At 37.5% G+C, this 72,089-nt stretch overlaps 1 pseudogene; it reads left to right on the top strand.

Annotated features, from left to right (window-relative positions):
• The first annotated feature begins 19,431 nt into the window (after positions 1 to 19,431).
• Positions 19,432 to 42,667, top strand: LOC101127411 (immunoglobulin J chain-like; annotated as a pseudogene).
• The last annotated feature ends 29,422 nt before the right edge of the window (positions 42,668 to 72,089 follow it).

The following is a 72,089-nucleotide window of genomic DNA, read 5'->3' as shown; positions in this document are numbered from 1 at the left end:
GCTGAAGAATCTGGAGTTCTCATGTCCAAGGGCAGGAGAAGAATTGTGTCCCACCTCCTGGAGAAAGTGAATTCCCATTTCCTCTGCCCTGTTGTTCTATCTGGGCCCTCAGATTGGATAGTGTCTGCCTGCATTGAGGGTGGATCTTCCTTACTCAGTCCACGGATTCAAATGTCAATCTCTTCTGGAAACATCCTCACAGGTATACCTAGAAATAATGTTGTACTAGCTTTTCTGTGTCCCTCTTAGTCCAGTCAAGCAGACACCTAAAATTAACCATCAGAGTACCCATTGAATATTAATAGTTTACAATTACCTAGTTCTGTTTCTTTTCCTTTCCTCTTCCCTAGATTCAAGTCCCAAGCTATGTAATCCAGCATATTTCACTTATATTTTTAGGCTTCATCTTGCCCATCTGTAAAATGAAGGATTTGGGTTAGATACCAGCTAAAGTTCTTTGCATTTCTTACATTTAATGATTTCAGAAATTAGCAATCTTTTGCTACAGCAAGATTGCCCCAGATCTGTCGTTGAGGTGCTGGTGATGATTAAATCTGCTATGGAAGTGGACAGATGAAATTATAATGGGGGTCCCAGCCACCTGAGGGCAAGCAATGAAGGAAGCCAGAGGGTCATGACAGAGAGGAGCACTAAGCATTATAGGCATACTTCATTTTTCAATGAGGTCTGGTGCCACTTCTGTGCAGAACACCCACAAATTTTGGACATAACAGTCACTGAGCAGGCTGTTAAATCAGGGAAATCCTGAGAAACTCCCTTTCTGCCTCTTCCTGCAGTATGAGGGGTTAGAGTTCCACTTGCCCAGTTCAGCCCAGTCTTTCCTATATAGGTTGTTCTTTCCAAGTTTTAAAATTTCCTATGTAGTACCACTATCCAGATCAACAAATGCTTATTCCTCTGAAGTAATCTGGATTCCTAGTGCTGAGTACTGGCTAGGAACTCGTGTAAATGGTTACTTTTTCTAGTAGGACAGATTGCATCCAAAGTGAAGAAGATTTGAACAAGCATAGTGCATGCTTTGGATTGACATGCAGACCTCCTTGAGGGCAGCTGCACAGTGATGGGACCTCCAAGTTCTAATATAATAAATTACACTGTTAGAAAAGAGTGGTGTCTGTGTCTTATTATATGGATGTTGCTAACAATTTTCCATCTGTTTCACTGAGTCCAACATCCCTGATTTTAAAATTTAAATTTTCTTGTCTTGGACTTGCCATTGGTCCTTTGATTGGGGGAAGATACATAAAAAGGACACACAAAAAATCTAAGGATAGTACCCATGAGAGTGTTTCTCTGGAAAATCAGTAAACTATTTTAATCTATAATATTACCCTTACACTCACACAAAAGGGTTCTTACTCTGCTTTGGTTCTCCATTTGCCATCATGTTCTCCATTATATGGAGAGTCTGTGGGTCCAGTGGAACATGCCTATGCAACATTTGCACCATCTTTTTATCTAGACCATGTTTTGGGTATTCGGGGCCCCAGAAAATGGGGAAGGGATGCCTTTCTCAAACAATGTTCAACTTACTTGCAGAATCTGCATGAGTCTTTTCCTTGAGTCTGGTCTCAGGCAAGATTTATGGTCCAAAATGAGAACTGCATGAATGATGAGTACATCTCTTGGCACAAGAGGTGGCTTTGGAGTGGCTGGTTGCAGAATGGGAGATGTAGCCAGAGCTTAGATGTGTAGGTTTGAATAGACATATCTGTGGCATGAGAATCCGCGTGGTGTGGAACAAAGCCAGGTGCAAAGAAGGGAGGAAAAGCCAGGGACAGGAGCTGAGTGCACTTTGATGTGGGGCTGGCTTTTCCTACACTGCCACATTTTTGGGTGGCATTCTGAGGCTTCCAAGAACTGTAAATGTAGAAGCGTATGACACATTTTATTTGAGTTTATTGGCTTAACTTATAACTTTAAATATTTAGATGTATGCCATGTAAGTCTCTATTTTTCTTTTGCTCCAAGCTTCCCAAATATTAGGGGAGTCAGTTGGTCCTATATAGAATAGAAATTTATCCTTAAAGTGCAAATAGAGGGATTTATTCCCAGGACTGCAAGGATGGTTCAACATATGCAGATCAATCAGTGTGATACATCATATCAACAGAATGAAGGATAAAATCCATATGCTCATTTCAATTGATGCTGAAAAATTATTTCATAAAATTCAACATCACTTCATGATTTAAAATCCCTCAAAAAACTGGGTATAGAAGGAACACACCTCAACATAATGAAAGCCATAAATGACAGACCCACAGGCTAGTATCATACTGAATGGAGAAAAACTGAAAGGCTTTCCTCTTAATCTGGAACACGACAAGCATGCCCACTTTCATCACTGTTATTAAACATAGCACTGAAAGCCCTAGCCAGAGCAATCAGACGAGAGGATGAAATAAAATGTATCCAAATTGGAAAGGAAGAAGTAAAATTATCCTTGTTAGTAGATGATATAATCTTATATTTGGAAAAACCTATGTATACATGTGCCATGCTGGTGTGTTGCACCCATTAACTCATCATTTAGCATTAGGTGTATCTCTTAAAGCTATCCCTCCCCACTCCCCCCACCCCACAACAGTCCCCAGAGTGTGATGTTCCCCTTCCTGTGTCCATGTGTTCTCATTGTTCAATTCCCACCTATGAGTGAGAATATGCGGTGTTTGGTTTTTTGTTCTTGCTGTAGTTTACTGAGAATGATGATTTCCAATTTCATCCATGTCCCTACAAAGGACATGAACTCATCCTTTTTTATGGCTGCATAGTATTCCATGGTGTATATGTGCCACATTTTCTTAATCCAGTCTATCATTGTTGGACATTTGGGTTGGTTCCAAGTCTTTGCTATTGTGAATAGCGCCACAATAAACATACGTGTGCATGTGTCTTTATAGCAGCATGATTTATAGTCCTTTGGGTATATACCCAGTAATGGGATGGCTGGGTCAAATGGTATTTCTAGTTCTAGATCCCTGAGGAATCACCACACTGACTTCCACAATGGTTGAACGAGTTTACAGTCCCACCAACAGTGTAAAAGTGTTCCTATTTCTCCACATCCTCTCCAGCACCTGTTGTTTCCTGACTTTTTAATGATTGCCATTCTAACTGGTGTGAGATGGTATCTCATTGTGGTTTTGCTTTGCATTTCTCTGATGACCAGTGATGGTGAGCATTTTTTCATGTGTTTTTTGGCTGCATAAATGTCTTCCTTTGAGAAGTGTCTGTTCTTGTCCTTCGCCCACTTTTTCATGGGGTTGTTTGTTTTTTTCTTGTAAATTTGTTTGAGTTCATTGTAGATTCTGGATATTAGCCCTTTGTCAGATGAGTAGGTTGCAAAAATTTTCTCCCATTTTGTAGGTTTCCTGTTCACTCTGATGGTAGTTTATTTTGCTGTGCAGAAGCTCTTTAGTTTAATGAGATCCCATTTGTCAATTTTGGCTTTTGTTGCCATTGCTTTTGGTGTTTTAGACATGAAGTCCTTGCCCATGCCTATGTCCTGAATGGTATTGCCTAGGTTTTCTTCTAGGGTTTTCATGGTTTCAGGTCTGACATGTAAGTCTTTAATCCATCTTGAATTAATTTTTGTATAAGGTGTAAAGAAGGGATCCAGTTTCAGCTTTCTACATATGGCTAGCTAGTTTTCCCAGCACCATTTATTAAATAGGGAATCCTTTCCCCATTGCTTGTTTTTCTCAGGTTTGTCAAAGATCAGATAGTTGTAGATATGAGGCGTTATTTCTGAGGGCTCTGTTCTGTTCCATTGATCTATATCTCTGTTTTGGTACCAGTACCATGCTGTTTTGGTTACTGTAGCCTTGTGGTATTGTTTGAAGTCAGGTAGCGTGATGCCTCCAGTTTTGTTCTTTTGGCTTAGGATTGAATTGGCGATGTGGGCTTTTTTGGTTCCATATGAACTTTAAAGTAGTTTTTTCCAATTCTGTGAAGAAAGTCATTGGTAGCTTGATGGGGATGGCATTGAATCTATACATTACCTTGGGCAGTATGGCCATTTTCACGATATTGATTCTTCCTACCCATGAGCATGGAATGTTCTTCCATTTGTTTGTATCCTCTTTTATTTTGTTGAGCAGTGGTTTGTAGTTCTCCTTGAAGAGGTCCTTCACATCCCTTGTAAGTTGGATTCCTAGGTATTTTATTCTCTTTGAAGCAATTGTGAATGGGAGTTCACTCATAATTTGGCTCTCTGTTTGTCTGTTATTGGTATGTAAGAATGCTTGTGATTTTTGTACATTGATTTTGTATCCTGAGACTGCTGAAGTTGCTTATCAGCTTAAGGAGATTTTGGGCTGAGATAATGGGGTTTTCTAGATATACAATCATGTCATCTGCAAACAGGGACAATTTGATTTCCTCTTTTCCTAATTGAACACCCTTTATTTCCTTCTCCTGCCTGATTGCCCTGGCCAGAACTTCCAACACTATGTTGAATAGGAGCGGTGAGAGAGGGCATCCCTGTCTTGTGCCAGTTTTCAAAGGGAATGCTTCCAGTTTTTGCCCATTCAGTATGTTATTGGCTGTGGGTTTGTCATAGATAGCTCTTATTATTTTGAGATACGTCCCATCAATACCTAATTTATTGAAAGTTTTTAGCATGAAGCATTGTTGAATTTTGTCAAAGGCGTTTTCTGCATCTATTGAGATAATCATGTGGTTTTTGTCTTTGGCTCTGTTTATATGCTGGATTACATTTATTGATTTGCATATATTGAACCAGCCTTGCATCCCAGGGATGAAGCCCACTTGATCAAGTTGGATAAGCTTTTTGATGTGCTGCTGGATTCGGTTTGCCAGTATTTTATTGAGGATTTTTGCATCAATGTTCATCAAGGATATTGGTCTAAAATTCTCTTTTTTGGTTGTGTCTCTGCCAGGCTTTGGTATCAGAATGATGCTGGCCTCATAAAATGAGTTAGGGAGGATTCCCTCTTTTACTATTGATTGGAATAGTTTCAGAGGGAATGGTACCAGGTCCTCCTTGTACCTCTGGTAGAATTCGGCTGTGAATCCATCTGGTCCTGGACTCTTTTTGGTTGGTAAGCTATTGATTATTGCCACAATTTCAGAGCCTGTTATTGGTCTATTCAGAGATTCAACTTCTTCCTGGTTTAGTCTTGGGAGGGTGTATGTGTCCAGGAATATATCCATTTCTTCTAGATTTTCTAGTTTATTTGAGTAGAGGTGTTTGTAGTATTCTCTGATGGTAGTGTGTATTTCTGTGGGATCGGTGGTGACATCCCCTTTATCATTTTTTATTGCGTCTATTTGATTCTTCTCTCTTTTCTTCTTTATTAGTCTTGCTAGCGGTCTATCAATTTTGTTGATCCATTCAAAAAACCAGCTCCTGGATTCATTAATTTTTTGAAGGGTTTTCTGTGTCTCTATTTCCTTCCGTTCTGCTCTGATTTTAGTTATTTCTTGCCTTCTGCTGGCTTTTGAATGTGTTTGCTCTTGCTTTTCTAGTTCTTTTAATTGTGATGTTAGGGTGTCAATTTAAATAACCAGCTAACAACATAATGACAGGATCAAATTCACACATAACAATATTAACTTTAAATGTAAATGGACTAAATGCTCCAATTAAAGGACACAGACTGGCAAACTTTTAAAATGTTAAAGCATCGTGAGAAAATAAAATAAAATAAAATGACCGCAATACAGTCATACGTAGTAAACTAGAATCATATCTAGTAAACTAGAAATTGCCAAAGAATCATTTCTCATCATTTGAATATTTGCTTTATCACACTTATCAAAGACAGCTATAGCAAAGAGAAGAAAAGGGAGGAGGGATATGCTAGGAGGATGCAGAGTAGTTGGAAGTCTCCTCTGGCAACAGCTATTAAGACTCCCTGAAGAAAAGGGTCTTCTTAAACAAAATAAGCCACAGCTCTGTTTCATCTTCAATACAGATGGGAGTCCATATGACTTATAGTTCTAACCAGAACATTTTTTAAAGTTAAAGGAAACACTATTTATAATTACTCTGAGACAACAGACATATTGGATTGCTCCAATTAAATCAGGATATGTGATCGCCCTAATTATTTGATGGTAGAGACAGAGAGAATGGAGGCATTGGGAACTACAAGAAACAGAAACTACAAATTGCCCTCCAGGAATTACAATATGAATAACGAAAAAAAATAAGTGATTCTAAAACACAGATCTAGATGTGATATAACTCAGGTTTAAGAGAGAAGCACAAAAGTCGCAGTGATGATAGTCTGGCGGAGTTAATTAGGAAAGCCTAGGAGAAATTAATAAATTTCTGTCAACCACTTTGTAAATGTTTTTTTCTCAAAAAAAAAAAAAGCAGGAAAAGACGTTCATTTTTAGTTTTTTCTTTGCTAGCTGCGTCTATTACAAATTTCACCTGTCAATCAGAGAAGGATAAATTACAAATCAAACTTAGACCTCCAGTTTCCGACTACAAAGCTTAATAAGCAACATAGCAATAATGAATGGTAGTGGATGAACTCATTTCTAGTTTCAGACTAACAAATGAAATAGATTTTTATATTTGTAAGTACAATAACAATTTTGTATTATATATAAAGCAACCGCTGTACTCTCGGGAGTTTCTACATGAACCCATCAATATTTTCCCCCTTTGATTTTACATCTTCACTCTTTATTTGGTCCATGAAATTTTTATGTTCAATTTTTGATAAAGTCAAAATGTGTTCTGTAATAGGTCTATGTTGACGCAGTTTAAACCTTGATATGCATACGAAGCACAGGAATCACATTAAAATTCATGTTTTATACAGCACGTCTGAGGAAAGGCATCAGTTCAGCATGAGCTCCCGGGCGAAGCTGATGCTGCCGACCCATGGACTCACACTTTGAAAAGCAAGGATCTATGTTGTTCTTCTACACCCCCAACCTCATAATCTACTTGTTTGGCCTCATAACCCAAATCCCAGGAAACACAGAGTAAGCTGAAACATCCCTAATTATGATTCTACCAACCACCTGAGGAAACTTATAACAAATAGATGATGTTTCGGCAGGTGTGGGGGCACTCAGAAGCAAATTTGTCTGAAAAGTTTACCAGGTAGTTCTAATGGCCAGGCAGGTTTATAAAATACTACCTTAAATTATAGTTGAAACAACTATGATAACACCAGAATACTCACATAATTCAGATGGCTACTCAACTTGTCTCTGTTTACAGCAGAAGAAAAATGTTCAGTTTCTACACCATCGGTGCTATCTATGAGCATTGAATTCCCGAGGATATAATATTATTTTCCAAGTGGAATTTGAACAATGTACCTGGGTATATATTCTCTTTAAATGCACTTGCGTCCACAGCAGGACCTGTTGTAATATTCCCTGAAGTGAATGATGCAGTTTCTAATTCAATTATTTTCATTTTATTCCAAGTCTTCATAAGAATCAAGACTGTCAAGTATAAAATGTTTCAGCATGTGCCACTCCGAGCTGAGTGAGAAAATGAATTTACAACTTATCTTTTTCTGACCAATGCTTTTTTAATCACCTTCTCAGTTTCCTTTGACAGGTTGATGTGCTCCAGAGCTTCAGAAGGGCTTTATGATTTAAATCAGTTTCATATATTAAAATGACTAACAGGCCAAATTAGCTCGTATTTAATTGGTTCACTGAGTATATTAATATTAATGTTATATTATTTTTAATAATAACATCTATCAATTTTTTAATGCCCATGACATACTAGCTCTATGCTAAAAATATTATGCTTACATTAATTATCAATTATAGAACTGAGAAGAATAATGCAAGATGACTAATACTAGAACCATTTTATAAATAAGAAAAATGGGGGTTGGAGAAGTTGAGCATCTTGGCTTCTGTTGAATATGAACCCTTATTATAATCCATACCTACCTCCATCTTGTGCAGGTAATATAAGTTCCACTATGACATCCAAAACCTGTGAGTTGATAAAACTGAAGCAAAGATGCTATTTACTTTATAAAATGTTCAAGCAACCACAGCAGTCATTTTGTATGCTCCAGACAAGTGAGTGTACACATCCTTTAAATCAGGTGATCTAGTGTTTTAGCTTCACCCTAACTTTCCGCATAATATAGATCCCACACTATAGCTTTCACAAGTAACAGCATTCATAACCACTACTCACAGTGTTACTAGGAGGAAAGTCCAACAAGCTTTAATTTTTATGTACAAAGGGGGATAATACCCTGACACCAGACCAGAGCAGTTTGGAGAGTTCAGCAGGAGATGCACAAGAGGGTGTATGGAGTCTTTGCAGAGGTGGAAGGCAGGACCAATAAGGGTGAGTTACCCAAAAAACAGAGCTCCACCTGGAAAGAAACTTCTGAGAATAGATATTATGCTTGATGGGTCATAACACCAACAAAGGGGAATTACAATGAAGGGTCCCAGAAAGTGAATCTGTGGGCGAAAGAGAGTCACCTTAGAAGGTTGAGGTTGTACTGTTTAGAGATAGCAACTACTAGTACTGGATAGAGAAGAAAGGAGTTAGTTTATAGTATGATTCAGCTGAAACAAGATAGATTCTGAAAATCAAAGGTAGCCTGACCATAAAAAAGCATCATATATTAAAGAAACTATTCTTCACAGAGCAACTGAAATTTTGAGAAGAGGAAATGAAACAGACATAAACAGAGTCACCCAAAATGATATAAAAAATATCAATCAAAAAAGATAATCGTATTCATTTCTTAGAGCTACCATAACAATGTACTACAAACTGAGTGGCTTTAAACAATAGAAACTTAATTGTCTCACAGTTCAGGAGGCTAAAGTCCAAAATCAAGGTGTCAGCGAGGCCATGCTGCCTCTGAAACCTGCAAGGAAATCAATCCTTCCTTGACTCTTCCCAGAGTCTGGTGGTTTGCTGGCAATCTTTGGTCTCTTTGGCTTGCAGCTTCAGGACTCCAGTCTCTACCTTTGTTGTCACATGGCATTCTCTCTGTGTGTTTGTTTCTTCCATGGCTGACTTCTTATAAGGATGCCGTTCATACTCAATGAGGGGTCCACCCTACTACAATATAGCTTCATTTTAACTAGTTACCTCTGTAATGACCCTATTTCCAAATAAAGTAATATTCTGAGGTACTTGGGGGTTATGATTTCAACCTATCTCTTTTAGGGCAGTGCAATTCAATCAATAACAATTATATATGTAATTATATGATAATATATGTATATATACATATATTTTTCCCCTGAAGTATATATATTTTTCCATATAAATATGTTTCCCCTGAAGAAGAGAACTAAAATAATTAAGCATAAAACATGTGTAAAATTATAATTCAAAATTCAAGAAGATTTCAAGAAATGAAAACTTAAGAAATAAAAAAGACCTACATATATATTGCAAGCAGATACTACATATCTGGTAAAATGACAAAAATGTTAACTCAAGCATATCCTGATAAAATTATTAAACTTAAAAAAATGCTTTGGGTGTCTAGGCAGAAAAAAAGTGACTTAAAAAGAAAAGAAAATCAGATTGCCATACTTTTCTGTGCCTAAACATTAAAGTCTAGAAGAAACTCAAGCAACAGCTACAAGATACCAATGGCAATGAATGTGAGATTCTAATCTAGATTAGATTAGAATTAGAATTAGGTTAGAAATTCTAATCTAGTCCAGCTGACCTTCAGTATAAAAAGAAATGGCAAAATGCAGAACTCAGGAAATATTATGTCCCTAAGCTCTTGAAGAATTTACTAGAGAAAAATCTTGATTTAACTAGTAAATGGTTGGGAAAACTTCATAAATAGGACTAATGATAAGGAATGAATTTATTTAACTATAGATTTAAGACTAAAACAAAATTCCAGATTGGTGGTGTTAAACTATGTCCACAAATTATTTGATATGCTCCTCCAAGAGGCCTCCAGTTTGTGTGGGCTGGACTTAGTGACTCCTTCCAAATGGAAAAAACAAAAAGCAGAAGTGGTGGTGTGTGACTTGAAGACTAGGTCATTAAAAAAAAAAAAGCCTGGCATTCCCCTTTTTCAGTTCACTGGCTATTTTAGTCAGTTTGAGCTACTTGCCCTGAGAAACATCATCACCATAGGCTGTGTTATTCATAACAACAGAAATTTGTTTCTCACAGTTCTGGAGTGATTAATATACCAGCAAGGCCTGGTTCTGGTGACAGCCCTCTTCCAGATTGCAGACAGCAAACTCCCCATTGCATCTTCACACAGGCGGAAAGGGAAAGCTCTCTGGGATTCCTTTTATAAGAGCACTAATTTCATTCATGAAAGCCTCAGCCTCATGACCTAATTAACTCCCAAAGGCCCCATTTACTAATACCATTACACTGTGGGCAAGGAATACAACATATGAATTTTGGAGGGACACAAACATTAAGTCCACAACACTTGTTCTTTTTTTCCTCCTGACAAATGATATTTTTTAAAAATTTTTTATTTCCATAGTTTTTGGGGAACAGGTGGTATTTGGTTACATGAGTAAGTTCTTTCATGGTGATTTGTGAGATTTTGGTGCACCCATCACCCGAGCAGTATACACTGAACCCTATTTATAGTCTTTTATACCTCACCCCCTTCCCACTCTTTCCTCCTGAGTCCCCAAAGTCCATTGTGTCATTCTTACGCCTTTGTATCCCCATAGCTTAGCTCCCACTTATGAGTGAGAACATATGCTGTTTGGTTTTCCATTCGTAAGTTACTTCACTTAGAGTAACAGTCTCCAGTCTCATCCAGGTTGCTGCGAATGCCATGAATTCATTCCGTTTTATGGATGAGTATTATTCCATCATATATATACCACAGTTTCTTTATCTGCTCATTGATTGATGGACATTTGGGTTGGTTCCACATTTTTGCAATTGTGAATTGTGCTGCTATAAACAAGCATGTGCAGGTATCTTTTTTGTATAATGATGTCTGTTCCCCTGGGGAGATACCCAGTAGTGGGATTGCTGGATCAAATGGTAGTTCTACTTTTAGTTCTTTAAGGAATCTCTGCACTGTTTTCCACAGTGGTTGTACTAGTTTACGTTCCCACCAGCAGTGTAGAAGTGTTCCCTTTTCACCACATCCATGACAACATCTATTTTTTTTTATTTTTTGATTATGACCATTCTTGGAGTAAGGTGGTATTGCATTGTGGTTTTGATTTGCATTTTCCTGATCATTAGCAATAGTGAGCATTTTTTCATATGTTTGTTGGCCATTTGTATGTCTTATTTTGATAATTGTCTATTCATATCCTTAGCCCAAGTTTTGATGGCATTGTTTGTTTTTTTCTTGCTAATTTGATTGTGTTCATTGTAGATTCTGGATATTAGTCCTTTGTCATACATGCAGATTGTGAAGATTTTCTCCCACTGTATGTGTTGTCTGTTTACTCTGCTGACTGTTCCTTTTGCTGTGCAAAAGCTCTTTAGTTTAATTACGTCCCTGCTATTTATCTTTGTTTTTATTTTATTTGCTTTTGGGTTCTTGATCATGAAATCCTTGCCAAGCCAATGTCTAGAAGGGTATTTCCAAAGTTGTCTTCTAGAATTTTTATAGTTTCAGATCTTAGATTCAAGTCTTTGATCCATCATGAGTTGATTTTTGTATAAGGTGAGAGATGAGGATCCAGTTTCATTCTCCTACATGTGGCTAGCCAATTGTCCCAACACAGTTGTTGAATAGGGTGTCCTTTCCCCACTTCATGCTTTGTTTTGCTTTGTCAAAGATTAGTTGGCTATAAGTATTTGGGTTTATTTCTGATTTCTCTATTCTGTTCCATTGGTCTATGTGCCTATTTTCATACCAGTAGCATGCTGTTTTGGTGACGATGGCTTTATAGTTTAGTTCGAAATGAGGTAATGTGATGCCTCCAGATTTGTTCTTCTTGCTTAGTCTTGCTTTGACTATGTGGGCTCTTTTTGGGTTCCATATGAATTTTAGGATTGTTTTTTCTAGTTCTCTGAAGAATTATGGTGGTATTTTGGTAGGGATTGCATTGAATTTGTAGATTGCTTTTGGCAGTATGGTCATTTTCACAATATTGATTCTATCCATCCATGAGCATGGGGTGTGTTTCCATTTGTTTTTATCATCTATGATTTCTTTCAGCAGTGTTTTGTAGTTTTCCTTGTAGAGGTCTTTTACCTCCTTGGTTAGGTATATGTTCAAGTTTTGTTTTTTTGTTTTTTTTGTTTTTGCAGCTATTGTAAAAGTGGTTGAGTTCTTGATTTGATTCTCAACTTAGTTGCCGTTGGTGTATAGCAGAGCTACTGATTTGTGTATATTAATTTTACATCCTGAAACTTTGCTGAATTCATTGATCAGTTAAAGGAGCATTTTGGAGGAGTCATTAGGATTTTCTAGGTATACGGTTTTATCATCAGCAAACAACAATAGTTTAAATTCCTCTTTACCAGTTTGAATGTTCTTTATTTCTTTCTCTTGTCTGGTTGTTCTGGTTAGAACTTCCAGTACTATGTTGAATAGAAGTGGTGAGAGTGGGCATTCTGGTCTTGTTCCAGTTCTTAGAGGGAATGCTTTCAACTTTTCCCTATTCAGCGTTATGTTGGCTGTGGGTTTGTCATAGATGGCTTTTATTACATTGAGTTATGTCCCTTGTATGCTGATTTTGCTGAGAGTTTTAATCATCAAGGGATGCTACATTTTGTCAAATGCTTTTTCTGCATCTATTGAGATGATCATGCGATTTTTGTTTTTAATTCTGTTCATGTGGTGTATCACATTTATTGAGTTGCATATGTTAAACCATCCCTGCATCCATGGTATGTAACCCACTTGATCCTGGTGGATTATCTTTTTGATATGTTGTTGGATTTGTTTACCTAGTATTTTGTTAAGGATTTTTACATCTATGTTCATCAGAGATATTGGTCTGTAGTTTTCTTTTTGGTTATATGCTTTCCTGGTGTTGGTATTAGGGTGATACTTCATAGAATGATTTAGGGAGGATTCCCTCTTTCTCTGTCTTGTGGAATAGTGTCAGTAAGATTGGCACCCATTATTCTTTAAATGTCTGGTAGAATTCAGCTACAAATCCATGTGGCCTTGGACATTTTTTGTTGGTAATTTTAAAAATTATTACTTCAATCTCATTGCTTGTTATTGTTCTGTTCAGAGTATCTAATTCTTCCTGATTTAAGTTGGGAGGGTTGTATATTTCCAGGAATTTTCCATCTCCTCTAGGTTTTCTAGTTTATGTGCGTAAAGGTGTTCATAGTAGACTTGAATGATCTTTTGTATTTCTGTAATGTCAGTTGTAATATCTCCCATTTTGTTTCTAATTGAGCTTATTTGGATTTTCTTCTTTTCTTTGTTAATCTTGCTAATGGTCTATCAGTTTTATTTATCTTTGCAGAGAACCAGCTTTTTGTTTCATTTATCGTTTGTGTTTTTTGTTTCAATTTCATTTAGTTCTACTCTGATCTTAGTTATTTCGTTTCTTTTGCTGGGTTCGGGCTTGTTCTGTTCTTGTTTCTCTAGTTCCTTGAGGTGTGACCTTAGATTGTCTACTTGTGCTCTTTCAGGCTTTTTGATGTAGGACTTCAGGGCTGTGAACTTTCCTCCTGTCACCACCTTTGCTGTATCCCAGAGATTTTGTTAGGTTGTGTCATTGTTATCATTCAGTTCAAGAATGTTTTAATTTCCGTCTTGATTTCATTGTTAAGCTAATGATCATTCAGGAGCAGGTTATTTAATTTCCATGTATTTGCTTGGTTTTAAAGGTTCTTTTTGGAGTTAATTTCTGGTTTTATTTCACTGTCATTTGAGAGAGTACTTGATATAATTTCAATTTTCTTAAATTTATTGAGACTTGTTTTGTGGTCTATCATATGGCCTATCTTGAAGAAAGGTTCATGCACTAATGAATAGAATGTATATTCTGCACTTGTTGGATAGAATGTTCTGTAAATATCTGTTAAGTCCATTTGTTCTAGGGTATAGTTTAAATCCATTGTTTCTTTGTTGACTTTCTGTCTTGATGACTTGTCTAGTGCTGTCAGTGGACTATTGAAATCCCCACTATTATTGTGTTGCTGCCTATCCCATTTCTTAGGTCTAGCAGTAATTGTTTTACAAATATGGGAGTTTCAGTGTTAAATGCATATATATATTTAGAATTGTGATATTTTCCTGTTGGACAAGGTGTTTTATCATTATATAATGTCCCTCTTTGTCTTTTTTAACTGTTGTTGCTTTAAAGTTTGTTTTTTCTGATATAAAAATAGCTACTTCTACTCACTTTGGTGTCCATTTGCAGGAAACGTCTTTTTCTACTCCCTTACCTTAAGTTTATGTGAGTCCTTATGTGTTAGATGAGTCCCTTGAAGGCAGCAGATAGTTGGATGGTGAATTCTAATCCATCCTGCAATTCTGTGTCTTTTAAGTGGAGCATTTAGGCCATTTACATTCAATGTTAGTATTGAAGTGTGAGGTACCATTTTATTCATCATGCTATTTGTTGCCTGTATACCTTGTGTTTTTGTTTGTTTTGTTTTGTTTCTTGAGATGGAGTCTCACTCTGTTGCCAGGCTGGAGTGCAGTGGAGTGATCTTGGCTTACTGCAACCTCTGCCTCCTGGGTTCAAGCAATTCTCCTGCCTCAGCCTCCCGAGTAGCTGGGATTACAGGCATGCGCCACCACACCCAGCTAATTTTTGTATTTTTAGTAGAGACAGGGTTTCATCATGTTGGTCAGGATGGTCTGGATCTCTTGACCTCGTGATCCACCTGCCTCAGCCTCCCAAAGTGCTGGGATTACAGGCGTGAGCCTCCATACCCAGCCTACCTTGTTTTTTCTAATTGTATTTTTTGTTTTACAGGTCCTGTGAGATTTATGCTTTAAAGAGATTCTGTTTTGATGTATTTCCAGGATTTGTTTCAAGATTGAACAGTTCTTGTAGTGCTGGCTTGGGAGTGGTGAACTCTCAGTATTTGTCTGAAAAATATTGTATTTTTCCTTCATTCATGATGCTTAGTTTCACTGGATACAAAATTCTTGGCTAATAATTATTTTGTTTAAGAAGGCTGAAGATGGGGCCCGAATCCCTTCTAGCTTGTAGGGTTCCTGCTGAGAAATCTGCTGTTAATGTGATAGGCTTTCCTTTATAGATTACCTGGTGCTTTTGCCTCACAGCTCTTAAGATATTTTTTCCTTCGTCTTGACTTTAGATAATGTGATGACAGTGTGCTTAGGTGATGATCTTTCTGCAATGAATTTTCCAGGTATTCTTTGAGCTTCTTATATTTGGATATCTAGTTCTCCAGCAAGACCAGCGAATTTTCCTCGATTATTCCTCCATATATGTTTTCCAAACTTTTAGATTTCTCTTCTTCTTCAGGAATGTCAATTATTCTTAGGTTTGGTTGTTTAACATAATCCCAAACTTCTTGGAGGCTTTGTTCATTTTTTTTAATTATTTTTTCTTTGTCTTCGTTAGATTGGGTAAATTCAAAAACCTTGTCTTTGAGCTCTGAAGTTCTGTCTTCTGCTTGTTCAATTCTACGCTGAGACTTTTCAAAGCATTTCACATTTCTCTAAGTGCATTCTTTATTTCTTGAAGTTTTGATTGCTTTTTATTTATACTGTCTATTTCACTGAAGATTTATCCCCTGATTTCTACTATCTTTTTTTATTATTATTATACTTTAAGTTTTAGGGTACATATGCACAATGTGCAGGTTTGTTACATATGTATGCATGTGCCATGTTGGTGTGCTGCACCCATTAACTCGTCATTTACATTAGGTATATCTCCAAATGCTATCCCTCTCCCCTCCCCCTACCCCACAACAGGCCCTGGGGTGTGATGTTCCCCTTCCTGTGTCCATGTGTTCTCATTGTTCAATTCCCACCTATGAGTGAGAACATGCAGTGTTTGGTTTTTTGTCCTTGTGATAATTTGCTGAGAATGATGGTTTCCAGCTTCATCCATGTCCCTAAAAAGGACATGAACTCATCCTTTTTTATGGCTGCATAGTATTCCATGGTGTACATGTGCCACATTTTCTTAATCCAGTCTATCATTGTTGGACACTTGGGTTGGTTCCAACTCCTTGCTATTGTGAATAGTGCCGCAATAAACATACATGTGCATGTGTCTTTATAGCAGCATGATTTAGAGTCCTTTGGGTATATACCCAGTAATGGGATGGCTGGGTCAAATGGTATTTCTAGTTCTAGATCCCTGAGGAATCACCACACTGACTTCCACAATGGTTGAACTAGTTTACAGTCCCACCAACAGTGTAAAAGTGTTCCTATTTCTCCACATCCTCTCCAGCACCTGTTGTTTCCTGACTTTTTAATGATTGCCATTCTAACTGGTGTGAGATGGTATCTCATTGTGGTTTTGCTTTGCATTTCTCTGATGGCCAGTGATGGTGAGCATTTTTTCATGTGTCTTTTGGCTGCATATATGTCTTCTTTTGAGAAGTGTCTGTTCATATCCTTTGCCCATTTTTTGATGGGGTTGTTCTTTTCTTGTAAACTTGTTTGAATTCTTTGTAGATTCTGGATATTAGCCCTTTGTCAGATGAGTAGATTGCAAAAATTTTCTCCCATTCTGTAGGTTGCCTGTTCACTCTGATGGTAGTTTATTTTGCTGTGCAGAAGCTCTTTAGTTTAATGAGATCCCATTTGTCAATTTTGGCTTTTGTTGCCATTGCTTTTGGTGTTTTAGACATGAAGTCCTTGCCCATTCCTATGTCCTGAATGGTATTGCCTAGGTTTTCTTCTAGGGTTTTTATGGTTTTAGGTCTAACATTTAAGTCTTTCATGCATCTTGAATTAATTTTTGTATAAGGTGTAAGGAAGGGATCCAGTTTCCACTTTTTACATATAGCTAGCCAGTTTTCTCAGCACCATTTATTAAATAGGGAATCCTTTCCCCATTTCTTGTTTTTGTGAGGTTTGTCAAAGATTGGATAGTTGTAGGTGTGTGGCATTATTTCTGAGGGCCCTGTTCTGTTCCATTTGTCTATATATCTGTTTTGGTACCAGTACCATGCTGTTTTGGTTACTGTAGCCTTGTAGTATAGTTTGAAGTCAGGTAGTGTGATGTCTCCAGCTTTGTTCTTTTGGCTTAGGATTGACTTGGTAATGTGGGCTCTTTTTTGATTCCTTATGAACTTTAAAGTAGTTTTTTCCAATTCTGTGAAGAAAGTCATTGGTAGCTTGATGGGGAAGAACATTCCACGCTCATGGATAGGAAGAATCAATATTGTGAAAATGGCCATACTGCCCAAGGTAATTTGTAGATTCAATGCCATCCCCATCAAGCTACCAATGACTTTCTTCACAGAATTGGATTTCTAGTACCATTTTTTTTAAATTTCCTTAAATTGAACCTCACTTTCTCTGATGCCTCCTTGATTAGCTTAATAACTGACCTTCTGAATTCTTTTTCAAGTAAATTAGAAATTTCTTCTTGGTTTGAATCCATTGCTGGTGAGCTAGTGTGATTTTGGCAGAGAGTTAAAGAACCTTGTTTTGTCATATTACCAGAACTGTTTTTCTGGTTCCTTCTCATTTGGGTAGGCTATGTCAGAGGGAAGATCTAGGGCCCAAGGCTGCTGTTGAGATTCTTTTATCCCATAGGGTGTTCCTCTGATGTAGTACTCTCCCCCTTTTCCTAGGGATGTGGCTTCTTAAGAGCCAAGCTGTAGTGACTGTTATCTCTTTTCTGGATCTAGTCACCCAGCAGGTCTATGAGGCTCCAGGATGGTACCAAGGGGTTGTCTGCACAGAGTTCTGTGATGTGAACCATCTGCAGCTCTCTCAGCCATGGATACCAGCTCCAGCACCTGCTCCAGTAGAGGTGGCAGGTGGGTGAAATGGACTCTGAGGGACCTTAATTTTGGTTGTTTTATGAACCATTTTTTGTGCTGGTTGGCCTCCTGCCAGGAGGTGGTGCTTTCAAGAGAGCCTCAGCTGTGGTAGTATGGGGAAGGCCAGGCAGTGGGCAGGGCCTTAGAACTCCTAAGAGTATATGCCCTTTGTCTTCAGCTACCAGAGTGGGTAGGGAAGGACCATGAGGTGGGGACAGGGATAGGCATGTCTGACCTCAGACTCTCCTTGAGGAGGTCTTGCTGCAGCTGCTGTGGGGGCTGGGGTGGGACAGGGGTGGTTCCAGGTAAATGGAGTTATGTTCCCAGGAAGATTATGGCTGCCTCCACTTTGTCATGAAGGTTGTCAGGGAAGTTGGGGAAAGCCAGCAGTCACAGGCCTTACCCAGCTCCCACACAACCGAAAAGGCCAGTCTCACTCCCACCATGCCCCACCCAATAGCACCAAATCTGTTTCCAGGCAGTGGGCGAACAGGTCTGAGAACTTGCCCCAGGTTACCAGCCTCCCAGCTGCAAAAGCAAGCAGGACTTTCATGCCTCCCCACCTGTGAAGTCTGCACACCAGTTCATGCCCTCCCCTGACTTCTGGCCAGGAGATTCGGCGTTCGGTTGGAATTGTTACAAAGTTCAGTTGGAGCTTTCCTGCTTCCTGTGGTCTTTTTCAGTACCTCTAGCAGCCCTCCCCAAGGACCCCTGTGAGACAAGTCCAAAATAGCTTCCCAGGGGACCGAGAGAGCACACAGGGCTTTTCCTGCTGCTTCCTCTACCCCTGTATTTTGCCCCGCCCTCTAAATTGACTCAGCTCCAGGTAAGGTCAGATCCTTCTCCTGTGATCTAGACCTTCAGGTTCCCCAGTGAGGGTGTGTGTTAGGGGGCAGATGGTCCCCCTTTCCCACTTCCGCAGCTTGGGCACTCACAGTATTTGGGCTGTCTCCCCGGTCCAACAGGAGCAATCCACTTCCTTCAGAGGACCTGTGTGTTATCTTGGCTTTCCTGGTTTATTCCTGCAGTAGTTCTGGAGCAAAAGTTCACAATGTGAGTCTACACACTGTTCTGTCTGTCTGAGTGGGAGCTGCAATCTAGCCCTGCCTCCCATCCACCATTTTTCAGCTTCTCCCGGGCACAACACTTGTTCTGGGGAATACCAAATGCCATGTCATGAGGACACTCAAGCAGCCTGTGAAGAGGTCCGTGTGATAAGGAACTGAGCCTTCTGACAATAGCCAGCTAGAAACTTAGTCACCCTGCCAACAGCCAGGGAAGTAAGCCATCTTTAAATCGGAACCTCTAGTTCCAGTCTGGCCTTCAGATGACTGCAACCCTGGCCAACATGTTGACTGTAACCTTGTGAGACTCCATATGCCAGAATCATCAAGTTAAGCCACTCTTGGGCTTCAAAAACAGCATGAGATAATAAATGTTTGTTGATTTTAGTTACTAACTTTTGGGATACTTTTTTATATAGCAATAGATAATGAAAACAGATTTTGGTGGCTATAAGTTGGGTGCTCTCACAGTACATGAATAAGAATGTGGGTATGGCTTTGAAAACTGGCGGTGGGAAAATTTTTAAGGACTTTGAGGAGATGGTTAGTGAAAGCCTAAAGTGCCTTAAATGGACTGTTAGTAGATTTTGAGGAGTCTTCTATCGAGGGCTTAAAGGAAAATTAGCAGTATTTTATTGAAAACTGAAGGAAAGGGAATTCTTGTTATGTAGTTGCAGAAGGTTTATCATCACTGTGACCTGTAGTTATGTAGAAATGTACCTAATGAGCTGAGTGAACTAGCAAGCTGCCATCTGGTTTCTTCTTGCTGCTTACAATACAGTGGAAATAATGAGGGGGAAAAAACTTGTCAAATCAAAGAGCTAGGACTTGCTATTTTGAAGTTTACCAGTCTCACCAGATCACAAATGATGCTAGAATTAAGAAGTGGTTTCCAAGCAAAGATGAAACAAACGGCGGGGCAAGAAAATCTTGGTCCAAATTTGAAGCACCAGGTGTGGCTTCTACCTTTATTCGAATTATTTCTGAAGACCTCAGAGAGGTCTATGGTGGTGCGTAAGAGGACCATTCAATGAAAAGGCCTTATAAAGAGCTTAACGACATGCTTCACTGAGGCATATCTCCCAATGGTAGTATTTCTAAGTTTAAAGGCTTTATCTCTCAGCCACCTGAGCAGAAGCTTAAAAGAGAAGGGGAAGGCCTATCCTGAGGAGATTCATGAGAATATCTTTTATCTAATGGAGTAAACCCTCATGAGATTCACAGAAAACTCAAGAGTTTTTAATAAAACTATGTTTTCAGAAATCTTCCAGCTTAGACTGAAAGGGACAGAGATAATATATAGTAAAAGAGATGTTGAATTCCCCAAAATTCTGGCATGAAACTGGATGAGAAACTATGCAGCTGCAAACATGGCTTACTTTTTTTTTTTTTTTTTTTTTTTAAAGATGGAGTTTCACTCTTTTACCCAGGCTAGAGTGCAGTGGCATGATCTCGGGTCACTGCAACCTCTGCCTTCTGGTTTCAAGTGATTCTCCTGCCTCAGCCTCCTGAGTAGCTGGGATTACAGGCACCCGCCACCACGCCTGGCTAATTTTTTTGTATTTTTAGTAGATACAGGGTTTCACCATGTTGCCCAGGTCTCGAACTCCTGACCTCATGATCTGCCCTCCTCGGCCTCCCAAAGTGCTGGATTACAGGCATCAGCCACCACGCCTGGGCCTATTCTTGAAAAAGGAGGATGACTCAGAGGGTGAAACCATGAGCCCAGAGGGTGTAGCCAAGAGCCAAGGAGAATGATTCCTAGGCGGGGGTAGAACTGAGCTCTGATCAAGGAATTTCCAATGTTTGCCTGGCTGAATTTGCAGAATTGCTATAGATGAATGACTCCTTGCCTCTCCAATCCCCTCTCTCCTTTAACAGATATTGCTTAGAGGTTGTCTTATACCTGTCCTGCTATAGTATGATTGGCATATTAGTTGGAAGATAACTTATCTCTTTAGTTCACAGGTTTTCAGGTCTAGGGAAGCTATGCTTGAGAAGCTGTACTAATAAAACCATGCCCAAGGAACCTCAAATGCACCTGAATTTAGACGACAGATGCTGAACTTCAGGTTGATGTTATAATGGTATAAAACATGTAATATCCCTGAGAGGGGAGGATGTATTTTGCATATGGAATAAATACTTTGTGATAAAGGGATTACCACTGTTTTTTTTTAAATATGTCCAAAAATTTTTGATACTGCTCCCTTCAAGAGGTATAGCCTAATTCCTTTCCCCTCAGCCTGAGCTGGACATAGCAATTTGCTTCTAATGAACACAAAAAAAGCAAAAGCAATGGTATGTAACTCCAGAGACAAGGTCATAAAAGGCACTGTAGCTTTTTTTCTTTGTCTTGGGTCACTGACTCTGGGGGAACCCAGCTGCCACGCCATGAGGATGCTCAAGCAGCCTTATAAAAATACCCATATGATGAAGAACTGAGACCTACTGCCAATCACCATCAAGGAAATGAGGCATCCATAGAAAGATCTTAGAAATGGCTCTACCAGCTCCAATTTAGCTGTCAGATGACTGCTACCCCAGTCAACACCTTGATTGCTACCTCATGAGAGACCCTAAGCTTGAACCATCCAGCTAAACTATTCATGGACTCTCCATCCTTAGAAACTGTGTGAGATAATAAATACTTGTAGTTTTAAACTATTAAGTTTTGAGGGTAATTTGTTACACAACAAAAGACAAATACTGGATTAGGGATAAATAAATGCTGTATGATCTGATAATGTAGAAATAAAAAAATCAAAAAGTGGAAAAATGGAGTCGGGAGAGGAAAAGAAGAAACACTTCATTGATTATCTCGAAGATGGGCATCAGAGAATATAATAAGCTGAAAAATCAAGTACTAAACACTGAATCATAAGTAAAAGATAAACACTTAGAAAGCCAATACCATTGGTTCAAACTGAATGAGAGGAGGGTGAAGAGAGATGAGAAAAGATTCTAATCAAATGAAACAATTAATTACTAAAATTGAAAATTAATTCATTGGAACTAAATTAGAGTACAAAATAAGCAGAAGAACCAAATTTCTCACTGATATGGTCAGAAAAATGTTATGAAGCTCAATTTTTTTTTGCCTAGATACAAGCCATGGATTCATGACCAAAAAATACGTTATTATTTTTTTCTCCTATAAATGTGACCAATTCGCTCCAGTTAATGATCTAATTATAACACAATGTCTCCTTTTAAAGAGAAGATATTTCAGTTATTTATGTGCTTTTCTGCTTGGTTAACACCATAATATAAAGAGTATATTAAATTTATCAGGATATTATACAGTCACTTTCATAGAAAGTGACTATATAGAAAGGCTATAGTTCCCTAGACTGTAGAAATAAAATAACCTAGAATGAAATAACCCATATGTATATTAAAATAAAATTTGTAAAAATGAAGCCTGCCAGATATGAGTAGAAATGATCTCATTGTAAAATCTTCAGGTTCTCATTTCTTGGAAAAGCCATAATTATAACCTTATCTTTTTAGAGACCAATTACTATATTCATGGTACTTTCTGAAAAAAATGCTTTGCTATTTTTATGACTTGCCAATCTGTATTTCCAACTCTAAGAATAGAAATCTACAACATAGCAATTTCCATAAATAAGAAGTCTGAAATAAATGACACTAGTCTATCAAAACAAAAGTATAAAACCTTTAAATTTTAGGTGAAATGTAAAGTAGAAAGCCTTTATTAGCATAAATAAGTTACTTAGATGATATCCTTCACATCTTTCCAAGTTATCAAATTAGATCATTAGAGCCTCCAAATTGGCAAGATAAAAGATGTCTGTACCACACAAAGTAAATTGGCCAACTTATCTAATGAGCTAATTCGTAGTACTACAAGGAAAAAGTATCTGATTTGCATTCTCAAAATATAAAGGTTTAAAAAATCTTGCCATTCTAAAAAGGACAACTATAAAAACTAATGTTCTTACTTTCAGTTTTTCTTACTAAACTAGACATTCACAATGTAAGCACTATTCTTGGAGTGTGTGTATGTGTGTGAAAGTGGAATGTGCAAGGAAGGTGTGTGGATGGGGAACATGGCAGCACCCCCATAACACACCGTTCTCTCATGCTTCTCATTCTGGAGAAACACCACCAGAATCCCATTCAGTCCTCCGATGAGACCGTTGTTCTAATACATCACCCCTGCAATCATTCAGAGAATACAACCAAAAGTCTTACACAACCTCCCTAGAACACACCTGATATTTGACTATCACTTCAAAGACAACAGACCATCTAATCACTCTTGAAAAGTTACACATATGTGCTTCAGTTACACATATGTGATAATTGCTTGAATTGACTCTTTTCCTCTAAAATGTTGACTTAGGAGAAAAGCACCTCTTTTTTATTATTACTATTATACTTTAAGTTTTAGGGTACATGTGCACAACGTGCAGGTTTGTTACATATGTATACATGTGCTATGTTGGTGTGCTGCACCCATTAACTCTTCATTTACATTAGGTATATCTCCTAATGCTGTCCCGCCCCCCTCCCTCCACCCCACAATAGTCCCTGGTGTGTGATGTTCCCCTTCCTGTGTCCATGTGTTCTCATTGTTCAATTCCCACCTATGAGTGAGAATATGCGGTGTTTGGTTTTTTGTCCTTGCGATAGTTTGCTGAGAATGATGGTTTCCAGCTTCATCCATGTCCCTAAAAGGACATGAACTCATCATTTTTTATGGCTGCATAGTATTCCATGGTGTATATGTGCCACATTTTCTTAATCCAGTCTATCATTGTTGGACATTTGGGTTGGTTCCAAGTCTTTGCTATTGTGAATAGTGCCACAATAAACATACGTGTGCATGTGTCTTTATAGCAGCAGGATTTATAATCCTTTGGGTATATGCCCAGTAATGGGATGGCTGGGTCAAATGGTATTTCTAGTTCTAGATCCCTGAGGAATTGCTACACCGACTTCCATGATGGTTGAACTAGTTTACAGTCCCACCAACAGTGTAAAAGTGTTCCCATTTCTCCACATCCTCTCCAGCACCTGTTGTTCCCTGACTTTTTAATGATTGCCATTCTAACTGGTGTGAGATGGTATCTCACTGTGGTTTTGCTTTGCATTTCTCTGATGGCCAGTGATGGTGAGCATTTTTTCATGTGTGTTTTGGCTGCATAATTGTCTTTTTTTAAGAAGTGTCTGTTCATATCCTTCATCCACTTTTTGATGAGGTTGTTTGTTTTTTTCTTGTAAATTTATTTGTGTTCATTGTAGATTCTGGATATTAGCCTTTTGTCAGATGAGTAGGTTGCAAAAATTTTCTCCGTTCTGTAGGTTGCCTGTTCACTCTGATGGTAGTTTCTTTTGCTGTGCAGAAGCTCCATAGTTTAATTAGATCCCATTTGTCAATTTTGGCTTTTGTTGCCATTGCTTTTGGTGTTTTAGACATGAAGTCCTTGCCCATGCCTATGTCCTGAATGGTATTGCCTAGGTTTTCTTCTAGGGTTTTTATGGTTTCAGGTCTGACTTGTAAGTCTTTAATCCATCTTGAATTAATTTTTGTATAAGGTGTAAGGAAGGGATCCAGTTTCAGCTTTCTAAATATGGCTAGCCAGTTTTCCCAGCACCATTTATTAAATAGGGAATCCTTTCCCCATTGCTTGTTTTTCTCAGGTTTGCCAAAGATCAGATAGTTGTAGATATGTGGCATTATTTCTGAGGGCTCTGTTCTGTTCCATTTGTCTATATCTCTGTTTTGGTACCAGTACCATGCTGTTTTGGTTACTGTAGCCTTGTAGTATAATTTGAAGTCACGTAGCGTGGTGTCTCCAGCTTTGTTCTTTTGGCTTAAGATTGACTTGACAATGTGGGCTCTTTTTTGGTTCCTTACGAACTTTAAAGTAGTTTTTTCCAATTCCGTGAACAAAGTCATTGGTAACTTGATGGGGATTGCATTGAATGTATAAATTACCTTGGGCAGTATGGCCATTTTCACAATATTGATTCTTCCTACCCATGAGCATGGAATGTTCTTCCATTTGTTTGTATCCTCTTTTATTTCATTCAGCAGTGGTTTGTAGTTCTCCTTGAAGAGGTCCTTCACATCCCTTGTAAGTTGGATTCCTAGGTATTTTATTCTCTTTGAAGCAATTGTGAATGGGAGTTCACTCATGATTTGGCTCTCTGTTTGTCTGTTATTGGTGTATAAGAATGCTTGTGATTTTTCTACATTGATTTTGTATCCTGAGACTTTGCTCAAGTTGCTTATCAGCTCAAGGAGATTTTGGGCTGAGATGATGGGGTTTTCTAGATATAAAATAATGTCATCTGCAAACAGGGACAATTTGATTTCCTCTTTTCCTAGTTGAATGTCCTTTATTCCCTTCTCCTGCCTGATTGCCCTGGCCAGAACTTCCAACACTATGTTGAATAGGAGTGGTGAGAGAGGGCATGTCATGCCAGTTTTCAAAGGGAATGCTTCCAGTTTTTGTCCATTCAGTATGATATTGGCTGTGGGTTTGTCATAGATAGCTCTTATTATTTTGAGATATGTCCCATCAATACCTAATTTATTGAGAGTTTTTAGCATGAAGCGTTGTTGAATTTTGTCAGAGGCCTTTTCTGCATCTATTGAGATAATCTTTTGTCTTTGGCTCTGTTTATATGCTGGATTACGTTTATTGATTTTCGTATGTTCAACCAGCCTTGCGTCACAAGGATGAAGCTCTCTTGATCATGGTGGATAAGCTTTTTGATGTGTTGCTGGATTCGGTTGGCCAGTATTTTATTGAGGACTTTTGCATCAATGTTCATCAAGGATATTGGTCTAAAATTCTCTTTTTTTGTTTGTGTCTGCCAAGCTTTGGTATCAGGATGATGTTGGCCTCATAAAATGAGTTAGGGAGTATTCCCTCTTTTTCTGTTGATTGGAATAGTTTCAGAAGGAATGGTACCAGCTCCTCCTTGTACCTCTGGTAGAATTCAGCTGTAAAAATTAGACGAATGGATACTAAAATAATCAATGCAGAGAAGTCCTTAAAGGACCTGATGGAGCTGAAAACCATGGCACGAGAACTACGTGATGAATGCACAAGCCTCAGTAACCGATGTGTTCAACTGGAAGAAAGGGTATCAGTGATGGAAGATCAAAGGAATGAAATGAAGTGTGAAGAGAAGTTTAGAGAAAAAGGAATAAAAAGAAACGAACAAATCCTCCAAGAAATATGGGACTATGTGAAAAGACCAAATCTACATCTAATTGGTGTACCTGAAAGTGATGGGGAGAATGGAACCAATTTGGAAAACACTCTGCAGGATATTATCCAGGAGAACTTCCCCAATCTGGCAAGGCAGGCCAACATTCAAATTCAGGAAATACAGAGAATGCCACAAAGATACTACTCGAGAAGAGCAACTCCAAGACACATAACTGTCAGATTCACCAAAGTTGAAATGAAGGAAAAAATGTTAAGGGCAGCCAGAGAGAAAGTTGGGTTACCCACAAAGGGAAGCCCGTCAGACTAACAACTGATATCTCGTCAGAAACTCTACAAGCCAGAAGAGAGTGGGGGCCAATATTCAACATTCTGAAAGAAAAGAATTTTCAACTCAGAATTTCATATCCAGCCAAACTAAGCTTCATAAGTGAAGGAGAAATAAAATACTTCACAGGCAAGCAAATGCTGACAGATTTTGTCACCACCAGGCCTGCCTTACGAGAGCTCCGGAAGGAAGCACTAAACATGGAAATGAACAACCGGTACCAGCCACTGCAAAAACATGCCAAATTGTAAAGACCATCAAGGCTAGGAAGAAACTGCATCAACTAAAGAGCAAAATAAACAGCTAACATCATAATGACAGGATCAAATTCACATATAACAATACTAACCTTAAATGTAAATGGGCTAAATGCTCCAACTAAAAGGCACAGACTTGAAAATTGGATAAAGAGTCAAGACCCATCAGTGTGCTGTATTCAGGAAACCCATCTCACATTCAGAGACACACATAGGCTCAAAATAAAGGGATGGAGGAAGATCTACCAAGCAAATGGAAAACAAAAAAAAAGCAGGGGTTGCAATCCTAGTCTCTGATAAAACAGACTTGAAACCAACAAAGATCAAAAGAGACAAAGAAGGCCATTACATGATGGTAAAGGGATCAATTCGACAAGAAGAACTAACTATCCTAAATACATATGCACCCAATACAGGAACACCGAGATTCATAAAGCAAGTCCTTAGTGACCTACAAAGTGACTTAGACCCCCACACAATAATAATGAGAGACTTTAACACCCCACAGTTAACATTAGACAGAGCAACGAGACAGAAAGTTAACAAGGATATCCAGGAATTGAACTCAGCTCTGCACCAAGAGGACCTAACAGACATCTACAGAACTCTCCGCCCCAAATCAACAGAATATACATTCTTTTCAGCACCACACCACACCTATTCCAAAATTGACCACATAGTTGGAAGTAAAGCACTCCTCAGCCAATGTAAAAAGAACAGAAATTATAACAAACTGTCTTTCAGACCACAGTGCAATTAAACTAGAACTCAGGACTAAGAAACTCACTCAAAACTGCTCAACTACATGGAAACTGAACAGCCTACTCCTGAATGGCTACTGGGTACATAACGAAATGAAGGCAGAAATAAAGATGTTCTTTGAAACCGACAAGAACAAAGACACAACATACCAGAATCTCTGGGGCACATTCAAAGCAGTGTGTAGAGGGAAATTTATAGCACTAAATGCCCACAAAAGAAAGCAGGAAAGATCTAAAATGGACACCCTAACATCACAATTAAAAGAACTAGAGAAGCAAGAGCAAACACATTCAAAAGCTAGCAGAAGGCAAGAAACAACTAAAATCAGAGCAGAACTGAAGGAAATAGAGACACAAAAAAACCTTCAAAAAATCAATGAACCCAGGAGCTGCTTTTTGAAAAGATCAACAAGATTGATAGACCGCTAGCAAGACTAATAAAGAAGAAAAAAGATAAGAATCAAATAGACACAATAAAAAATGACAAAGGGGATATCACCATCAATCCCACAGAAATACAACCTACCATCAGAGAATACTTTGAACACCTCTATGCAAATAAACTAGAAAATCAAGAAGAAATGGATAAATTCCTCCACACATACACTCTCCCAAGACTAAACCAGGAAGAAGTTGAATCTCTGAATAGACCAATAACAGGCTCTGAAATTGAGGCAATAATTAATAGCTTACCAACCAAAGGAAAAGCCCCTCTTATTCAAGGTTGACATAATCTGTCAGTCTTCCTACTGAGCAAATGAATAAAGACCTGGTGAACCAACTTGGAAACGGAGTCAGACAAGCGTTGAAGGAAAAATGATCTCTCAAAACTGACAGTGCCTCTGGTCATCTTTATCAAGATCCCTCCTTGCCAAAAATTGCCCTGCCAACTTCACTTTTTAAAAATGTTTAGCTCCTGAAATTCTTTATCCTCTCAACTTTTATATTTATTCAGAGAACAAATAGGACATCTTCAAGTAGACTGAAACTGAAATTGATTATCAAATTTCTTTTGGATTATCATTCTGGGTTTCTCTGTAATAGCAATGCTGACATTTTGGGCCAGACAATGCTTTGTTAAATGGGGCAGCCCTGTGCATGGTTAAATATTTAACAGCATCCCTGAACTCGACTCACTAGATGCTGACCTTGACAACCAAAAGCATCTTGAGACATTTCCAAATGTCCCTGAATAAATAAAGCCTCTCCCATTGAGAATCTTTAGATTTACATGTTTTGTTTTTCTTTTATGTTTGTAATAGATGTACAGAAGAAATAAGACTACATAAACACTCAAACTGAAAAAGAAAATTAAATCTCTTAAGGTAATAATAAAAGTACTTAGAAGCTCTTCCCAGGTCAAAAATAAGCCTCAGTCCAGAAAGTTGCTGAGAATAATGTTATGCTGGTTAATTTTATATGTCACATTGACTGGACCATGAGGTACCCACCTATTTGACCAGACTTTATTTTGGGTGTTTCTGTGAGGACATTTTTGGATGAGATTAGGATTTAAATTGGTTAAGTGAGTAAAGCAGATTGCTCTCCCTAATATGGCTGGGCCTCTTCCAGTTAGTTGAGGTCCTGAATAGAACAAGACTAACCCTCTCCTAAGAAAGAATTCTGCCTGCCTACCTACTTTTCAACTAGGACATTGACTTTTTCCTGACTTTGGACTAGCACTGAAACATTGGTTCTTCCTGGGTCTTGAGCCTGCCAGCCTTCAAGCCTTCATACTGGAGCTATACCATAAGCTCTCCTGGGTCTCCAGCTTGCCAACTCTCCCTGCAGATCTTGTAACTTTTCAGCCTTCATAATTGTAGAAGCCAATGTCATATATATACATATGTACAGTATATTATATATATACACATTCTTCTTGACCTATAATGGGGATATATCCCAATAAAACCATTGTAATTTGAAAATATTGTAAGTCAAAAATGCATTTAATAGATCTAACCTACCAAATATAATATCATAGCTTAGCTTAGCCTAGCCTACCTTAATGTGCTCAGAACACTTACATTATCCGACAGTTGGGGAAAATCATCTGGCAACACAGTGCTCTGTAGAGTATTGGTTATTTACTCTGGTGATCATGTGGTTGACTGGGAGCTATTGCTCACTGCCACTGCTCAATATTGTAAGAGAGTGCCATATCACATATCACTAGCTTAGGAAAATATCAAAATTAAAAAGTCAAAGTACAGTTTCTACTGAATACATATCAGTTTGCACCATGGTAAAATAAAAAAACCATAAGTAAAACCATAGTTAAGTAAAGAAAATGTAGTACATATACACCATGAAATACTATGCAACCACAAAAAAGAATGAGATCATGTTCTTTGCAGGAGCATGGGTGGAGTTAGAGGTCATTACCTTTAGCAAACTAATGCAGGAACAGAAAACCAAACACCACATGTTCTCACCTAATAAGTGAGAGCTAAATGATTAGAACACATGAACACAAAGAGGGGAACAACAGACACTGGGGCCTACTGGAGAGTAGAGGGTGTGAGGAAGGAGAGGAACAGAAAAAACAGTAATTGGGTACTCAGCTCAGTACCTGTGTGACAAAATAATCTGTACATCACACCCATGTGCCACAAGTTTACTTATATAACAAACCTGCACATGGACTCCTTAACCTAAAATAAAACTTAAAAAAAAGTTGGGGACCATCTGTATATGATTTTTTAATAATACTAAAGTTATCCTAAATAGTTATAAATGTATATATATCATATCTCCATAGTTATAAAAGTATAGTGTGTATACACACACACACACACACACACACAAAGACATAAATATATTTCGTATTGATTCTGTTTCTATGGAGAATCCTGACCAATACAATTGACCAGGTGTTTTGCAGGGAGAAATCAGGGAGGAGGAGAAAGGAAGACCTGGTTAGGCATCTTCACTCAAAGATAAAGTCTGGTACACAAATATATATTGAATTACACTGAGCTAGTCAGTGGCTCAATATATGAAAACCATAATTTGGCTCTCCCAAGTTTTACATTCAATATCCAAAAGGGAAAGTTAGTCTTTATACTCCAGCTACAAGCAGGGCTTATTTTCTTTTTCATAAGCCTTATGTGGCTATAGATTACTTTATTAACTTTCCTTGTCTGTGAAATAAAACAATCTAATCCCTTTAGTATAAGTTCTCTTTATCTCCTTTTTATAATTCCATTAACTTTGTAATAAAATCTCACTTCTGTTTCATGTCCAATTTGTGAATTCCAGCAGAATTTGCCTTCCCTTGCGGCACATTGTTAAAGATGAGAGTTATGTTTCCAGGATCCCATTCCTATATGTTTCAAGGTTAGAATTGGCCAAAAGAGCAGTTTGGCAGCTCTTGGAAGGTTGAAGTGAAATTCTTTATAGTCGGATAGGTTGGCACGCATTTGCAGATAGCCCCAGCAGGTCCCAGTTTATCCTTCATTTTACATCCAGTTCTTTTTTCTACCACTTACCTCATTGCCTGACAGTGGTCCTAGCCCAACACAGATGTTTGGCTGCAGACCCACACAGGGGGCAGCTGAAGTGAAGCAATGGCTTCCCATTCCTTCATCCCCTCCGTGAATGTCTCCCTTCCAAACCCCTTTGGTGGCTGTGACTGCTTTCCCAAATGCACTGTTAACAACTATTTTTCTGGCCCTCTAAGCCCTCTTCTGGACTTTTTTTTAACTAAATCCTTCCACAATTGTGTAGGTCTAAATCCTATTTTTAAAATTCCTCATTTTAAAACACTCACAGTGACTCTGTTCTCCTGATTGAAACCTGACAGATACATGCCCCACTTTGCCTATGTTGTATTTTGGAATATAGTATAACCCACAGAAATGGTGCTTTAAAGCCCAGTCAACAATAGGAGCCTCCTTGGACACAGCTTCACATGTGTTCAGTCAGTTCCCTCAGGTATTTTTTCCCTGGATTCCTCATTATTATGGACTGAATTGTTTCCATCTCTGATGTGGTTTGGCTCTGTGTCTCCACTTAAATCTCATCTTGAACTGTAATCCCCATGATTCAAGGGAGGGAGGTGATTGGATCATGAGGGTGGTGTCCCCCCATGCTGTTCTCATGATAATGAGTGAGTTCTCAAGAGATCTGATGGTTTTATAAGTGTTTGACATTTCCTCCTTCACACTCATACTCCTTGCTCTCCTGCCACCTTGTGAAGAAGGTGCCTGCTTCCCCTTCCGCCATGATTGTAAGTTTCCTGAGGCCTCCCCAGCCATGTGGAACTGTGAGTCAATTAAACTTCTTTTATTTACAAATTACGCAGTCTTAGGGAAATTCTTTATAGCAGTGGGAAAACGGACTAATACACCTTCCAAAAAGATATATTGAAATATTAACCCCCAATATCTCAAAATGTGATCTTGACAATTTCCAAGTAAGATCTTTGCAGATTTAACCAAGTTATTGATGAGGTCATTAGAGTAAGCCTTAATACAATATGATTGGTGTCCTTATAAAAAGTGGAAATTTGGACATAGACCCACACAGAGGGAAGAAAATATGAAGATACAGAAAGAAGAAATTCAAGTGACGGGAGTGATGCATTTATAATCTAAGGAATACCCGGAATTGCTAGAAAACACCTTAAAACTAGAAGAGGCAAGGGAAGATTCTCCCCCAGAGCCATGAGAGAAAGCATGGCCCTGATGACAACTTGATTGAGGATTTCTAACCTCCAGAACTGGAAAACACATTTCTGTTGTTTTATGCCACCTGGTTTTTGGTACTTCGTCAGAGCAGCCCTGGGAAACAGATGTCCGTCATACTGCCTCCATCCATGTGAGGCCATTGTGAGGTCACAGCTATGTTGAGCATAGCTGTCTTTTAGTCTGATCTCAGAAGAAGAAAACTATTTTCCTTTCTATTAACAATGGAATGGTTGCATCCATAATCCCCCATGGCACAATTGATTCTAGGTTATTAAATTTTATGATATGTTCCTGGGGGTACAATAAAAGGCAAGTCAACACAAGGAGTAATTTACAACCATTGTCCAGGCCAAGACCTATTCTAGATTCTTTACCAGAATCTTCACGACCCAGAGAAGCTTACTATTTTTTCCAGCAGCATCCCCTAACACACTCCATCTGTGAGAAAATGACCTTCACCTCACTTCAGTCTAAAACCCATCTCCTGAGCCTTGCCCTGACCTCTTACCAGAATGACTGAAAATTAAAATGTTTCTACTCTGCAGAAGAAACCACACTCCTATCAATTCAAAGCATGTGATCTATCCCTGTGACCTTAACAAAACAAACTTGTAAAATTGTAATAGTACATTTTTCAGTTTAGATTAGAAACAAATCTTGCAGTCCAGTCTTAGAATTTGTCTTCTGGTGATGATGTGAAAATGATCAGGATATAATAAAATGTAAAACCATGTTATTAGTCCATAATCATCGAGTTGAGATCCAGTAAAGACAGAAATTGAGAAGTCTGGTAGTTTTTATCATTAGGCCAGTGACCAATTCCAGAAAAAGTGACTCAATGACTGAGCAGTGTTCTTGACAGCTTCAGAGTCAGGGGGAAGAATTTGAATCCTGGGGCCCTTCTTTTTTTGTGATTGGGACCCTGAAAGACTGCACTGCTGGAATAAAGGTGCACCAGAAGTATCAGCCCTCACAAAAAAATGCATCCCAGCTTACACCATCTATGTGATTCAAAAAATTTTAATTCATTAAACTGGCTTTAGGAAATCTCAGATACAGTCAATCCTCATTATCCAAGGATTTTATATTTGCAAATTTGCCTACTCACTAAAATTTATTTTTAACCATAAAATCAATGCTCACAGCACCTTTATAGTCATTCACAGATGTACACAGAATCACCCAACATGTGCTTTCCCAACTGAGGTTAAACAACAAAATGCTCAGCCTTCTCATTCAATGCCACACAGTAAACAAGTGTCATTTTTGCAGTGTCTTTAGTGCCGTGTTTTCACGTTTCGTGGTTTTTGATGGTGATTTTGTTACTTTAAATGGCTCCCAAGGGTAGTGCTGAAGTGCTGCCTAGCGTTCCTAAGCACACAAAGGCTATGTTGTGCCTTATAGAGAAAATGTGTGTGTTAGATGAGCTTCCTTTAGGCATGAGTTCGAGTGCTGTTGGCTGTGAATTCAATGTTAATGAGTCAACAATATGGTACATTCAGAAAAAGAAAGAAAAATCACCGGTCTGTACATGGCCATTTAAAAAAGTGCTGATGTAATATCTATATTGTATAATGAAGCTATGGAAAAGATGGAAAATGGCTACTTGTGGGTTCGTGAGATAATGACTTAAAAAGAAGCATAGTGGATGTTTTTGTAGGCTGAAAGCTAAAGAAATTTACAGTCGTATTACTCAGGGTTTATGAAAATATTAAACCCCTGTAGCTAGTGCTGGTTGGCTTGAAGTTTTTAAAAGGCAATACACCTAAAGAATGTTAAAGTTTCAGGCAAGGCACGTTTTGCAAATCAGGAAGTTACAGAAGAATTTTTAAAATACCTGCTTAGTGTTATAGGAAAACGGATATGTGGAAGATCTGGTTTTCAATACTGATGAGACTGGCTTGTTTTATCAGGATGTTGGCAAATGAACCTATAATAGCACAAATAGCCTCCAAAGCTCCTGGCTTTTTTTTTCAAATATAATGTCTGGCACATAATCAAAGATAATACACAGGGGAGTTAAGAGTTAATGAAGAAAAGCAGGAAAAAATAGATAATACAAAGAGAACAAAGGTCTTCAAATACTGGAATTATCAAACACAGACTTTTAAATAATTATGCTTATGTTCAAGGAGATAAAATAATGTCTTCAAAGAGATTTTAAAAATGGTTGCAAATATAGTAAAGATGAGGGAACTATAGACAATTTGTATAGCATATGTAAAAAAGTACCATATGGAAAATCTAAAACAAAGAAAATATGTGAAATCAAGAACTCGGTGGATGGGTTTAACATCTACGTTTCCATCTACTCCAACGTAGCAAAATTAGGAAAAAAGAAAGAAAAGGTAAAAACATTAAAAGCAAAAAAAAAAAAAAAAAAGAAAGACATTACCTTCAAAGAAGCAAAAGCCAAAATGACTTCTAATTTCTCAACAAGAACAGTGAAAGTCAAAAAATAATGGAGTAAATTTTTAACGTGGTGAAAAAATACTGTTAATCTAGAAATCTATAATAAATGAATTTCTAGATATCTAATATACATCACGAGGACTATAGTTAATATTGCATTGTATGCTGGAAATTTGCTAAAAGGATATATTTTAGGTGCTCTTACCACAAAAAACTGTACTTGTGCCTGAAGGATATGTTAATTGGCTTGGCTGCCATAATCATTTCAGTATTGAAATGTACGTGTATATAAAAACATCATGTTGTACATGGGGACTACAGTTAATAACAATGTATTATAAATGAAAGAAGTCAATCTGCAAAAGCTACATACTGTTTGATGCCAACTATACAACATTCTGGAAAATGCAAAACTATGGAGACATTAAAAACATTAGTGGTTGCCAGGGTTTATAGAAGGGAAGGATGAATAGATGAGGCATAGAGAATTTTTATAGCAGTGAAACTACTTTATATGATACTACAATGGTGGATACATGTCATTTTACATTTTTCCAATTAATCTGGTCACAGTTTGGACACAGCTTCACATGTGTTCAATCAGTTCCCTCAGGCATGTACAACACCAAGGGTGACCCCTAACGTGAACTATGGGCTTTGGATGATGATGATGTGTCAATGTAGGCTCATCAATTGTAAAAAATGTCCCACTCTGGTGGAGGATGTTGATAACGGGGGATGTTATACATGTTTCGGGGAAGAGGCATATGGGAAATCTCTATACCTTCTGCCCAAATTTACTGTGAACCTAAACTGCTCTAAAAATAGTCTATTGAAAAATCATGTTGTTTACCTTAAATATATACATTAAATTTTTAAAAATTAAGCCATGCATACAAGAACAATAATTAAATTTTATTTTCAAGAATTAAGATAAAAATGAAGACATTTTCAGATAAATGGAAACTAAGATGATTTGTTGCTAGCAGATTCATGGTAAATGAAAGAAAGAGTATTCTTTAGGCAAAATGATAACAATCTAGTAAAAAAAAGAAGAGCTACAACAAAGAATAAATGAAATTAAAATAGTAAATATGTGGGTATACCCAAATGAATAATGACTGTCTAAAATTTTTTAATGTCTTGAGAGGTTTAAAATATAAAGAGAATTAAAATAACATGGCAATAGGATTGAAGACAGAAAGAGATTACATGGGGTTAAAGCAGTCTAAACTTCTTGACTGGCTAGGAGAGAGTATAAACATCAATTTAGAAGAGAAGTGTAGATGCATTGCTTTTTTAAGAAATCAAAAAATGAAAACAATCCACATTTGCATTAGTACTAAAGTAGATTAAATTATGGTATTCCCTACAATGTAATACTATTAGCAATGAAAGTAAGTTAACTGCAGCCTCTTGCAACAAACTTCATGTTAAGAGAAAGAAACCAGACTCAAAGAATACAAGCCTATGTAGAGAAATAGGAACGCTTTTACACTGTTGGTGGGAGTGTAAATAAATTCAACCATTGTGGAAAACAGAACAGTGTGGTGATTCCTCAAGGATCTAGAACCAGAAATACCATTTGACACAGCAGTTTCATTACTGGGTATATACTCAAAGGATTACAAATCATTCTATAAAGAAACATGCACACATATGTTTATTGCAGCACTATTTACTATAGCAAATGCCCATCAATGATAGACTGGATGAAGAAAATCTGGCACACATATCCCATAGAATACTATGTAGCCATAAAAAAGAATGAGTTCATGTTTTTTGCAGGGACATGGATGAACCTAGAAGCTATCATTCTCAGCAAACTAACACAGGGACAGAAAACCAAGCACCGCATGTTCTTACTTATAAGTGGGAGTTGAACAATGAGAACACATGACATAGAGAGGGAAACATCACACACTGGGGCCTGTCAGGGGGTAAGGGTCAAGGGGAGGGGGAGGATTTTATGCTACTGTATGCTACTTTGCCCAGATTCAACAATTGTCAAGAATTTGAAAATGGCTGTGTTTTGAAATTCCTTCCTTTATAACAACATTTTTTTTTCTTTTTTTGAGACAGAGTCTTGCTCTGTTGCCCAAGCTGGAGTGAAGCCGCACAAACACCTCTCACTGCAGCCTTGACTTCCTGGGCTCAAGTGATCCTCCTGCTTTAGTTCCCCTTGTAGCTAGGACCACAGCCATGCACCACCATGCACAGCTAATTTTTAAAAAAACTTCTGTAAAGACAGGGTCACTCTATGTTGCCCACGCTGATCTCAAACTCTTGGGTTCGAATGATCCCAATCATTTGGGATACCCCATAAGGTATCCCTAATACCTAATGATCCCATTAGGTATTAGGGCAAATACCTAATGCATGGGGTGCTTAAAACCTAGATGATGGGTTGATAGGTGCAGCAAATCACCATGGCACATGTATACCTATGTAACAAAACTGCACGTTCTGCACATGTATCCCAGAACTTAAAATAAAATTTTTAAAAAAGAATACAAGCCTAATGAGGAGAGTATTCTCTCCTCATTACATTTGTGATTACATTCCGAAATGTAATCACAAGTGTCTTTATTGGAGAGAGCTTTGATACATAAATAGGCAGTGTGATGATGAACCAAGAGATTGGAGTAGTTATTAAGAGGAAGGAGTCACCAGCCAAGGAAAGTAGGTGGCCTCCAGAAGCTAGAAAAGACTAGAAACTAATTCCTCTCTCCTCCAATTCTCCTCCTAGAGCCTCTGAAAGCAACCAGCCCTGCTAATACCTTGACTGTAGTCCAGTGAAACTGATTTCAGATTTCTGACCTCCAGAATTGTAAGAGAATAAATCTGTGTTGCCTTAAGCCTCCTAGTTTGTGATAATTTGTTTCAACAGTCATAGGAAATTAATACTGATTCTATTACTTTTTAACTTTTGCTAATTTAATAAAATTAAATTATCTCCTTACTTTAATTATTATTGCTAGTATCAGAAAGTTTGGACATCTTTTCTTATGTGTTTTTGTTTGTTTGTTTGTTTTCTCATTAGTGCTTTTACTATGAATTGTCTCTTTATATCTCTAGCCCAATTTTGCTATTGAATATTATGACTTAAATATGTCTCTTGATTTTCTCTTCCCATTTTTCTCAAAAAAGTATTTGACTCTGAATCTTTTGAGTGTTTGGGGTCCCTTTACTCATGATAGATATCCCTGAAGCTAATGTCTTGTCTGAATTTTTGAGAGACACTGGTTATAAATTGCCCATTGCTGACAACTGCATTTTTGCAAAACCCACAGACTAATAATTTACCTCCCTAGTATTAACATGCCTCAACCAGCCCTATGCCTACAGTTTGGTGGACCTATTGTTCTGACACATGGCCAGCACACACACATACACAGACACACACACACACACATACACAATGGAATTCATCACTGTGTCCTTTAAAAAAGAAAGAAGTATGACCATAATTGCTCTGAAACATTCACCCTGAGATATTTTACAGGGCACTGCAATCTATCCCTCAACTTTTAGAGTTTATAGAGCCCTGCCTTTTCTGCCCAAGTCTACCATTGGCTCCTAGCTATGTCATGAATGCTGCTACCCCACACTGAACTCTTATTTAAGTCATGGTTCTCACCATAGACCAAGTGTATCATTTCTGTGGCTTTTAAAACAAACATGCCACAGCCCCATCCTGGACCTACCCAATCACACAGTGCACATTTACCCAGCTCTGTAGGTGATCTGTATGTGTACTCCTAATAATGATATGATCATACTCCTCCTTCTGACCACTCTAGTTCTCCCTGTTCCCAGTAACCTTTTGTGGCACAGGTGCTTGTGGCTTTCCTGTCAGATAAACTCCCTGCCCACATATGGGAACTGAACATATTAGACAATCATCCATAGACACATACTTTGTGTACCATAACCTATACATCTGACTTGAGTTTCCTCTGGAATCTGAAACCGTTCTGTGCTCCTACCTCTACCCTTTCAAGTTCCCAAACACTTCTATCCCTACTGTTCAGTCCCACTCCAAGATGGAGGTTCTGGCCTCTCTCCATATGCTCCAAACCACTGCAGATAACCTTGTCATGTCAAGTTCTATGCTAGTATGACTTTTACCTGCTTTGGGGGTTGTTAGTAGGAAAAAATATGGTAATGAATATGAAACTGTGTAAACTTAGGGTATGATTATTTATCAAGTTAGTTGAAATGGAAGTGAATTGACACTTGAATGTGGTTTAGAATAGTATCTATGGCTCCGATTATAATTCATTTCAGAATCTGGCATATATTCCTATATTTGTCATTAATGAAATGAGATATTATATCAAAAGGAATTATATCAAACCCTCAATAAAATCTGACTGATGTCAGATGAAAGCCTTTCTATTGAATTTTACTTAAATAAAATAAAGATCTGTGTTTTACTGACTTTGCTCCAAATCAATCAAGTTATCAAGACATAAAATATTCCAAGCACAAATTAATACCGCATAAGAGAGGCAGTTAAAAAGGTAATCTGCATATATAATCAATAGAGAACACCCTAGGCAGTATTTTTATAGTTTCAGAAGCATTCAAAGTAATTTTTACCTTCATCCAGCATTTCCAAGGGTCTGAAGTGAAGCTTTTATTCCAAGGTACATTAAAGAAAATAACCTAAAAGTGAATAATTTTCTCAAATAATATGAAATACGGTATTCTTAATTCTCAATTCACCATGAGTTAATATACAAAACTACTGGAATATCCAATATATAAGATTAATGGTACTCTACTCTGTCTTGATGATTACAAAATTATTCCAAATTTGGGTTTCGTATGACTGTGTCTCACAAACTAAAATAAGATGTACTTCATAGGAGACCTGGTACACTACATGCTCATGTACGTTTGTGTGCGAGAGAGGGAGAGACAGAGACAGAGAGACAGAGACAGAAAGGGAGATAAAAGGAAGAAAGAGAGAATTGCTCAATATCCCTTTTGAGAAACTATCCTTCATTCATTCTGGATCTCCATTTCTGAAGTCTCCTGTGCCACACAAAACTTTATTAAATTTGTTATGCTTTCCTCTTGTTAATCTACCTTTCATTATAGGAGTGTCAGCTGCAAACCTTGTGATAGGTAAGGAAGAGATATTACTTTTTCCCTCCTACAAATGCAAACATCCCACTCGGACACACACTTCACGAGGACATTGGGCCACACCCATCCACACATGGTGTTACCATATTCCATTCAATTTCACATCACTTTCCCACCAGCACTTTACAAAAACTCACAAGGTGCAATCCTTCTAACTACCAAGGACACTAAAGGGGCCCCCAACCTCCCTCTCTTTAATTTCCTCATTTCCTCTCAGCCTATTTTGCATTTTCCCTCTGTGTTCACCTTCCTTTTTCTCTCTTCATCTCTCTTTTGTTCTCTTCCTCTTGCCTGTAGAGTGGTGGACTTGGGAGCCAGGTAGACCAGCCTGGTGGGAGTGAAGACACCTGGTTCCACAAATAAATTTCCGATAAGGTCATGCTGTATTTATCATTGAATTCATTCATTTCTTGCTATTTAATGTCTAAAACTGTGCTACCATTTTTATAAGAGCCCTGATTTTTAATTAGATTAGTATCTGGTTTTTGTGTGTGTCAGAAAAGTTTCCAAGCACTATATTCCTAAACTCATTTTCTTATAAACCCTGTATTTTTAAAAGCACTGTTTTGCATAGCTCAGTGCTTTTTAGGAACTCATCTGTGCCTTCACAGCAGAAGTGACTGTACTCCTCCCAGAGTATTTTCTTCATAGCTTCTTCGGATACTTCCTATACTTTAGAAACTTCTCCAGATTTTTAAATAAACCTCAACCAAAACAACATATTGCAATAGTGTAAATGTAGAAGCAGAAATGAGACTCTACTATCATCTATGAATAAGCCAGATAAGAAAAGGATCTGTGAAAATGTACAATGCCACCATTCTCACTACAATTTTTTGTTTTGTAATATACAATTATTTTTCCGAAAAATATGTTATACATATTAAACTGCAATAAATGTATTATTGTTAATTTTATTGCTATAAGAACACATGATATCTACCTTCTTAACAGATTTTTAGGTGCACAGTGCAATATTGTTAATTGCAGACATAATGTACAGCAGTTCTCTAGAATTTATCTTGCATAACTGAAATTGTACTGTTTTTTTCTGAATAATTATATATTGAATTAATATATCAATGTATTATTTTAATACTTAAATACTTATTTTAGTCTATTCAGGCTATTATAACAAAAGTACCATAATCTGTGTGGCTTATTAACAACAAAAATTTATTTCTCACATTTTTAGGGTATAGGAAGTCCACCATAAAGCTCCAGCAGATTCGACATCTGGTAGATGGTACCTTCTCTCTGTGTCCTTAAAGACGGAAGGGGCAAATCATCTCCTTTATGCCTTTTTTATAAGAGAACTAATCCCATTACTGAAGGCTCTGCCCTCATGACCTAATGACCTCCTAAAGACCCCACCTGTTAATAGTATAACATTGTGGATTAGGTTTCTTCAAATAAATTTTTGTGGTGTTATAAATATTCAGATCACAGAAATATTTTTAATATTTCTCATTTAATTACTAGTAGGATAAATAGCGGTAGATATAACCACATAAAGAAAAGCTCTCTAGGGCCCTGGGTAATTTAAGAGTAAAAGGAGGTCCTGACATTCAACAGTTTAAGATCAGTAGGTTTAGAAAAGCACATATGTATGAGCCTTTTGATTATGAAAGACAATTTCCAGGTTGAAAGTATCTAAATAGTTCTATATGCAAAAACAATATGAAGATTTGTTTTTCCAACTTATGAGGGAAAAGAAAAGTCAGTTCCTAAACTTGGGGCATTATGGAGAGTTTTTCTTGGCATTTTGGGTAGAAATAAACAAGGAGCAGGAGCAGCATGGGCAAATGATGAAATGTTGGGAAGAGGGCTAGGAGAGGCTTGCAGAAAGAAATGAAAGTTTAAGCTCACAGGTGATGATAAGCAATTGCAGCGCCTCCAGATCCACTCCCCAAATTCCACCAAGACAGGAGAATTGTATCGCTTCTGCCACAAAATGCAAAAGAGGGACACAAACTATTTAATTAAATATTACAATCATGTTGAGCTCAGAAAGCTAAGGAGTTTGGGACCACTCTGGTAACATTAAAAATTTAGTATGCATCAGATATTTATCTTAGGTCACTGACAACTCCTTCATTCCTTCCTTCTCCTATTTTAGATGTGAAACCAACCCACTTCCCACATGACACCAAGGATTCAAAACTGAGAGGAAAAGACAAAAGCCTTCATGTTTGCTTATGTATTTAAATGTTGGTTCTACTTTGCTAATGGGCCCTTACCTTTCCTGGGTCAAAAAAATAAAATAAAACAAGGCAGCAGGCCCTCTTTCTGCAAATGGAATTATTCTTGACTTACTTCCTTGTCCTTTATTCTTTCTGAAATGTGTTTAGTTATAATTCTATATTAAACCTTGGAGGAAGTGTCTGATTCATTTTAGAATTTGGGTTTTCAAGAGAACTGAAGTCAAGATAAAGAACTATCTTCTTTTCCGGACAGTCCAGGCCATTTTTGTTAAGGCTGTTCTTGTGACACCAAGATGAAGATGAGAGGATCATTCTTGTTGATGACAAATATAAGTGGGCCCAGGTTATTTTCACCATCATCTCTTCTACCAAAGATCCTAATGAGGGCATTGTGGAGAGAAACATCCAAATTGCTGTTCTCCTGGACAACAAGAAGAATATCTCTGATCCCATCTCAAGGTTGAGAACCAAATTTGTGTACCATTTGTCGTACCTCTGTAAAAAATGTGATCCTACATAAGTGGAACTGGATAATTAGAGTTCCTGCTACCCAGAGCAATATCCATGACGAAGACAGTGTTACAGAGATATGCCACACTGATGTCAGAAACAAGTGCTACACAACTATGGTCCTGCTTATATACGGTGGTGAGACCAAAATGGTGAAAATAGGCTTGACCCCAGGTTCCTGCTATCCTGACTAATTTGTCATTGCTGACTGCACAACTCTTTATCTTGAGAGGCTCTCCATTTTGATCCAGAAAGTTAATATATTTACTACCGGTGAATTTGAAACCTGGATTTTGTTTTAGATGATGTAAAACTAATGCCCCCCCAAAAATAATTGAAATAGTAACATTATTGTCTTTATTAGGTAATTACTTCTCAACTATATGGTCACGCCGTATTAAAATCTGTCATTTATCATGCTTGCCTGAAGAGGTATGCTCCCTTAAGAATACAGTTTCTAGCATTAAAAAAATAGACAATGGGAGAAAATAAAACTCAAGGAGTAAAATCAGGAGGCATAACAAAATGTTGCCCTTTCTCTGCCTTTGCCTTGGAGAGCCAGAGCTTTTTAATTTTCCATACTATTCTCTCTTTAAAAAGTTTCACTGTATAGAGAACATACATGTGTAAACATAGGTCGATTATATGTCTTCACGAGAAAAATAATAATTGAAAAACATGTTTTTGGGCCGGGCACGATGGCTCAATCCTATAATCCCAGCACTCTGGGAGACCGAGGCAGGCAGATCACTGAAGGCCAGGAGCTTCAGACCAGTCTGGCCAACATGGCAAAACCTCATCTCTACTAAAAATACAAAAATAAGCCAGGCATGGTGGTGCACACTTATGATCCCAGCTACTCAGAAGGCGGAGGCACAAGAATCACTTGAACCCCGGGGGCAGAGTTTGCAGTAAGCCCAGATTCTGCCACTACACTCCAGCCTGGGCAACAGAGATCCTGTCTCAAAAACAAAACAAACAAAAAACAACAACAACAAAAACATGTTTTGGAACTATTTATAAAAATAATTTAAAATGAAATCTCTACTATTTATGAAACCCATTAGCTGAATAATTAAATGCACAATTAAAAAATGTATTTTGACATAACACTAGACTTGAAAGCAGATGATACGGATTTTCATCTTTTTTTGATAATCCGGTTAGCGTAAGAAATTCCCATTGGAAACCATCTATGTTGTAAATGAATCTAATGAAATATGTATGCCAAAATACTTATTCTCTAGCACAGTTTGAACAATTAACTAGATTCATAAGCATAAAAAAGAATAACACTTCTATGCAGATGCTCATAGTAAATAGAAGTCAAGGAAATTATTTTCACATAGAACATTGGTCAAGTTGTATAATTTCCATTTTGGAAGGGAGGACTAAGTATTGTTACAGAAAATTAAATTATCAATTTCAAACTCACTAATTAATATTAAATCATATTATATTTAAAGATGTTTTGAACTTGTTAGATTTTTAAAATACATATTAAGTATTTTTAAAATATATTTAATTACGTTTACGTTAAGAGGCAACATTTTTTCTGAAGGCACCGTGAGGGCAAAGGAGCCACCTTCCACCCTTTCTCCTTGTAGAAGACCATGGGAATAGAATAATAAACATGCTCCACATCTGGGTACACCTATTGTCTTTCCAGAACAGTCTATCAACTCAGGTTTACTCTTCTAAGAAGGCATTGTCAAAATTATGTAGCACTCCGTCCGGGCGCGGTGGCTCACGCCTGTAATCCCAACACTTTGGGAGGCCGAGGCGGACTGATCACGAGGTCAGGAGATCGAGACCACCCTGGCTAACACGGTGAAATCCCGTCTGTACCAAAAATACAAAAAAAAAAAAAAAAAAAAAAAAAAAAAAAAAAAAGCCGGGCATGGTTGCAGGCGCTGTAGTCCCAGCTACTCCAGAGGCTGAGGCAGGAGAATGGCGTGAACCCGGGAGGCGCAGCTTGCAGTGAGCCGAGATCGTGCCACTGCACTCCAGCCTGGGCGACAGAGCAAGACCCCGTCTCAAAAAAAAAAAAAAAAAAAAAAAATTATGTAGCACTCCAGAGTCATAGGAGAACTACAATCTCAGGAATACGGAATTCACCTCCCATGTGGAATAACGGTGATTCTAAGGTGTCTCTCTTCTTCCTTCCACATTCTTCTAACTCTGTAAATTCTATTTTCAGGCGGAGCAGAGGTAGCTCGCACATCATCAATACGTAATTTCTTAGATTTGAAAAAAATACTATTATCCTTTTTGTAACCTGTCAACGCTATGTCTTACTTTGTATTTTATTCCACATTTTGTTTTTTAAAAAATCAGACAGTAGTAGTTATTCCTTATTCTATTTTTGCAGTGAAGAATTTACAATAATTATGATTAACTTATTTGCTCAACGTTTCCTATTGTTATAACATTACGTAATATTCACCTTCCTCTTTTTTTACGCTATTTCGAAAATTGAGTCGGTAATCTTTCTTGTGTGTAGATAAGGCAGCTTTGGAATAGTGCACTATAACAGCAGCTGGTCACTTTTTTTTCTACTTGGATATCAGTTGTTAAATATAATAATTTTTTAAAAGTGAAATCACTAGTTTCATGACATTTACAAACGGAAAAAAAACTATAATTGACACATATGTAAAATGACCCACTGTAATACTAGGTGAACACAGATATATTTAATGAGACAGGATCTTTTCTTAATCCTTTATCAAAAGTCAGTGCACCATCTTTTCAGAGTCATTGGTAGCCCTCTACTCCCATTCATCTCCCATTTTGACTCCAAAGGGATTAGGGAATTCTAGCCCCATGGTCTTCTACATGAATTATATAACCAATCATTCTACTAGTATATCACTTTCATCTTGAAAAACTAGGTAAGTTATTGAGATATCTACCAAATTGGTATTGTTTCTGAGGAGAAAATATATAAATAGATCTTTTCCCCCTAGGTTCAGAAAGCAACAAATTATAAAAATAAGCAATGCTAGGCATGATAAGAAAAAAGAAAATACCCAGATTCATAGTAGTGGCATCTCTCTAAGTTGTTAAAATTAAGTAATTCCCAGAACATAAAAGCAACCATAATCCCTGTCACTCTGATGTTTTATAAAAAGATAATTCTGGTGTGACTGCAGCTCCATTGGTAAAGAACACTGGTCTCCTTTTTGTTGTCATTATCATGGAAATGAAGATTAGAACATTTCAACAGTAAACAAGACATATCCAGTAGGTGAACCATGAAGTTCTGAACTATACTGTCATTTTGGTATTCAAACTAGAGGCAGATTCCAAACAGCAGCTATTTATCATTTTAAAAACCTCAAATGGCAAGTAGTGCATAAATAGGGGTTGCTATTACTGTACCCAGGAAATCATGAGCATTGATGTGCGAGACTCTAGGATAATGAGCTTTTGAAAAAGTAGTTTCCACTCTGGATAGCATTCCTCTTATTAACTAGTACATTTTGAAATATGTTGTATAAAAATTAATCACTTTCCAGCATCTTTCTGAAGTTAGCTAGTAAACCTTCTTTGAATTTTAAGAACAGGTTTTTTTCGTATTTTCTTATTCCTGAAGGGGCCTAAGATGAGAAAAGCCATTATGTTAAAATCCAAAAGATTAAAATCCTCAGACTCACCTCTGTGAACCTAAGCCCCAGACAGTTTCACCAGCTCTACAGTTATTAGTAACACTAAAGTTGAGGATGAGCGGGACTGTCAATATTTCCCAAAGTCTAGGAATTGAAAACAGTCAGTAATTGCAATTTCTCTAACTAGCACTACAGATAACCTGTGTCACAAAGCATTTTTGCTTTCTTGGGTAACAAAATAAATCCTTTTAAATCAAGGGCAATAATCACATTTCTTATAAAAAAGAGATAGTAATATTACATGAGAACACCAAGCAAGTTGAAAAAAAGTCTCAATTTGGATTTAAAATTTATTTTATTTTTAATTTTTGTAGGTACATAGTAGGCATATATATTTATGGAGTATATAGAATATTTTGATACAGGTATACAATGTTTAACAATTACATCAGGGTAAATGCGGTATTCATCACTTCAAGCATTTATTATTTGTGTTACAAACAATCCAAATATACTCTTTTAGTTACGTTTAAATGTAAAATTAAATTATTATTGAATATAGTCACTCTGTTGTGCTATCAAATACTAGATTTTAGTTATTCTTTCTAACTATTTTTTTCTGCCCATCAGCAATCACTCCTCCCTCACCCCCCACCCCTTCTACCCTTTCCAGCCTCTAGTAACTGTCATTCTACTCTCTACCTCCATGAATACAATTGTTTTAAGTTTTAGCTCCCAAAAATAAGTGAGAACATGCAAAGTTTGTCTTTCTGTGTCTGGCTTATTTCACTTAACACCATGACCTCTAGTTCCCTCCATGTTTTTGCAAATGACAGGATCTCCTTTTTATTGCTGAATAGTACTCCATTGTGTATACGTACAACATTTTCTTTATCCATTCATCTGTTGACAGACATTTGTGTTGCCACCAAATCCTGGCTATTGTGAATAGTGCTGAAATAAACATGGGAGTTCAGATTTCTCTTTGATATACTGATTTCCTTTCTTTTGGATATATACCTAGCAGTGTGGTTGCTGAATCATATGATAGCTCTATTTTTTGTTTTTTGAGAAACCTTCAAACTGTTCTCCATAGTGGTTGTACTAATTTACATTCCCACCAAGAGTGTATGAGGCTTCCCTTTTCTCCATATTGTTGACAGCATTTGTTATTACCTGTCTTTTGGATAAAAGCTATTTTAACTGGTGTGAGATAATACTTCATTGTAGTTTTGATTCACATTTCTCTGATGATCAATGATGATGAACATTTTTTATATACCTGTTTGTCATTTGTACGTCTTCTTTTGAGAAAAGTCTATTCAGATCTTTTATTCATTTTTAATCAGATTATTAGATATTATCCTATAGAGTTGTTCAAGCTCTTTATATAGTCTGATTATTAATCCCTCGTCAGATGAGTAGTTTGCCAATATTTTCTCCCTTTCTGTGGGTCGTCTCTTCACTTTGTTGATTGTTTCCTTTGCTGTGCAGAAACTTTAACTTGATGTGATCCCATTCATCCATTTTTGCTTTGCTTGCCTGTGCTTGTGGGATATTACTCAAGAAACCCTTGCCAAAGTCAATGTCCTGGAGAGTTTCTCCAATGTTTCCTGCTGGTGGTTTCATAGTTTGGGAACTTAGATGTCTTTAGTTCATTTTGATTTGATTTTTCTATAGGGTGAGAGATAGAGATCTAGTTTCATTCTTCTTCATATGAATATCCAGTTTTCCCAGCATTATTTATTGAAGGGACTGTCGTTTCCCCATTATATGTTTTTGTCACTCACTTTTGTCAAAAATGAATTCACTATAGATGTATGGATTTGTTTCTAGGTTCTCTATTCTGTTCCATTGGTCTATGTATCTGTATTTATGCAAGTACCATGCTGTTTCAGTTACTATAGCTTTGTGGTATCATTTGAAGTTAGGTAATGTTATTCCTCCAATCTTGTTCATTTTGCCCAGGATAGCTTTTGCTATTCTGGTTTTTTTGTGGTTCCATATAAATTTTAGAATTTTTTTTCTATTTCTGTGAAGAATGTCCTTGGCATTTTGATAGAGATTGCATTAACTCTGTAGATTGCAAGCCATGCACGGGCACTCATGCCTGTAATCCCAGCACTTTGGGAGGCCAAGGCAGAAGGATTGGTTGAGTCCAGGAGTTTGAGACCAGCCTGGGCAACATGGCAAAACCCTGCCTCTACAAAATATACGAAAAAAAATTAACCAGGTGTGGGGGCACACACCTGTAGTCCCAGCTATTTGGGTGACTAAGGTGGGAGGATCACTTGAGCCCAGTAGGCAGGGGTTGCAGTGAGTCATGATCACAACACTGCACTCTAGCCTGGGTGACAGAGTGAGACCCTGTCTTAAAAAAAAAAAAAATCTGTAGGTTGCTTTGGGAAGTATGGACATTTTAACAATACTGATTCTTCCAATCCATGAACATGAAATATATTTGGATTTTTTTGTTGTCCTCTTCAATATCTTTCATCAACATTTTACAGTTTTCATTGGAGAGACCTTTCACGTCTTTGGTTAAGTTAATTCCTAGGTATTTAATTTTATTTGTAGCTATTGTAAATTAGATTACTTTCTTGATTTCTTTTTCAAATTGTTCACTGTTGGCATAGAGAAATGCTACTCATTTCTGTATGTTGATGTTATATTCTGCTGAAACTTTACTGAATTTGTTTATCAGTTCTAATAGTTTTTGGTGAAGTCTAGGTTTTTCTTTTTTTAATTTTTTATTTTAAAATCAAAATTACTTTTTATTCAATAAGACATAACAGAACTTAAACAGCTTGATGAGTTTTAATAAGTGCGTATACCCATATAAGTAACACCCAAACCAAGATAGAGAACATTTCTGTAACCTCAAAGCATTCTCTCATGTTATTTCCTGTCAACCCTATCTAACTAAAGAGGTAATAATCACGCTCCTGATTTTCTAACATTAGGAGTTAGTTTTCTCTGTTTTCATAATTCATACGAATGGAATCTTATTATAGTATGTACTTTTTTTGGCCTGACTTCTTTCAGTCAGCAAAATGTTGTTAATATGCATCCTTTTTTTATTATTATTATACTTTAAGTTTTAGGGTACATGTGCACAATGTGCAGGTTAGTTACATATGTATGCATGTGCCATAATAAGAGCTATCTATGACAAACCCACAGCCAATATCATACTGAATGGGCAAAAACTGGAAGCATTCCCTTTGAAAACTGGCACAAGACAGGGATGCCCTCTCTCACCACTCCTATTCAACATAGTGTTGGAAGTTCTGGCCAGGACAATTAGGCAGGAGAAGGAAATAAAGGGTATTCAATTAGGAAAAGAGGAAGTCAAATTGTCCCTGTTTGCAGATGACATGATTGTATATCTAGAAAACCCCATTGTCTCAGCCCAAAATCTCCTTAAGCTGATAAGCAACTTCAGCAAAGTCTCAGGATACAAAATCAATGTACAAAAATCACAAGCATTCTTACACACCAATAACAGACAAACAGAGAGCCAAATCATGAGTGAACTCCCATTCACAATTGCTTCAAAGAGAATAAAATACCTAGGAATCCAACTTACAAGGGATGTGAAGGACCTCTTCAAGGAGAACTATAAACCACTGCTCAATGAAATAAAAGAGGATACAAACAAATGGAAGAACATTCCATGCTCATGGATAGGAAGGATCAATATTGTGAAAATGGCCATACTGCCCAAGGTAATTTATAGATTCAATGCCATCCCCATCAAGCTACCAATGACTTTCTTCACAGAATTGGAAAAAACTACTTTAAAGTTCATATGGAACCAAAAAACAGCCCATATTGCCAAGTCAATCCTAAGCCAAAAGAACAAAGCTGGAGGCATCACGCTACCTGACTTCAAACTATACTACAAGGCTACAGTAACCAAAACAGCATGGTACGGGTACCAAAACAGAGATATAGATCAATGGAGCAGAACAGAGCCCTCAGAAATAATGCCACATATCTACAACTCTCTGATCTTTGACAAACCTGAGAAAAACAAGCAATGGGGAAAGGATTCCCTATTTAATAAATGGTGCTGGGAAAACTGGCTAGCCATATTTAGAAAGCTGAAACTGGATCCCTTCCTTACACCTTATACAAAAATTAATTCAAGATGGATTAAAGACTTAAACGTTAGACCTAAAACCATAAAAACCCTAGAAGAAAACCTAGGCAATACCATTCAGGACATAGGCATGGGCAAGGACTTCATGTCTAAAACACCAAAAGCAATGGCAACAAAAGCCAAAATTGACAAATGGGATCTAATTAAACTATGGAGCTTCTGCACAGCAAAAGAAACTACCATCAGAGTGAACAGGCAACCTACAAGCGTTCTCAACCTACTCATCTGACAAAAGGCTAATATCCAGAATCTACAATGAACACAAACAAATTTACAAGAAAAAAACAAACAACCCCATCAAAAAGTGAGCAAAGGATATGAACAGACACTTCTCAAAAGAAGACATTTATGCAGCCAAAAAACACATGAAAAAATGTTCACCATCACTGGCCATCAGAGAAATGCAAAGCAAAACCACAGTGAGATACCATCTCACACCAGTTAGAATGGCAATCATTAAAAAGTCAGGAAACAACAGGTGCTGGAGAGGATGTGGAGAAATAGGAACACTTTTACACTGTTGGTGGGACTGTAAACTAGTTCAACCATGGTGGAAGTCAGTGTGGCGATTCCTCAGGGATCTAGAACTAGAAATACCATTTGACCCGGCCATCCCATTACTGGGTATATACCCAAAGGACTCTAAATCATGCTGCTATAAAGACACACGCACACATATGTTTATTGTGGCACTATTCACAATAGCAAAGACTTGGAACCAACCCAAATGTCCAACAATGATAGACTCGTTTAAGAAAATGTGGCACATATACACCATGGGATACTATGCAGCCATAAAAAATGATGAGTTCATGTCCTTTGTAGGGACATGGATGAAATTGGAAATCATCATTCTCAGTAAACTATCGCAAGAACAAAAAACCAAACACTGCATATTCTCACTCATAGGTGGGAATTGAACAATGAGAACACGTGGACACAAGAAGGGGAATATCACACTCTGGGGACTGTTGTGGGGTGGGGGGAGCGGGGAGGGATAGCTTTAGGAGCTATACCTAATGCTAAATGACAAATTAATGGGTGCAGCACACCAGCATGGCACATGTATACATATGTAACTAACCTGCACATTGTGCACATGTACCCTAAAACTTAAAGTATAATAATAATAAAATTAAAAATAAAAAAACATTTTAAAAGTTGATTACATTATATATGCTGTTTGTTTTTTTCGGGCAGTATTCCCCCTACGCTTTGGTGGTTTCTTTATTACCCTTTCCTTCATGCCCTGCCTGTCCACAGTTCATCCCCTTCCAAAACAACTGACATTAACAATATGTATCCTTTTGTATTTTCTCCATGATCATAAAATAAAATATATCTATAGGCATATACATACATTGAATTTTTGTTGTTATTGTGGCTTTTTTTCTGTCACCAAAACCTTAGATTGTACCATGGATACAACATTCAAAAGCTGATGGCCTCTTAGAATGCTGGCGTGGCCTTCAAAAGGCAAAGTTGTAGTGCCTGCTCAGAGGAACAATTTGGAAAGATGGGAAGCCATCAGAGACCTCTACATGATGCTCTGTTCACAAAAGAAAGGGTGTACGTGTCCAGGAGAAAAAGGATATGAGCAGGAGCGACCCACTTACAATCACTCTTGGTGATGACTAGGGAATGTGTGCTTGCTGTCCACACGTCTTCACACTGCAGGGTTGGAAGGCCTGTTTCCCCAAAGAGGCTCACTTTTGCCAGCAGACACACGAAAGGCTCAATTGAACATTAAGCTATGGCTGCTGCCAGGGGACTTTAGATACCTGGTGTCCAGGAACCAGAAGACAAGAGGAAAAGTAACCATTTTGGAAGAGGTAATTGATGCTGATCAGCAGGAAGACATAGCATGCTTTTGCATACAGAGGAATACATGTGGAAGTCAGGTGATTGACATTGATTCCTCCTGGTACATCTTCACTCTTTTATAAGTGTAAACAATCACATGCAACAACTTTGGACCAAAAAAGATGTGATTACCAAGGATTCAGACTCTTTTGGGATATGGGTTTGGGTTATACCATCAAGAAAGCCACTACAACCTGCCAGAGTAGTAACTGTGAATGAAGGGAATTTAGAATGACTGTTGGAGGAGGGAAGGGGTGAATACTGGTTGTGACCCTGAGATCAGCTACAGCAATGGTGGCTGTAGTTTGTCCCACTAAATTCCCTTTCAAAATATTCCTTCCCAGAAGAGAGTCATGGGAATCATGGAAGAGGTGCAGTTTAGGGTAGACTGTGACATTCATGAAAACATACCACAAATCTATGACTCTACCACTGCATTTGTATGGAGGCCACGCTTCCCACAGGACATTCTCTACCTGTGACTGAGTTGGCAGGGATATTAAGACAGATCCTTCCTGTGGGACCCCTCTAATGGGTGACTTTAGCTCCAGGAGTCCTTATTGGTCTGGTCAAAACTTTGTTAGATCTGTAGTTTGAGACTCTTCATACCAGCCTTCTCTTCCTCTCTCTGCATCATAAGGGTCAGAGCTGTATCACAGTCTCATGAGTTCACCCTCCTCCCCTCCCCCACCTTTTTTTTTTTCCTCGCAGGCATTTCCCTTGATATATCCCTGGTATGTCTAAACTTGTCTTGGGTGTCTGCTTCTCAGAGGAAGAATAAGAAGGAACTAATCCAAATATTAATTTAATATACTATATTGGATTCCTTCAGCCCTCAGAGGAAAGTTTTTATTTGAAAATTGGTACAAGAAAAATGTGTTTTTTTGTGGGGGGAGGTGGGAGTCACTTTGCCATAGCAAAGTTCTTCACTGAAGAATTAGAATGCAAATACTGTGGTGTAACATTTCTCAAACTGTTTCCTATAGACCAGTGAATTCCATAAGGAAATAAATAGTTCCTGAGATTAAGTATATTTGGGAAATACTATGTTTTCTTATTGTGGATATTCGTGATGCACATTAATATGTTAATGGCTCTGTAAAGTTCTTTAGTAAAGGATCTAAGGATCTTTAGCCAGCATTTCCCAAAAAACATTTGGCCATGAGCCCTTCCACCTTTTTAGTGGAATGTCTCTAACCCACTTAGAGAAGAACACAATTTGGAATTATAGCTCTAGTGACTTCCCTTGAAGCTAAGGATCATAGGAAGGTACAGTTTCAAGGCTAATCTTTGACCTTGTGTCCTAAACCCCAATTCATCCCATCTCCTTAAAGACCATGTGCACTTATCTTTATTCTGCAACTGTAACTTCTTTCTTTCTATTGGTTCTTTCTCATCAATATGACCAAGTTCCTCTTGTTTTGGAAAAATAAAGTCCCTTAGCTCTAGGATCTTCTTTCACTAAAACCCATAAACCAAGCTTTTTGACTATGAAGTCAGTGTTCACCAAACCTACTTCCTCACTTCCACTGTTATCTGGTCACTCTACTGATGATACCCTAATTATCACATACAGTGTACTTCTGCCTCTTTTTCCTTTTATATAGCATTCATGTGTCCTGGAGACAGGTGGACCTCAGTCCAAACCTGATTCCACAAATTGCTGACTGTTGATCTTGAGCAAGTTGTCCTACTTTATCCACCTGTTGCATGGGAAATGCTTACTTTACAGGCTTGTTTTGAAAATTAGATAAAATAGCATAGAATAAAACACATAACATATTGCTTAGTGATTTTTCCTTTTCCCTGCCACTTCTTTTTTTCTTGAAATTTTTCCCCTTGGCTTTTAAGACGCAATGCTGCTGAATCTCCTCCTACCCCCGACTTCTTTGTCTGCTTTGCAATACTGTCCTTCTCTTCCAATCCCTTCTTGGCTTTCCCTCCTTATCTTTATATGTATTCTGGGTGGATTTGTCTATTTCATGGTTTCCTTTACCACTCATATCCTCATTATTCATATATTTATATAACTAGGATTGATAAGTCTCTTGCAATCAGATTCAGTTGAAAAATTTCACACTCACGTAGAGCTGAACATCTTCAAATCTGTGTACTCTTTCCCCACATATGACCCATTTCTATATTCCTTTATCTAGCTAATAGCATCACTACCCATCCAATCACACAAGCCAGAAACTCAAGTCATCCTATACCCCTCCAACTCTGTAGGAGTCTTTATGTGCCATGTCACCAACTCTCATTAATTCTATCTTCTAAATAATTATCAAATCAATCCTTGCTTTGACTGTAATAATTCAGCTGTCACTTGTCTCTGAACTGGTCTTTCCTCCAGCCTCAGACTTCTGCAATCTGTCCTCCAGATTATAACCAGAATAATTGTTTTGAATGCAAATCCCATTGTGCCAGTCTTTTATGTGTTCTTTGCATTACATATGATGCCTTCAGTGAGTTTGCCTTTGCTTACCTATTGGATTCAGAGTCCAGAATGCTAACCATTACACCATGGAACCCCCTTTTTTTTGCTTACCTGTTGAACCCTATCTCTTTTATCTCCTTCAGCTTTTCACCCTTCTTCTCACAGAGTCACACTAAACCACTGATAATTATCTTGGCTGGCTTCTTCTTCTTTTCATAATTCTCTTTTGCATGGGCCTCAGGGAAAAACATTAATTTATCTTTTAAGACCATACATGAATGCCAGCCTTTCTCTGAAATTTTTCTCAAAAATCTAAATAAAATTAATTACTTCTTCCTTTTTTTATCACCCTAGCTTAAACTTACCTCTATTATTTTCATAATAAGTGTTTGTGGGAAAACAAACATTCTTGAAATACAAATATCTCAAATGACTTATTTTCAGTGGTGACACATATTTGAATGCATATATTCGGATATGCTTGCTAAAACATCCATTTCATTACTTTATAGTGTAAACACAACTAATCTGTTGTGGGATCTGAATATGGAAAATTAAATATTGCAGCTTAGAGATTAATGCTGTTTGTGGGATGATATTTCTACCATTAAATCAAGGATCTGAGTGTAGCAGATAACTGTGTTTAGATTATAGCCCTAATAATGTAGTGGGTGTTTACCTGTTATCAAAAAATAGTATTCTCAGCAGAATATAACATCCTGCTCCTTCTAGTTTATGACTGTTTATAACATGGTATTTGATAAAGTGATTAATAATATGTTAAATGTCTTCTACAATTGCCTAATCAAAAGATCTAGGAGTTTTTAAGTCTTCTTCTTAAATTGTTTGACAGATTCCAATGAAGCTAATACAAAAAAGAAAAAGGCAATATGTATTTTACCTATAAGATCTGTAAATATCTCCTGAGTCTAGAATGAGGTGGGAGAGGGGAGAGAAATGAAAATCTTACCAGCTCAATTAGAACTACAAAATGCATGTTATCTCTATCAGGGAGAAACACACATAAGAAAATGACTTGTGGAATTGAAAAATGATGGGTACCTGGCCTTTAATCTGGGAATTTTTGATACTAATGACATCTGACAAATTAGGTGAATGAATCAATGAAATATACATAAATGAGAGAACAAATAGCCTTGTATGTCTTCTATGTGTTAAATCAGATTTATTCTGAAGTTTTGAACATTTAATTATTTTCATAATGCAGTATAGAAAACACAAGTATATACAAATAATTAAAACAAAATGTGATATGAGCTATGAAAGAAATATATATAAAAGCAGTGGTGAGAACCCAGTGGGCTAATGTTCAGGGTTAGGTAAGTGGAGGAAGGGGATAGGATAGAAAGGAAGAGTCTCAGATGACCATCAATAAAGGTTTGTAGTATTTAAGATGGGATACCATATATGTTTGGGTTCATGTAAAGTTAATTCTCAAATTTAATTCCTAATGCTAAGAAAGATTGCCTAAAGTGTTTTTCTCAATTTTCAGAAAAAATAAAACAGAGAAAATAAACCCTCACGTAATTTCATGTGAATAAATGACCTTGGGTAGTTCTCTGATTGGCCTCAGGAGCTTCTATGCAGTTGTGCCAGACCTATCTCTCTGCCCTACTTTTCGGCTCTTCTGTGATATTGTCTGGGAGAAAGGGAGCCTCAACTGTCTGCTACAGAAGTCAGAGGAACTTTTACACATACTTTGGTGGAATGCCTCGCTTCCTAAACCTTTTTGTTAATAATGGATTGTGTTTCATCTTTAGTTTCTCCTTCCATTTAAAATACATTCACGTCTTTTACTTTGAAACTAGGCATATTATACCTATGAATTCCTTAATTTCCTTTCTATGTGCCACACATTATTACAGCCATATAATACAAGCAACATATGGCAGAGCCAGACTCTCTTCCTTTATTGGAGGTTGGAGAATACTGGAAGAAACGATAATTTTTTCTAAGATAGTCACCTTTCCAAAGAACCAAAAAGAGGCTAAAAAATGGATTTTACTGCCATGAGGAATACACAGATTATTATGAACACACGGAAAGGAAACTGGGGGACGTAAACTTAAATAGGAGTGTGGGAAGGTGCTCTGAGGGGACATGGATGAGACAGCCCATGATTTTTGCTGATGGGAAAGCATCAGGGAAAGGCACAGAGACTTAGTGACATTTGGTCTAAGCTTTATAATAGTGTTTATAAAGACCCTAAATATGATTTGGAGTCTTTCCACTCATCATTGCTTGGAAAAAGTTTACTAATATAAGGCAATGTACTAGAAAATTGACAAGAAATTGAGATTTTCAAAAAGTCATTCTGAGTTCTAACCTTTGTTTATAGTCCATTTCTTCTTGGAGATAGTGTGTGCAGATTCTACTGCTACTTGAGGTCTTGCCTCTATTTATTTTCAAATTAGATAAATCACAAGGCTCATATGTTTCTCAGCTTTGTGATTTATGTAGATGATAATTCAATGATAGTAGTTGGGGAGAGAGGCCAACTTGGGACTTGTGAGCTCAAGGAAGGCTGGGTGATTTCTGAAGTCTATGGTGCTTTTGATGATTGATATTTGTCCAGATTAGAGAATTCATATAAAGGTCTGTAGGCAATAAGCTAATAAAGTTACAGCAGTAAACCATGAATACAAGGTTAAACAGTTTGAACACTGATTCTAGCCCTCCAGAGTAAATGAAAATATTTGCACAGGGTAGAAAATGTGCAGAGTAGAAAATGATAAAAATGATATTTTAAGAGACTCTTCTTACAGAGGTATAACTGTTTGACTTATAAGGAGAATTTCTGAAAAAATTAACTACTGGATTTGAAAAACCTTTGTTCAGAAGGCAATAATAGGATTTAGATATTCATTAGATTTAAGGGGCAAAGAGCAGAAGAGGCTAAGAAAGAGACTGGATTATTCATATCCCTACCTGAGAACAGACCCTGATTTCCCTGTCCCCTAGAGGTTGCAGTGACCATATTTTGAGGGACTGGCACCTATAGGGGCAAGAAAAAAATGGGCTTATTATTGTGACAAATCCAAAAGGGCAATACAGGGTAAGTCCCAGAGCAGAATCAGTGGCACTTGAGTGAGATACGCAGTTGCATTTTTCTCCGTCTTGCCTCGAATGCCATTGGTGGCCCCTTCTCTGATAAGATAAGAGGAATATCAAATAAGAAACTAATTTCTATTGATAAAAGAGTTATGAGCAGTGAGGTTACATTGCTGAATTATATGTCCTAGTGAGGTCATGCAGTGACCGTATTCCTCCGTGGGACAATGCAATGATGGTTGTACCATAGAGAGTATGCATAAAATACACATACACCACTGTTTGAGAGAAACTTTATCTAGGTCAGCGAAAGAGGAGAAATGATGGGAAGTGCTCAACTGTCCCTGAATAATGACCATGGTCTGCCCAATCCTACCTCTGCCTAGAATCATTCTGCTCTTCTACTTAGCCACAGACTATGAAAAGCATCTGGGATATGACTGGCCCACAGTTGGATTTGGAAGGGCTCAGGGCCGATTGAGTTGCCAGTGGAGGACTTCCCACATTAAAGTTCCCAGGGTTCCTCCAGCATGTACCATGGGATTGATTTCCAGAGAAATCTTAGATGTCAGCTGCTCTAATCTTACACTTAATTTTACATCTTACTTTTAGGTCTATGATCCATTTTGAGTTCGTTTTAACGAAAGTTGTAGGGTCCATGTCTAGATTCTCTTTTTTTCATATGAATGTACAATTTTTCCAGCACCATTTGTTGCAAAGACTGTTGTTGATCCATTAAATTACCTTTGCACCATTGCAATATATGTGTGGTTCTGTTTCTGGGATTCCATTCTATTCCATTCACCATTCACTAGTTTCATAAAATCTTGATCAGCGTAGTTTTATAGTAAGTTCTGAAGTTGGATAATGTCAGGCTTCCAACTTTGTACTTCTTCCTTAGTATTATGTTGGCTATTCTGCTTTTTATTTGTTTTTCCATATAAATTTTAGAATCAGTTTGCCAATCTTTACTAACTACTTTCCTGGGATATTGATTGGAATTGTGTTGAATTTATAGATCAAATTAGGAAAAATTAACATCCTAAAGTGGAGTCTTTCAATTCATGAACATGGAATATCTCTCAATTTATTTAAATCTTATTTGATTTCTTTCATCAGAGTTTTGTAATTTTTCACATATAGACTTTACAAACATTTTGTTAGATCCCACTGATTTTATTTTTTGATGCTCATGTAAATGAGATTTTGCTTTTAATTTCAAATTCCAGTTGTGCATTGTTGGCATAAGCAAGAATAATAGATTTTTATAAGGTATTTTAAAAGCAGTTTTAGGTACACAGAAAAATTGAGAGGTAAGAATAGGAATTTCTCCCCTTAGTCCTACACATACATAGCTTGTCCCATTATCAACATCCTTCACCGGAATAGTACATTTGTTGTGACTGAGAAATCTATATTGACACGTAATAATCATGCAAGGTGTATAGCTTACTTTGAGGTTCTCTGTAGGGGTTGTACTTTCTATGGGTTTGGACAAACGTATAATAACCTGTATTCATCATTATAGTATCATAGAGAATACTTTCACTGCCCTAAAAATCCTCTGCTCAACCTATTCATCCTTCTCCTCCTTCCACTACTTCTCACCAACACCTGACAACTACTGATCTTTTCATTTCATAGTTTTTCCTTTTTTGGAATGTTGTACAGTGGGAATCATACAGTGTGTTGCCTTTTCAGATAGCATCTTTCTTTTTTTTTTTTTTAATTAAAGTTCTAGGGTACACGTGCACAACGTGCAGGTTTGTTACATAGGTATGCATGTGCCATGTTGGTTTGCTGCACCCATCAACTCATCATTTACATTAGGTATTTATCTTAATGCTATCCCTCCCCCAGCCCCCCAGTCCCCGACAGGCCCCAGTGTGTGATGTTCCCCATCCTGTGTCCAACTGTTCTCATTGTTCAATTCTCACCTATGAGTAAGAATATGCGGTGTTTGGTTTTCTGTCCTTGTGATAGTTTGCTGAGAATGATGGTTTCCAGCTTCATCCATGTCCCTGCAAAGGACAAGAACTCATCATTTTTTATGGCTGCATAGTCTTCCATGGTGTATATGTGCCACATTTTCTTAATCCAGTCTATCATTGATGGACATTTGGGTTGGTTCCAAGTCTTTTCTATTGTGAATAGTGCCACAATAAACATACATGTTCATGTGTCTTTATAGTAGAATGACTTATAATCCTTTGGGTATATACCCAGTAATGAGATGGCTGCGTCAAATGGTATTTCTAGTACTAGATCCTTGAGGAATCGCCACACTGTCTTCCACAATGGTTGAACTAATTTACACCCCCACCAACAGTGTAAAAGCATTGCTATTTCTGCACATCCTCCCCAGCATCTGTTGTTTCCTGACTTTTTAATGATCGCCATTCTAACTGGTGTGAGATGACATCTCATTGTCATTTTGATTTGCATTTCTCTCATGACCAGTGATGACGAGCATTTTTTCATGTGTCTGTTGGCTGCATAAATGTCTTATTTTGAGAAGTGTCTGTTCATATCCTTTGCCTACTTTTTGACAGGGTTGTTTGCTTTTTCTTGTAAATTTGTTCAAGTTCTTTGTAGATTCTGGATATTAGCCCTTTCTCAGATGGGTAGATTGCAAAATTTTTCTCCCATTCTGTAGGTTGCCTGTTCACTCTGACGGTAGTTTCTTTTGCTGTGCAGAAGCTCTTTAGTTTAATTAGATCCCATTTGTCAATTTTGGCTTTTGTTGCCATTGCTTTTGGTGTTTTAGACATGAAGTCCTTGCCCATGCCTATGTCATGAATGTTTTTTTTTTTTAATTTTATTATTATTATACTTTAAGTTTTAGGCTACATGTGCACAATATGCAGGTTTGTTACATATGTATACGTGTGCCACGTTAGTGTGCTGCACCCATTAACTCATCATTTAGCATTAGGTATATCTCCTAATGGTCTCTCTCCCCCCTCCCCCCACCCAACAACAGTCCCCGGAGTGTGATTATCCCTTTCCTGTGTCCATGTGTTCTCATTGTTCGATTCCCACCTATAAGTGAGAACATGCTCATGGGTAGGAAGAATCAATATCGTGAAAATGGCCATACTGCCCAAGGTAATTTATAGATTCAATGCCATCTCCATCAAGATACCAATGACTTTCTTCACAGAATTGGAAAAAACTACTTTAAAGTTCATATGGAACCAAGAAAGAGCCCGCATCACCAAGTCAATCCTAAGCCAAAAGAACAAAGCTGGAAGCATCATGCTACCTGACTTCAAACTATACTACAAGGCTACAGTAACCAAAACAGCATGGTACTGGTACCAAAACAGAGATATAGACAAATGGAACAGAACAGAGGCCTCAGAAATAACACCACACATCTACAACCATCTGATCTTTGACAAACCTGACAAAAACCAGAAATGGGGAAAGGATTCCTTATTTAATAAACGGTGCTGGGAAAACTGGCTACCCATATGTAGAAAGCTGAAACTGGATCGATCCCTTCCTTACACCTTATACAAAAATTAATTCAAGATGGATTACAGATTTACATGTTAGACCTAAAACCATAAAAGTCCTGAATATTATTGCCTAGGTTTTCTTCTAGGATTTTTATGGTTTTAGGTCTAACATGTAAATCTTTAATCCATCTTAAATTAATTTTTGTATAAGATGTAAGGAAGGGATCCAGTTTCAGCTTTCTACATATTGCTAGCCAGTTTTCCCAGCACCGTCTATTAAATAAAGAATCCTTTCCCCATTTCTGGTTTTTGTCAGGTTTGTCAAAGATCAGATGGTTGTAGATGTGTGGTGTTATTTCTGAGGTCTCTGTTCTGTTCCATTTGTCTATATCTCTGTTTTGGTACCAGTACCATGCTGTTTTGGTTACTGTAGCCTTGTAGTATAGTTTGAAGTCAGGTAGCGTGATGTCTCCAGCTTTGCTCATTTGCTTAGGATTATCTTGGCAATGTGGGCTCTTTTTGGGTTCCATATGAACTTTAAAGTAGTTTTTTCCAATTCTGTGAAGAAAGTCATTGGTAGCTTGATGGGGATGGCATTGAATCTATAAATTACCTTGGGCAGTATGGCCATTTTCACGATGTTGATTCTTCCTATCCATGAGCATGGAATGCCCTTCCATTTGCTTGTGTTCTCTTTTATTTTGTTGAGCAGTGGTTTGTAGTTCTCCTTGAAGAGGTCCTTCACATCCCTTGTAAGTTGGATTCCTAGGTATTTTATTCTCTTTGAAGCAATTGTGAATGGGAGTTCACTCATGATTTGACTCTGTTTGTTATTGGTGTATAGGAATGCTTGTGATTTTTGCATATTAATTTTGTATCCTGAGACTTTGCTGAAGTTGCTTATCAGCTTAAGGAGATTTTGGGCTGAAACAATGGGGTTTTCTAAATGTACAATCATGTCATCTGCAAACAGGGACAATTTGACTTCCTTTTTTCCTAATTGAATACCCTTTATTTCTTTCTCTTGCCTGATTGCCCTGGCCAGAACTTCCAACACTATGTTGAATAGGAGTGGTATGAGAGACGACATCCCTGTCTTGTGCCAGCTTTCAAAGGGAATGCTTCCAGTTTCCAGCCATGTAGTATGATATTGGCTGTGGGTTTGTCATAAATAGCTCTTATTATTTTGAGATATGTTCTATCAATACCTAGTTTATTGAGAGTTTTTAGCATTAATGACTGTTGAATCTTGTCAAAGGCCTTTTCTGCATCTATTGAGATAATCACATGGTTTTTGTCATTGGTTCTGTTTATGTGATGGATTACGTTTACTGATTTGCATATGTTGAACCAGCCTTGCATCCCAGGGATGAAGCCGACTTGATTGTGGTGGATAAGCTTTTTGATGTGCTGCTGGATTCAATTTGCCAGTATTTTATTGAGGATTTTCACATTGATGTTCATCAGGGATATTGGTCTAAAATTCTCTTTTTTTGTTGTGTCTCTGCCAGGCTTTGGTATCAGGATGATGCTGGCCTCATAAAATGAGTTAGGGAGGATTCCTTCTTTTTCTATTGATTGGAATAGTTTCAGAAGGAATGGAACCAGCTACTCTTTGTACCTGTGGTAGATTTCAGCTGTGAATCTGTCTGGTCCTGGACTTTTTTTGGCTGGTAGGCTATTAATTATTGCCTCAATTTCAGCGCCTGTTATTGGTCTATTCAGACATTCAACTTCTTCGTGGTTTAGTCTTGGGAGGGTGTATGTGTCCAGGAATTTATTCATTTCTTCCAGATATTCTAGTTTATTTGTGTAGAGGCATTTATAGTATTCTCTGATGGTAGTTTGTATTTTTGTGGGATCGGTGGTGCTATCCCCTTTATCTTTTTTTTATTGTGTCTACTTGATTCTTCTTTTCTTCTTTATTAGTTTTGCTAGTTCGCTGTCAATTTTGTTGTGAAGATAGCTTCTTTCATGAGTAATATGTGTTTAATATTCCTCCATGTCTTTTCATGGCTTGATAGCTCATTTCTTTTTAGTGCTGAATAACAGTCCATTGTCTGGATGTTACACAATTTATCCATTCACCTACTGAAGAACAATTTGGCTGCTTCCAAATTTTGGCAATTATGAATAAAGCTGCTATAAACATCAATTTTCAGGTTTTTGTATTGATATGTTTTCAACTCCTTTTGGTAAATACCAAGTAGTATGACTGATAGATCACCTGGTAGGAGTATGTTTAGTTTTATGAAAAAGTGCCAAACTGTTTTTCCAAGTGGCTGTACCATTTTGCATCTCCACCAGCAGTGAAAAAGAGTTCCTTCTGCTTCACAACTTTATCAGTATTTGGTGTTTGCAGTGTTCTGGATTTTGGCCATTCTAATAGGTGTGTAGTGGTATCTTATTGTTGTTTTAATTTAATTTTCCCTGATGATATATGATGTGGAGCATCTTTTCATACGCTTACTTGTAATCTATATATTTTCTTTGATGAGGTATCAGTTAAGGTCTTTGGCTTTTTTTTTTTTTTTTTTTTTTTGTGATGGAGTCTTACTCCGTTGTCCAGGCTGGAGTGCAATGGTGCAGTCTTGGCTCACTACAACCTCTGCCTCCCAGGTTCAAGCGATTCTTCTGCCTCAGCCTCCTGAGTAGCTGGTACTACAGGCACGTGCCACCACATCTGGCTAATTTTTGTATTTTTAGTAGAGATGGGGTTTCACCCTATTGGCCAGGCTGGTCTCGAACCCTGACCTCAGGTGATCCGCTTGCTTTGGCCTTCCAAAGTGCTGGGATTACAGGCATGAGCCACCGTGCCCGGCCTGGCCCATTTTTAAATTGTGTTGTTTGTTTTCTTATTGGTGAGTTTTTAGAGCTCTTTGTATGTTTTGGATAATAATTCTTTAACAAAGGTGTCTTTTGCAAATATTTCCTCATAGTCTATGGCTGGTTTTCTCATTCTCTTGACATTGTCTTTCTTTCTTTCTTTCTAATTTTTATGTTTTTAATTGACCAAAAATTGTACACATTTATGATATACAACGTAACATTTTTACATATGTATACATTGTTGAATGACTAAATCAACTAACATATGAATTACCTCACATACTTATTATTTTTTGTTGAGAAAATTTAAAATTTATTCTCTTAGCAATTTTCAATTATACAATACATTGTTATTAACTATAACTGTAGTCATGTTGTATAATAATTCTCCTGAACTTATTCCTTCTAACTAAAATTTTCTATCCTTTGACCAATGTATTTTCAATTTCCCTTCTACCCCTCAACCCCAGCTCCTGGTAACCACCATTCTACTCTCTACTTCTCAAATTCTATGAATTTCAGTGTTTCAGATTTCAAATATAAAGTAAGGTCATGCAGGATTTGCCTTTCTGTCCCTGACTTATTTCACTTAGCACACTGTCCTCCAGGTTTATTCACATTTTTGGAAATGATAGCATTTCCTTCTTTTATAAGATTGAATATAGGGTTCCATGTATATATCTAACATATTTTCTTTATTCATTCATCCATTGATGAACACAGGTTGATCCTATATCATGGCTATTGTGAATAATGCTGCAATGAACATGAGAGTGCAGACATCTCTTTGACATATTGATTTCATTTTTTGAATATATATCCAAAAGCAGAATTGCTGGATCATATGGTAGTTTTATTTTTAATTTTTTGAGGAACCTCCATACATTTTTGCATAATGGCTTTACTAATTTACAGTGGACTTTATTTCTATAGGTTTATTTTTGGGCTCTCTATCCTGTTCCGTTGATCTATTTGCCTATTATTTCAACAATATCACACTGTGTTGATTACTGTAGCTTTAAAGTAAATCTTGAAATAGAATACTGTGAGTCCTCTGATTTTATTATTCTCCCTCAATATTATATTAGTTATATTGGATCTTTTGCTTTTTCATATAAACTCTCAAATCAGTTTGTTGATATCTACAAAATAATCTGCAAAGATTTTGGTTGAGATTGCATCAAATCCATATATCAAGTTGGGAAGAACTGACATCTTGACAATATTGAGTCCTCCTATCCAGGGACATGGAATATCTCTCAATTTATTTTGTCCTTCTTTGACTTCTTTTATCAGAGTTTTATTCATGTAGATCTTGGACACATTTTAGTAGATTTATATCAAAGTATTTCATATTCTTGGGTGCTAATAACAGTGGTATTGTGTTTTTTATTTCAAATTCCATTTGTTAATTTCTGGTATATAGAAAAGTGATTGATTTTTTATTTCAACCTTGTATCCTGCAAATTTGCTGTAATAACTTATTAGTTTCAATAGCGTTCTTTGCTGTTGTTTATTCATTAGAATTTTCCACATAGATCATTCTGTTATCTGCAAACAATGATGGTTTTATTTATTTTGCCTCAATCTGTATACTTTACCCTTCCTTTTAGTGTTTTATTATATTAGCTAGGACTTCCAGTATAATGTTGAAAAGGCAGGATGAGAGGAAACATCCTTGACTTGTTCCTGGTATTAGTGGGAAAGCTTCTACTTTTTCACCATTAAGTTTAATAGTAACTGTAGGTTTTCTTGTAGATATGCTTTATCAACTTAAGGAAATTCCCCTCTATTTTTTACTGAGAGTTTTTATTGTGAATGGGTGTTAGACTTTTGTCAAATGCTTTTTCTGGATTTATTGATATGACTATATAATTTAAAAAAAAATTAGGATCTCACTCTGTTGCCCAGGCTAGAGTGCAGTGGTGTGATCATAGCTCACTGCAGCCTTCAATTCTTGGGCTCAAGAGATACTCCTGCTTCACCCACGCAAGTGGCTGGAACTACAGGTGTGTACAACTATAATTGATTTTTTTAACCCATTTATATGATGGATTACATTAGTTGATTTTTAAACACTGAACCAGCCTTGCACATGTTGTCTCTGTCTTTCTATGCCTGGGTTTTTATTTGTTTGTTTGTTTTTCATTTAAAGTCCTCCAGCTTCATTCCTATTGCTACAGATGTCAAGATTTCTTTCTTTTTATGGCTGAATAGTATTCCATTGTGTGTATATACACACATTTTCTTTATATATTCATTTGTTGATGAACACTTAGGTTGATTCTATATTTGGCTATTGTGAATATTGGTGCAATAAACATGAGACTGTGCATATTTCTTTGACATACTGATTTCATTTCATTTGGATGTATATCCAGTAGTGGAATTGCTGGATCATATGGTAGTTCTAATTTTACTGTTTTGAAGAAACTCCATACATTTTTGCATAATAGCTGTACTAATTTAAATCCTCACTAACAGTGTGCAAGTGTTCCTTTTTCTCCACAGCCTGGCCAACACTTTTTGTCTTTTGTCTTTTTTGAAAAAAATGTTTAATTATACTTTAGGTTCTGGGATACATGTCCAGAATGTGCAGGTTTGTTACATAGGTATACACGAGCCCTGGTGGTTTGCTGCACCCATCAACCTGTCATTTAGGTATTTCTCATAAAGCTATCTCTCCCTTATCTCCCTACCCCCTGACAGGCTCATGTATGTGATGTTCCTCTCCCTATGTCCATGTGTTCTCATTGTTCAACTCCCACTTATGAGTGAGAACATGTGGTGTTTGGTTTTCTGTTCCTGTGTTAGAGAATTGTAATAGTGCTTTCTCTGGCATTGGAACTGTTAAAAAAAAAAAACACAACCTATTGACTATTTGACACATGGGGATTCACATTGCTTGCTGTAACATAAGTAAAAAAGTTTCTTGTCTCCGACACAGGAGTTTTGTGTTTTCTGTCAATATCAATAAAATAGTAACAGACTAACTTATTAAAGTAAAATTTCAAACCCTTCACAGTTCTTGACAAAAATACGTCATTCCACCATTCATTCCAAATAAGTTCTGTAATAAATTATGTTTTTATTAGAGATAATTAGCATTTTTCACTTTCAAGGTACGATTTGAAGACAGAATATTTTAAAATGCAAAATCTGTTGACTTCTTTATGGCTGAAATTAAAAGATGGTATTATATTTACTGCAAGTTTATTAACAACTTGATGTGTGTAGAAAAGCACTTGGGCTAGTGAAGCAGGTAGAAATAACAATCGTATTAAAAAAAAAACCAGGCTAATATAGTGATATAAATTAATGTCTCTTCTCTCCTTCTGCCGTCATCTAAGATATAACAGATAATAAGTCCATTTAGTGATTTAAAAGGAGAGAATTTTTTTTCACCCTGTATAGCATTGTTCTCCCCAGTGAATTGTTCAATTTTCTTTCTTTCTTTGTTACCGGAATATCTTTTATAACTCTATTCTAAATACATTTGCTTTTACATTATTTAAGATAAAAAATACATATTCAATTTATTGAGGGATTTAATGTAGGATCTGTTCACAAAATTACTTTTTAGAAATTGATGTTTATTTCTAAAAAATAACTATATGTGGGTCAAGAAATTGTAGATAAAAAATACTTTTTTCACTGTAACATATAGTTTTTTTTTGTTATGGGGTTCTTGTTTTCATTTCCTTTTTTGTTTTTGAAATAAGTATCTTATCCAAAACTTAGGAATAACATTATAAATGCATTAAATTAATGAAATAGGGATTTTCCTCAGACTTCAATGAAACTGTGAATAGAAATAAAATCAAATTACACATTACACATTCACATGATGTTTACTATTTGCTAGGTTTCCAAGATACTGATAAAGAAATTATGGTACACAAAGGTCAATCAACTTGCTCAAGGTCACACAGCTAGAAAATGATCAGAGGAAGTATGACCTTAGGCTCCATATTCCTATCCACCTCACTATATTGCCTCTTAAATTTCATTCTATGCCCACACCAAACAACAACAACAACAACAAAAAACAAAAAAAACCCCACAGAAATCCAATTCCTTTCTATTGTTCCTTCACCTCACTTATGGACCACACTCTATGGCTTCCTAAAATACCAGTGCATTTTTCTGCAATTACATTGTCATATAATTGAGGACAAAACTATAAAGAGTATATTCATGTAAGGCTTTAATAAAGATTAAAAATATGGCATAGCAGCAGAAAGATAGTACAGACAAACATCAGAGAGGTCTAAAACTTTCTCCTTTTTTTCTTGAGTCTGCTTACTAGTGAAGCAATCTTCCTATCACTTATTTGTGCCACAACTAAACTATAAGATGTACAAGAGGTGTTAAAGTCTCCCATTATTGTCGTGTGGGGGTCTAAGTCTCTTTGTAGGTCTCTAAAGACTTGCTTTATGAATCTGGGTCCTCCTGCATTGGGTGCATATATATTTAGGACAGTTAGCTCTTCTCGTAGAATTGATCCCTTTATCATTATGTAATGGCCTTCTTTGTCTCTTTTGATCTTTGTTGGTTTGAAGTCTGTTTTATCAGAGACTAGGACTGCAACCCCTGCTTTTCTTTTGCTTTCCATTTGCTTGGTAGATCTTCCTCCATCCCTTTATTTTGAGCCTATGTGTGTCTCTGCATGTAAGATGGGTCTCCTGAATACAGCAAATTGATGGATCTTGACTCTTTATCCAATTTGCCAGTCTGTGTCTTTTAATTGGGGCATTTAGCCCATTTACATTTAAGGTTAATATTGTCATGTGTGAATTTGATCCTGTCATTATGATATTAGCTGGTTATTTTGCCCATTAGTTGATGCAGTTTCTTCCTAGCATTGATGGTCTTTATAATTTGGCAATATTTGACAGATCAGTGAAACAGAAGGTTAACAAGGATATCCAGGACTTGAACTCAACTCTGCACCAAGAGGACCTAATAGACATCTACAGAACTCTCCACCCCAAATCAACAGAATATACATTCTTCTCAGCACCATATCGCACTTACTCCAAAATTGACCACATAGTAGGAAGTAAAGCACTCCTCTGCAAATGCAAAAGAAAAGAAATCACAACAAACTGTCTCTCAGACCACAGTGCAATCAAATTAGAAATCAGGATTAATAAACTCATTCAAAATCACACAACTAAATGGAAACTGAATAACCTTCTCCTGAATGACTACTGGGTACATAATGAAATGAAGGCAGAAATAAAGATGTTCTTTGAAACCAATGAGAACAAAGACACAACATACCAGAATCTCTGGGACACATTTAAAGCAGTGTGAAGACGGAAACTTATAGCACTAAATGTCCACAAGAGAAAGCAGGAAAGATCTAAAATAGACACCCTAACATCACAATTAAAAGACCTAGAGAAGCAAGAGCAAACACATTCAAAAGCTAGCAGAAGGCAAGAAATAACTAAGATCAGAGCAGAACCGACGGAGATAGAGACACAAAAAATCCTTCAAAAAAATCAGTGAAGCCAGGAGCTGGTTTTTTGAAAAGATCAGCAGATTGATAGACCACTACCAAGACTAATAAAGAAGAAAAGAGAGAAGAATCAAATAGACGCAATAAAAAAAGATAAAGGGGATATCACCACCGATCCCACAAAAATACAAACTACCATCAGAGAATACTATAGACACTTCTATGCAAATAAACTAGAAAATCTAGAAGAAATGGATGAATTCCTGGACACATACACCCTCCCAAGACTAAACCAGGAAGAAGTTGAATATCTGAATAGACCAATAACAGGCTCTGAAATTGAGGCAATAATTAAGAGCCTACCAACCAAAAAAAGTCCAGGAACAGACAGATTCACAGCCGAAATCTACCAGAGGTACAAAGAGTAGCTGGTTCCATTCCTTCTGAAACTATTCCAATCAACAGAAAAAGAAGGAATCCTCCCTAACTCATTTTATGAGGCCAGCATCATCCTGATACCAAAGCCTGGCAGAGACACAACAAAAAAGGAGAATTTTAGACCAATATCCCTGATGAACATCGATGCGAAAATCCTCAGTAAAATACTGGCAAACTGAGTGCAACAGCACATCAAAAAGCTTATCCACCACAATCAAGTCGGCTTTATCCCTGGGATGCAAGGCTGACAAAATAATGTGAAAATCAGGGGAATCAGGTGAGGGCATTGGATGTCTCTGTCATAGACGATGGGGAGCTCAGCCGATTTTAAGCTTCTAACCTCAGCTGGTCTGGAGAAGAGCAAACCTGACAACCAGCACAAAGAAAGTAGCTCTGCCTCTGTGGTGTGCTGGGCATTCTGGTTACATAGATGGGAAGACAAGGCCCTTTCCGACAAATATGCAAATTCCCCACATCTCCAAATTTGGTAGCTCTGGGGCTTAGGGCAGTTTCTGGAAAGAGAACTCAGACCTAGCCTGCTGGAGCAGGAAGGGCTTCTGAGAAGATGATATCTGGACCATCTAAGGAGTGTAAATAAGAAATAGCCCCCCAGGCATGGTGGCTCACGCCTGTAATCCCAGCACTTTGGGAGGCTGAGGCGGGCGGGTCGCTTGACAAAGTCAGGAGTTTGAGACCAGTCGGGGCAACATGATGAAACCCCATCTCTACAAAAAATACAAAAATTAGCTGGGTATGGTGGTGCATGCCTGTAGTCCCAGCTACTCTGGAGGCTGAGGTGGGAGGATCACTTGAGCCTGAGAGGTTGAGGCTGCAGTGAGTCGTGATGGCATCACTGCACTCCAGCCCGGGCGACAGAGTGAGACCGTATATTAAAAAAGAAAGAAAAAAGGAAGAGGTCAGGAGTTTGAGACCAGCGTGGCCAACATGATGAAACCCCATCTCTACTAAAAATAAAAAAAAATCAGCTGGGCATGGTGGCATGCGCCTGTAATCCCAGCTACTGGGGAGGTTGAGACTGGAGAATTCCTTGAACCCGGGAGGCGGACGTTGCAGTGAGCTGAGACCACACCACTGCACTCCAGCCTGGGCGATAGAGCGAGACTCCACCTCAAAAAAAAGAAAAAAGAAAAAGAAAAGAAAAGAAATAGCCAGATGGAGAACAGGGGAAAGGCCAGAAGAGCAGGGGCGTAAAAGGCGTGGAATGGCATGCGGGGGAGTAACAAGGTTTTTTTTGTTTTGTTTTGTTTTTTTGTTTTGTTTTTTTTTTTTAAATGGAGTCTCACTCTGTTGCCCAGTTTGGAGTACAGTGGCACGATCTTGGCTCACTGCAACCTCTACCTCCCGGGTTCTAGCGATTTTCCTGCCTCAGCCTCCCGAGTAGCTGGGACTACAGGCGTGTGCCACCACACCCGGCTAATTTTTGTATTTTTAGTAGAGATGGGGTTTCATCATGTTGGCCAGGCTGGTCTCGAACTCCTGACCTCAAGTGATCTGCCGGCCTCAGCCTCCCAAAGTGCTGGGATTACAGGCATGAGCCACCGTGCCCAGCTAGTAACAAGGTATTGATTGAACCAGAGTGGGGTGTGTCAAGATCGGGAATCAGCAAGCAGCACAGGGGGTGTCCTGGGTGGGGATCTGGGGCTCAGGCCTTCCTGCTATCCTGCTACCCACCTGCACACTTGTTCGTTTTCTTTCCACTCATTTTTCTCCCTTGCCCAGACTTCAGGTCTACCAGCTACACTTCTTGATTTCTTTGGCCTTCAAAATTCGGTTCAATAAGGAAAGTTTTAGTATTATTTTCATATAGGTCCTTGACATTTCTTGCTAAGGTTATCATTAGATTTTTTTTTTAATGGTGTAATAGTTTAGGCCTTCACTCAAACGTCATCTCTCTAGAGAAGCCTTCCTTGACTACCATACCAAAAACGGTTCCAGCGCCGCAACCGTCTATCCCAGCCTATCCTCTCACGTCCTGTGGTCCTGAGGTTCTGTGATAATGTTCTATAATTCTGTGCTGTCCAATATGGTAGCCACAAGCCACATGTATTCGCATCGTCGCTATTGAGCACTATATAATGTGGCTAGTGCAATTGACACACTACGATTTTAGTTGAATGCAATTTAAATTAATTTACATTGAAATAGCCACATGTTTGGCTCACACCTGTAATCCTAGCACTTTGGGAGGCTGAGGCGGGTGGATCACCTGAGGTCAACAGTTCGGGACCAGCCTGGCCAACATGGTGAAA

This window comes from Gorilla gorilla, chromosome 7 (genome assembly GCF_029281585.2).
Source record: "Gorilla gorilla gorilla isolate KB3781 chromosome 7, NHGRI_mGorGor1-v2.1_pri, whole genome shotgun sequence".
Lineage (NCBI taxonomy): Eukaryota > Metazoa > Chordata > Mammalia > Primates > Hominidae > Gorilla > Gorilla gorilla.
Note: the sequence above shows the minus strand (reverse complement) of the source record. Positions and strands in the feature narration are given on the sequence as shown.